Source organism: Leucopleurus acutus (assembly GCF_964270905.1).
Source record: "Leucopleurus acutus genome assembly, chromosome: 2".
Lineage (NCBI taxonomy): Eukaryota > Metazoa > Chordata > Mammalia > Artiodactyla > Delphinidae > Leucopleurus > Leucopleurus acutus.
In genome coordinates, this window is record NC_139143.1 from 163,589,888 (window position 1) to 163,661,158 (window position 71,271).

Genomic DNA, 71,271 nt, shown 5'->3' on the forward strand with positions numbered 1-71,271 from the left:
ATCTATTAAGTGCCTACTGTGTGCCAGGCACTGTACTCAGTGCTGTACATGTGTCATCTGGTTCAGCCCTCACTAGTCCTGTGACATCTGTACAGGCAGACCTCGTTTTACTACGCTTTGCAGATGTCGCGTTTTTTACAAATGGAAGGTTCGTGGTAACTCTGCATCGAGCAAATCTGCTGGTGCCATTTTTCCAGCAGCATCTGCTCACTTCATGTCCTTGTGTTGCATTTTGGTAATTCCCACAATATTTCATGAACTATCCTTCAATTTAAAAAAAATGTAGAAATCTCAACTAAAATATGAGCTAACTGAATTTTAAAACAAAAATTATATGGCAGTGAAGCTACTCTGTATGACACTATCATGGTGGAGACGTCATCATAAATTTGTCCAAACCTATTGAATGTACATCACCCAGGGTGAGAGCCCTGATGTAAACTATGAACTGTGGATGATAACGACGTGCCGACACAGGATCCTCAATTGTAACAAATGTACCACTCTGGTCGGGGAGGCGACGCCTGCGCGAGCTCATGGGGTATGTGGGAAATCTCTGTACCCTCTGCCCAACTTTGCTGTGAACTCAAAACTGCTTTAAATAATAGTCTATTAAAATTTTTTCATTATTATTATGCTTGTTATGTGATCTGTAGTCAGTGATCTTTGACGTTACTATTGCAAAAAGATTACAACTCGCTGAAGGCTCAGATGATGGTTAGTATTGTTTAACAATAAAGTATTTTGTTTTATTTTATTTATTTATTTTTTTTTTGCGGTACACGGGCCTCTCACTGTTGTGGCCTCTCCCATTGCTGAGCACAGGCTCTGGACGCGTAGGCTCAGCGGCCATGGCTCATGGGCCCAGCCGCTCTGCGGCATGTGGGATCTTCCCGGACCAGGGCATGAACCCGTGTCCCCTGCATCGGCAGGTGGACCCTCAACCACTGCGCCACCAGGGAAGCCCAGCAATAAAGTATTTTAAAATTAAGTTATGTACATTGTTTTTTTAGACATAATGCTTTTACACACCTAATAGACTAAGTATAGTGTAAACATACCTTTTATATGCACCAGGTAACCAAAGAAATTCATATGACACTCTTTATTGCAATGTTCACTTTATTGCAGTGGTCTGGAACTGAACCTTCAATATCTCCAAGGTCTGCCTGTGCTGTTATTAACCCCACTTTACAAGCGTGGAAACAGAGGCTCAGTGAAGTTAAGTAGCCAGGTCAATGCAATCCCGACATTAGGGAGAGGGGCCAGGACTTAACAGCCTCTGTATGGAAGCCAGGTGCCCTGCAGATTCCCATCCAGGCTTTAACCAATTCAAACCCTCCATTGTGGGTTCTCGTCGTGTGCCTTAAAGGAATGTGACTTCAGATGGTGCCAAGCTGGTCACTGGTACAGTGTTTCCACGTGAGTCTCTCCTCATGGGCACAGGGGTAAGGGGTTGGGTTCCTGCCCTGGAGTTTCATTCAGAGGAATATGAACAAATGGGGATGGTCTGAGCCAGCAGTCTTGATGAGCTCTCTTATCCCTCAGCTAAAAGGCACAAGGGTGTGATCTGGAGCTGTGTGTTAGACGACAGGAACCTGCTCCCTGGAGAGTGGCCTGCAGGCCGGAGACTAGATTCTGGAATCACGATCAGGGGGTCTTTCCTAGATAGTGGGCATGCCAGGCGGGTTGGCAGGAGAGGTTCAGAGGGTCTTTGGGGGGCAGTCATCTTTTTCTTCACCTGTTTCTTATTTACTTTTCCTTCTCTCCTCTCCTCTCCGTCCTCTACCTTGTCCTCTTCTTTCAATATGAAAATAGCATTATTTTTCTGAACATAAAATTTCATGCTCTTTGTCAAAAGATCAGACAGTATAAAAGTGTGAAGACAAAGGTAAACATAACCCATAATCCCCACCGTCCAGAAATGGACCCCACGACCTTTTGGTGTGCAGACATTCAGACTTGTTCCGTCTTTGCCTGGATGGAGTCAGATTAAACAAACTGGATCTCATCTGAACTTCTTACTTTACAGTAGACCATAATCACCTCTCAGCAATATCTATAGATCTGCCTTGTCTTTTTTTTTTTTGCAGTACACGGGCCTCTCGCTGCTGTGGCCTCTCCCGTTGCGGAGCACAGGCTCCGGACGCGCAGGCTCAGCGGCCATGGCTCACGGGCCCAGCCGCTCCGCGGCATGTGGGATCTTCCCGGCCCGGGGCACGAACCCGTGTCCCCTGCATCGACAGGCGGACTCCCAACCACTGCGCCACCAGGGAAGCCCCTTGTCGTTTTATGTGCCGTGTGGGCTTTCAGTTTTTGATGAATCATCACTTATTTAGATCTTATGGGTTGTATGTGTTTCTTAAAAAAAATGGATGTGTGTGTCTCAAGGAACTAGTTATGGCAACTTCTCACGTGTTTCTGCTACATGTCTTTCATTTTGTCCCTCTCTAACCTGCCCCTGGACTGAGGACCCTAGGGTTCAGGATGGACAAAGGAGAGGAGGGAGAGGCTCAGTGTCTTCACTGACCAGGGGAGGGGGGCGATGAGAGAGAGGGAGAGGGAGAGAGAGAGAGCATCTGGGTAACCAGCTGGCAGGACTCCTGGGCGTGGGCGAAGGGGACATTGGGAGGCCTTGCTTTTGTGGGCAGCAGTGCTTTGGGTGATGGACAGAGCTTTCTTGGGTAACCTGATAGGCTAGACGAAAACAAATCCCTGGCCCACGAAGGAATGAGATGTCAAACTTCCATTCATCCATCAAACACGAATCTACATCCGTTCCATATGTCAGGTTCGGTGCCAGGCACTGGAGGTATGGAATCAAATAAATCACGGCTGTGAAAAGATTCTTGGGAACAGAGGGAAAGGAAGGATTGTGGCCTCTCTGGGGTGTTTGGGAGGAAGGCATTTGAATCAGGTGGGGAGTGGAGAGGAGAGGAGGGCTGGAAATACGAACTGGAAGAATAAATAGCGTATACAGGCAGTGAGGTGGAAAAGCAGAACCCGTGACTGGCGGGTGCGTGGGAGTGAGGAGGTGCGGGGTGGTGGGAGGAAATTAACTGATTAAGGCTGATTAGGGCCATCCCTTGAAGGGCTGTGAATGTCAAATGTCACGCTAAAGAGTTTATCCTATAGGCTCTTTGGGAGCCATTGCAGGATTGGGGGCATGTGAAAGATCTGATTCAACGAAGATCCTGGCCACTCTCATGGAAGAAACTGGGGCCAGGGGACCGGTATAGGGCTCTGCATGGCCTGTGGGAGAGATGGGGAGGGATCAAGCACATGTCCTGGGGGTGGAGACCATGGGGGCCATTCTAGGAGGAGCTAATGAGAGGGAGGGGACTGGATTCAGTTTGGAGTAGATGTGGGGTATGGGGAGAGGGAGAGGGAGGTAGCAAGGATGAGGGCAGGTCTCTGACTGTGCAGGGTGGAAAGCTCAGAGCAAGGGTAGTGGGAGGGGTCAGGGTGACACTGGGACACAGACAAGGCAGCGGGGATTTTGCTGTCCTCTCTCGTGGGCTGCCTAGGGCAGGAGGAGTTAGCAATGGATCAGTCTTGTTCTGTGTTTTGCTTTTAGATTGTCACAGACTCAGAGGCATACTGTCAAGGGGGCCTTGGAGATCACCCCACCCACCTCCACATTTTATGGAAGAGGAAACTGAGACCCAGAGAGGGGAGCGACAGGCCCAAGGTCACACAGCAAGTCACTGGAAAAGTTGGGGCCACATCCCAGGTGCAGTGAGTCCCGGGACAGGCTAGTCCCATCACACTAGGCACCGTGACCAGGTGCAGAAACAGCTGTGGGCTATGGAGCCAGGCACACCTGGCTTGGAATCTGGGCTCTGCTACTAGCCAGCGACCTTGGGCAGGTCCATCAATCCCTCTGAGTTTCAGTTTCCTCATCTTGAATGTAGGACTAACAGTCCTTGTGCTGCAGAGTGGTCACACAGACTGAATGAGACACAGGAGAAAGATGCCTTGCCTTGTGCCTCAACAAACGTTGCTTCTCTACTCCTTTCTCTCTTCAAAGCTTGGCCTCATCATTTCCAATTTCCCATCTCTGGGCCAACCTTTCCACTCTTTTTTTTTTTTTTTCCGGTACGCGGGCCTCTCACTGTTGTGGCCTCTCCCGTTGCGGAGCACAGGCTCCGGATGCGCAGGCTCAGCGGCCGTGGCTCACGGGCCCAGCCGCTCCGCGGCATGTGGGATCTTCCCGGACCAGGGCACGAACCCGCGTCCCCTGCATCGGCAGGCGGACCCTCAACCACTGCGCTACCAGGGAAGCTCCAACCTTTCCACTCTTAACTAAGATCTTACAAATTTCCTGAATTGGCCAGGATTCAAATTAATGTAAACTTCATACCTTTAGCTTAACTTCTCTGGGACTCAGTGTTCTTATCTGTAAAATGGGGAAGATCCTGCCTACCTCCCAGGATTTTGGGGGGGATTAAAGGAGACAAGGCAGGTAAGGCATCTAGCACAATGGCCAGCCTGAGGCACATGCTTCACGTCATCTCAACATCTCTGGACAGTGATCTGAGCTCCCAGGCGGCACGGGAGAAGCTGTGCATGCCCTCGGCCGGGTCACTCCTGCATCAGAAATACTGGCAGGCTTGAGCATGGTATTTCACAGGACCCTCCAGAGTGCCCCGAAGCAGTTCGAAAAGGCTTATTTAAGAGGTGCCTTCTCTTTGCTGTATCCCTTTTTAACTTATTTTGCTTTGATTTTTCCATTTGCTACTAAGCATGTATGAGTTACCTGCCTCTGTGATCTGTACATTAACTATGACTGACTGTTCAGCGTGAAGAGGAGGCTGTGTTGATTCATTTTCCCCCCTTTCTGTTGATGAAAACAAGGCTTTTCACATTCATTGGGCTACTATGTAGTCTATTTTTATTTTTTTCTGTCTCAATAGGAAGGGACTTTTGGGTGGTGAGTGACCTTGGACAAGGTGGGTCAACCCCCTGGACTCGTGGATTAGCATTTTGAATTTGATAGGCATGAAAAACATCTGCTATGTCGTCTGCTTTAAAGAGCAATCTAGAGCCTGCGCTCTAGAGCCCGCGTGCCACAACTACTGAAGCCCGTGTGCCGCAACTACTGAAGCCCGCGCACCTAGAGCCCGCGCTCTGCAACAAGAGAAGCCACCGCAGTGAGAAGCCCGTGCACCACAATGAAGAGTAGTCCCTGCTCGCCGCAACTAGAGAAAGCCCACGCGCAGCAATGAAGACCGAACGCAGCCAAAAGTAAAGAAAAAAAAAAAAGAGCAATCTACCTTCTCACACTGAGAATAAAAGCCAAGGTCCTTGGCTTGTCCCATTCTCAGAGCCTTTGCATGTGCTGTTTCCTCTGCCAGGAATGTTCTTCTCTCAGAGTCCTATATCTTCTTGCTTCTCTATTTCTTAATAACTATTGTTTATAGTATTACAATATTGTAAATGTTATCAATACTTTTAAGGCTCTAGTGTGTTTTTATTAGAATTAGATTAGAATTGTGTGCAGTTGTAATCCTATCATACGTAAAATATACAGTAACATTCGTGTACTTGATACTAAAATAACTTACAGGTAAATTCTAACACAACACAGAATAGGTCTACCTCTATTAACAGTAAAAAACAAAGCCACTGAATTTATCTTGGAAAATTTAAATTCAGGCCATTATTTCACAATTTGGAAAGCTGAGCAGTCTGACTTTAAGGTGACTTTCTCACTGTTGAAGCTGGCTCTGTCGGTGTGTGATCTGAGACCTTCTTGTGTCTCAAGCATTCCTGCGGATGACGCACCTCAGAGATGGGACCCTGCAATTGGCCTTGTACTGTGTTCCAGTCGGTACTCTGGATCCAGCCTCCCAGTCCCAGCTTTTTACCTTCAACCTGACTGTATTCGTGGACCATCACCCCCAGCACCTTCCCCAAAATGTCACAATCCACTGATATCAGGGCGTCCCCTTCTGCAATGCTCAAACCCTCCCTGTCTTCCTTGCGGGCCTCTGGGATCACATGGGTGACCACCACGCCAACGATTCCCCCAGCTGGGAAATTGGCTGAGCTCTGAAGCTGAGGGCGGCTAAATACTATTTACAAATGATAAATACGTCTTTGTTTATCAGAGAGGGCTTCCCGAAACAGCTCATCTAAAACACCTCCCCATCGCTATCCCTTCCCCCGATTTATTTTCCCATGTAGTATTTACCACTGGCTGTCATTTCCTTGTGGGTCTGTTCACTGTCTCTCTTCTAGACACACAGGGTTTGCGTCTGGTTTTGCTCTCCTTTGTGTCCCCCATACAGTAGCCGTGCCTGGCCCAGGGTAGATATGTTAGGGGAAACACTGACTGAAACCACCGGCCCTGGCCAGGCAAGATAGTAGCCACTTGCATGAGTTATTGTAAGAACAGGAGGTCCTGGTAAGAAACACAGAACTGACAAGTCACCACCAACAATAAGAATTCCGGAAAGGTCAAAAGGAGACAGGAGATGCCATCCATATGTTCTCCCAGAATCCTTCTCTCTGGAATCCATCTTGGCTGAGCGACGTGTGCACCACCAGGAAGGACCTTGAGTCAGAATGATTGGCCAGAGACAACCCAGAAACTAATCCCATCACCATAAAACCCGAGACTGCAAGCCATGCAGCAGAGCATTCCTCCTGGGTTCCCTTACCTTCCTGCCCTCTGCCCGGGTGCCCCCTCCCAATGAAGTCTCCTGCTTTGTCAGCCCATGTCTCCTCGGACAATTCATTTCTGAGTGTTAGACAAGAGCCCACTCTCAGGCCCTGGAAGGGGTCCCCCTTCCTGCAACAGATACTTAGTAAAAAGTTGTTGAATGAATACCAGCCATGGGACTTGGGGCTTGAGCTGCTGGGGGACAATGGGAGAGGCAGCTGTTTAGGTCCGACACAGCGGCTCCCATCCCACCTGCCAATCAGACTCACTGCTGCGAGGATGTGGGTCCTTGGGGCTGCCACTTGACCCCCTTCACTCTCATTTTTATACAATAACATCTCACCTTTATTGAGCACGGCTCCATACCGGGCTCTCTTCCGAGTGCCTTGTGTGGATGACATTTAATCCTCACGACGATCCTGTGAGCTGGGCACCAATCGTGTCGCCATTTACAGATGTGGAGACTGACGCACAGGCATGTGAAAGCTTGCCTGAGACCATACAGCTAGTGAGTGGAAAAACTGGGATTTGAACCCAGGTGGCTCTGGCTCTAGAACCCCCGGGTGCTAGAGTGTTTCCCGCTCTACTAGAATCGGAAGGCACTGGCCCAAGTCATACAGCTCCTTTTGGAGAAGCTGGGCTAGAACTCAGGTATCCTGACTCCAGGATGGGACTCCTTGCATAACCTCAGGCAGCGTGGGAAGGGCTGGGGGTTGGGAGTCAGCCCGACCTGGATTCAAATCCTTCTCCAGCCAACCATTCGGCAGCGGACTCCAGTCCTGCTGGGCCCAGTGGTTTGGGAGCCGAGTATCTGCCCTGATAGCACTGAGCACTGAGGAAGAGAGCAGGGCCACCTGGGTCCCCATGTGTCAACTTCTTGCCCTTTGAGTCTTACCAGAAAGAACTGCCGATCTCAACAACCAAGAATTCCCAATCTCCCTGCCCTCAGCTTCCGAGGCTGGCAGTCCAGAGCTGACAGTGGCTTATCTGGGTGATGTCAGAATTGCAGCCATCTGCGTCTTGGCTCCCCAGGCTTGGAGCACCGCTTGCCTATGAATTTTGAAGCCATGGATTATGGGGGAGGACTTCATACATTTGCAGAGGATCCTCCCTAGCTATGGGCCCATCACTACCTGTCTCCTGGACCTGTTGCCCCCAGTGGTTCAATGTGCCTGGCAGTACCTCGGTGTGGAGTCAATACCGGACTTGGAGTTAGAATACCCGGACGATGTTTAGGCTCTGACACCTGCTTGCTGGGTAACTTGGGGCAAGTTACTCAGCATATCTGGTCCCCGTTCCTCCATCTCTAAAACTGCCTTGCTTTGAAAGGGCTGTTGTGAGGATTTCATGGGATAAAGTAAGTCAGAGCTTCTCCACCTTTTCCACCAAAGCCAAACCCAATGGCAAAAGAGAGTAAAGAGGTACCCTGGGGGTTTGAGGGTGTAGCTTAAAGCAGCCTGCCACAGGCTCACCATTTATCTGAAGTCTTACTGTAGCTAAAAATTTTATGTGCATTTTGCATTCTGCTCCATAATATACCCATGTTGTTTCTTTTAACACAAAGCCAGTGTTTTTTTTTTTTTTAACATCTTTATTGGGGTATAATTGCTTTACAATGGTGTGTTAGTTTCTGCTCCACAACAAAGTGAATCAGTCACACATAAACATATGTTCCCATATGTCTTCCCTGTTGCGTCTCCCTCCCTCCCACCCTCCCTATCCCACCCCTCCAGGCTGTCACAAAGCACAGAGCCAATATCCCTGTGCCATGTGGCTGCTTCCCACTAGCTATCTACCTTACTACGTTTGTTAGTGTGTATATGCCCATGACTCTCTCTCGCCCTGTCACAGCTCACCCTTCCCCCTCCCCATAACCTCAAGTCCGTTCTCTAGGAGGTCTGCGTCTTCATTCCTGCTTTACCCCTAGGTTCTTCATGACATTTTTTTTCTTAAATTCCATATATATGTGTTAGCATACGCTATTTGTCTTTTTCTTTCTGACTTACTTCACTCTGTATGACAGACTCTAGGTCTATCCACCTCATTACAAATAGCTCAATTTCGTTTCTTTTTATGGCTGAGTAATATTCCATTGTATATATGTGCCACATCTTCTTTATCCATTCATCCGATGACGGGCACTTAGGTTGTTTCCATCTCCGGGCTATTGTAAATAGAGCTGCAATGAACATTTTGGTACATGACTCTTTTTGAATTTTGGTTTTCTCAGGGTATATGCCCAGTAGTGGGATTGCTGGGTCATATGGTAGTTCTATTTGTAGTTTTTTAAGGAACCTCCATACTGTTCTCCATAGTGGCTGAACCAATTCACATTCCCACCAGCAGTGCAAGAGTGTTCCCTTTTCTCCACACCCTCTCCAGCATTTATTGTTTCTAGATTTTTTGATGATGGCCATTCTGACTGGTGTGAGATGATATCTCATTGTAGTTTTGATTTGCATTTCTCTAATGATTAATGATGTTGAGCATTCTTTCATGTGTTTGTTGGCAGTCTGTATGTCTTCTTTGGAGAAATGTCTATTTAGGTCTTCTGCCCATTTTTGGATTGGGTTGTTTGTTTTCTTGTTATTGAGCTGCATGAGCTGCTTGTAAATTTTGGAGATTAATCCTTTGTCGGTTGCTTCATTTGCAAATATTTTCTCCCATTCTGAGGGTTGTCTTTTGGTCCTGTTTATGGTTTCCTTTGCTGTGCAAAAGCTTTGAAGTTTCATTAGGTCCCATTTGTTTATTTTTGTTTTTATTTCCATTACTCTAGGAGGTGGGTCAGAAAGGATCTTGCTGTGATTTATGTCATAGAGTGTTCTGCCTATGTTTTCCTCTAAGAGTTTGATAGTTTCTGGCCTTACATTTAGGTCTTTAATCCATTTTGAGCTTATTTTTGTGTATGGTGTTAGGGAGTGATCTAATCTCATACTTTTACATGTACCTGTCCAGTTTTCCCAGCACCACTTATTGAAGAGGCTGTCCTTTCTCCATTGTACATTACTGCCACCTTTATCAAAGATAAGGTGTCCATATGTGCATGGGTTTATCTCTGGGCTTTCTATCCTGTTCCATTGATCTATCTTTCTGTTTTTGTGCCAGTACCATACCGTCTTGATAACTGTAGCTTTGTAGTATAGTCTGAAGTCAGGGAGCCTGATTCCTCCAGTTCCTTCTTTCGTTCTCAAGATTGCTTTGGCTATTCGGGGTCTTTTGTGTTTCCATACAAATTGTGAAATTTTTTTTCTAGTTCTGTGAAAAATGCCAGTGGTAGTTTGATAGGGATTGCATTGAATCTATAGATTGCTTTGGGTAGTAGAGTCATTTTCACAATGTTGATTCTTCCAATCCAAGAACATGGTATATCTCTCCATCTATTTGTATCATCTTTAATTTCTTTCATCAGTGTCTTATAATTTTCTGCATACAGGTCTTTTGTCTCCTTAGGTAGGTTTATTCCTAGATATTTTATTCTTTTTGTTGCAATGGTAAATGGGAGTGTTTTCTTGATTTCACTTTCAGATTTTTCATCATTAGTATATAGGAATGCCAGAGATTTCTGTGCATTAATTTTGTATCCTGCCACTTTACCAAATTCATTGATTAGCTCTAGTAGTTTTCTGGTAGCATCTTTAGGGTTCTCTATGTATAGGATCATGTCATCTGCAAACAGTGACAGCTTTACTTCTTCTTTTCCGATTTGGATTCCTTTTATTTCCTTTTCTTCTCTGATTGCTGTGGCTAAAACTTCCAAAACAATGTTGAATAATAGTGGTGAGAGTGGGCAACCTTGTCTTGTTCCTGATCTTAGTGGAAATGCTTTCAGTTTTTCACCATTGAGGATGATGTTTGCTGTGGGCTTGTCATATATGGCCTTTATTATGTTGAGGAAAGTTCCCTCTATGCCTACTTTCTGCAGGGTTTTTATCATAAATGGGTGTTGAATTTTGTCAAAAGCTTTCTCTGCATCTATTGAGATGATCATATGGTTTTTCTCCTTCAATTTGTTAATATGGTTTATCACATTGATAGATTTGCGTATATTGAAGAATCCTTGCATTCCTGGAATAAACCCCACTTGATCATGGTGTATGATCCTTTTAATGTGCTGTTGGATTCTGTTTGCTAGTATTTTGTTGAGGATTTTTGCATCTATGTTCATCAGTGATATTGGCCTGTAGTTTTCTTTCTTTGTGACATCCTTGTCTGGTTTTGGTATCAAGGTGATGGTGGCCTCGTAGAAGGAGTTTGGGAGTGGTCCTCCCTCTGCTATATTTTGGAAGAGTTTGAGAAGGATAGGTGTTAGGTCTTCTCCAAATGTTTGATAGAATTCGCCTGTAAAGCCATCTGGTCCTGGGCTTTTCTTTGTTGGAAGGTTTTTAATCACAGTTTCAATTTCAGTGCTTGTGATTGGTCTGTTCATATTTTCTATTTCTTCCTGATTCAGTCTTGGCAGGTTGTGCATTTCTAAGAATTTGTCCATTTCTTCCAGATTGTCCATTTTATTGGCATAGAGTTGCTTGTAGTAATCTCTCATGATCTCTTTTATCTCTGAAGTGTCAGTTGTTACCTCTCCTTTTTCATTTCTAATTCTATTGATTTGAGTCTTCTCCCTTTTTTTCTTGATGAGTCTGGCTAGTGGTTTATCTATTTTGTTTATCTTCTCAAAGAACCAGCTTTTAGTTTTATTGATCTTTGCTATTGTTTCCTTCATTTCTTTTTCATTTATTTCTGATCTGATTTTTATGATTTCTTTCCTTCTGCTAGCTTTGGGGTTTTTTTGTTCTTCTTTCTCTAATTGCTTGAGGTGCAAGGTTAGGTTGTTTATTCGAGATGTTTCCTGCTTCTTAAGGTGGGCTTGTATTGCTATAAACTTCCCCCTTAGAACTGCTTTTGCTGCATCCCACAGGTTTTGGGTCATTGTGTCTCCATTGTCATTTGTTTCTAGGTATTTTTTGATTTCTTCTTTGATTTCTTCAGTGATATCTTCATTATTAAGTAGTGTATTGTTTAGCTTCCATGTGTTTGTATTTTTTACAGATCTTTTCCTGTAATTGATATCTAGTCTCATGGCGTTGTGGTCAGAAAAGATACTTGATACAATTTCAATTTTCTTAAATTTACCAAGGCTTGATTTGTGACCTAAGATATGATCTATCCTGGAGAATGTTCCATGAGCGCTTGAGAAAAATGTGTATTCTGTTGTTTTTGGATGGAGTGTCCTATAAATATCAATTAAGTCCATCTTGTTTAATGTATCATTTAAAGCTTGTGTTTCCTTATTTATTTTCATTTTGGATGATCTGTCCATGGGTGAAAGTGGGGTGTTAAAGTCCCCTACTATGAATGTGTTACTGTCGATTTCCCCTTTTATGGCTGTTAGTATTTGCCTTATGTATTGAGGTGCTCCTATGTTGGGTGCATAAATATTTACAATTGTTATATCTTCTTCTTGGATTGATCCCTTGATCATTATGTAGTGTCCTTCTTTGTATCTTTTAATAGTCCTTATTTTAAAGTCTATTTTGTCTGATATGAGAATTGCTACTCCAGCTTTCTTTTGGCTTCCATTTGCATGGAATATCTTTTTCCATCCCCTTACTTTCAGTATGTATGTGTCTCTAGGTCTGAAGTGGGTCTCTTGTAGACAGCATATATAAGGGTCTTGTTTTTGTATCCATTCAGCTAATCTGTGTCTTTTGGTGGGAGCATTTAGTCCATTTACATTTAAGGTAATTATCGATATGTATGTTCCTATTCCCATTTTCTAAATTGTTTTGGGTTCGTTATTATAGGTCTTTTCCTTCTCTTGTGTTTCTTGCCTAGAAAAGATCCTTTAGCATTTGTTGTAAAGCTGGTTTGGTGGTGCTGAACTCTCTCAGCTTTTGCTTGTCTGTAAAGGTTTTAATTTCTCCATCAAATCTGAATGAGATCCTTGCTGGGTAGAGTAGTCTTGGCTGCATGTTTTTCTCCTTCATCACTTTCAGTATGTCCTGCCACTCCCTTCTGGCTTGTAGGGTTTCTGCTGAGAGATCAGCTGTTAACCTTATGGGGATTCCCTTATGTGTTATTTGTTGTTTTTCCCTTGCTGCTTTTAATATGCTTTCTTTGTATTTAATTTTTGACAGTTTGATTAATATGTGTCTTGGCGTATTTCTCCTTGTATTTATCTTGTATGGGACTCTCTGTGCTTCCTGGACTTGATTAACTATTTCCTTTCCCATGTTAGGGAAGTTTTCAACTATAATCTCTTCAAATATTTTCTCAGTCCCTTTCTTTTTCTCTTCTTCTTCTGGAACCCCTATAATTCGAATGTTGGTGCGTTTAATGTTGTCCCAGAGGTCTCTGAGACTGTCCTCAGTTCTTTTCATTCTTTTTTCTTTATTCTGCTCTGCAGTAGTTATTTCCACTATTTTATCTTCCAGGTCACTTATCCGTTCTTCTGCCTCAGTTATTCTGCTATTGATCCCATCTAGAGTACTTTTAATTTCATTTATTGTGTTGTTCATTGTTGCTTGTTTCATCTTTAGTTCTTCTAGGTCCTTGTTAACTGATTCTTGCATTTTGTCCAATCTATTGTCCATTCTATCTCCAAGATTTCGGATCAACCTTACTATCATTATTCTGAATTCTCTTTCAGGTAGACTGCCTATTTCCTCTTCATTTGTTAGGTCTGGTGCATTTTTATCTTGCTCCTTTATCTGCTGTGTGTTTTTCTGTCTTCTCATTTTGCTTATCTTACTGTGTTTGGGGTCTCCTTTTTGCAGGCTGCAGGTTCGTAGTTCCTCCTGTTTTTGATGTCTGTCTCCAGTGGCTAAGGTTGGTTCAGTGGGTTGTGTAGGCTTCCTGGTGGAGGGGACTAGTGCCTGTGTTGTGGTGGATGAGGCTGGATCTTGTCTCTCTAGTGGGCAGGTTCACGTCTGGTGGTGTGTTTGGGGGTGTCTGTGGCCTTATTATGATTTTGGGCAGCCTCTCTGCTAATGGGTGAGGTTGTGTTCTTGTTTTGCTAGTTATTTGGCATAGGTTTTCCAGCACTATGGCTTGCTGGTCGTTGAGTGAAGCTGGGTGCTGGTGTTAAGATGGAGGTCTCTGGGAGATTTTCGCCGTTTGATATTATGTGGAGCTGGGAGGTCTCTTGTTGATCAGTGTCCTGAAGTTGGCTCTCCTACCTCAGAGGCAGAGCCCTGCCTCCTGGCTGGAGCACCAAAAGCTTTTCATCCACACGGCTTTTTTGCCTTTGTTCTTAGTCTGCTTTCGCTGGCTCACAGGGTGCTTCGTGCAGAGGCCTCGCACCCCGCACTTCAGACCCGAGTTCCGGGTGTGAAATTGCTGTGCCAATGCTCCAGCTGGGGGTGGGAGGACCGACCGTATGCAGGAACGCTGCACACGACTCTCCCATTCAAGATGGCCAAAGCCAGTGTTTTAAGTTATTTACCACTGGGTAATTTTAATGCCAGCAAGATGGGCCATGTGTGTCACGTGGCTCTGCAAATTCCCTGGCCCATGGATGGGAGCCCCCCAAGGGCTATGCACCCCAGTTTAAGAAGTATTTGTGTACAAAAAGTGCTCTGGAGAAAGCAAAAAATGCTACAAAACGGTCAGAGATTTTAATGTGACTGTTGGCGGTAATGGGAAGAGGAACAGTGAGCAAGATGGATGAAGGAAGGAGAAAAAGACGGGCAGGCAGAGATGGAGGAGTGGAAATGGGGACTGGATGGTGATCAGGCCATGAATGGAAACCCTGGATGGACCAGGCTTCAGTGTTTGTTCTTAGACCTTGCCCATCCTCCTGCTGGGTAAACCTCCTCTCTCCCTCAGTTTAGAGGGAGGAGACCTCCAAGCCTCTGTGGTCTATAAATTCCAGAGGGTTTATGTAAAAATTTGGGTGGATCTGGGGTCCGTTCCTAGGGACTGGTCAGCAGGCACAGGAGCTGGACTCCACCCTGGCACTGCTAGGGTCTCCTGTCTTTCCCTACTGGGTGACCAAGGCTCTTGACAGCACTAAAGAGACACTTACCTGTTCACTGGCACAGTCAGCCGTATACTGATCCACTCCTTTGGCTTAGGGTGTCTTTCCTCCAATTGCCAGCCTCCCCAGAGTGTCTTCTTTAGTGCTGCGGGTTGGCTCTCCATATTCCTTTAATGGCATAGGGTGTAAGATCCCTCCAGCAACCACCCAAAATCCTCCTTGCAGGTCCTTCGTGTAAATACTCCCAGGAGAGCCACAGCAATGTCCCAGAATCCCTCAGGTAAGTATGCAGATTAGGCTCCACGTTAACCTGGGCTAAAGAATGAGCAGAACTTCTTTAGTTTCTTTTTCTGCTCCTCTTGGTATCTTTTCAAAATTGCAAAGCTCCCATGCAGAAATATGCGCACTGCACAATAATACAAAATGTCTGAAAGCAAATATTTCCAAAGAATTGTGGGAGTGCAAGCAAACACCTCCTTTTCTTCCTCTGTTATTTCTGGGCAAAAGTAGATAATGAGTTACCCTTTTCACAATCAATGTGCAGTGGATTTTTGGCTACATTATTCGGAGCAAATATAAACAGGGTAAGTTAAAGGCATAGATTATTACAAAATAAAATTGGGATACGTGAAGCTTAAAACTCTTAATTTTAAACTACTCCTTGCAATCGGCCAGAACTTGATCCTCAGTAATTCTTTGCAAATAGCGTTTGCATTTTATTATTGAATGTGTTTTATAGTGGCGTAGGATGATATTCGGCTCATGTTTTTGTATAAATATAATAAAAGGAGGTTTCCCACTGAACATAGATTTGGGAAATAGTGTTTACTTATTTCTCTCAATTCAAAAGAGTGTGAACTGGAAATTTTTTGTTTCAGTAATTTTTTTTTTAAAACACAAAGGCTGTGTATTGTTTCTTTCCACAAAGAACACAAGCCAATCTGGGGACAATTATGGTTTTGTATTTCTCTCTGGGGAGCACTGGCCCCTACTATGAACTTGCGAATCAGCAAACAAGGCTCTGAGCTGCCCAGATGGGCTGTGGACTTGGCATGGAGATGACGCAGAGCCAGGGCTTGAGGCTCAGGACAGGCAGCCTCTCTCCCGCTGGGGCAGGCAGACCTGGGAAAACCTGCAGAGGGTGAGGGTTTTGTGGAATAGAGGCTGAGGGGGGGCGGGCAAGAAGGTAGGCTAGAACAAAGGTATGAGCCAGACACTTCTATCACTTTTCTTTGTGCTTATCTAGTCCTTCCAGAGACCTGCTGAGGTTACAAGGAGGGGAGATTCTGATTTCCGGTGGGCTCTGGAATCTCAAGAGGCCACTTTGGGTCTACAGCAGGTAGGAGACTCTACAGAAATGGCGAGGAGTCTGGAGTCAGTCAAATCTAAGCCTGATCTGAATCCTTTCTCTACCACTCACTAGCTGTTTGGGTAAGAGGCTTCACTTCTTTGAGCCTCAGTTGACTCATCTGCAGAATGGGATGCTAATTGGACTTGCTTCAAAAGATTGTTATAAAGTTTTGCTGGAGAAAAAAAAAAAAGAGAAACCACTTTGCTCGATGCCTGGCCTATATTACTGAGTGTTGTTGTTAGTTCAAGCTGAGATGCAACACCCACACTCAATGGATGTGATAGTTCTGGACTTGGACTTCAGTCTGCCTTGCGTTAGAATTATTTATGTCTGTCTTGATTACAGTTAAGGTAATCAAGGGTTGGGGCATAGGGTTGGGGCAGACTTAGCCCAACTCAGGTGCCTCAAATACTCAGTAATTGCGCTTTGAATTTAATTTCTTTTTTAAACCAGTCACTTCTGCCCTATTCTGTGCCTTCCCTTTGTGAAGGGTGGTTCTGCCTGGGGGTGGGGGTGGGGGTGGGGGTGGGTGGGTCCACGTTGGCTGCGTTTTCCTTTTAGAATACTCTTCCTGCAATATGTACTTATTACCACCAGGTGGCAGTAGAGTCCCAGACCGCTTTTGGAAGCCAGAACACAGCAGAGGATTTTCATCCTTGGGAGACATTTAAAAATAGATTTCTATGGGCTTCCCTGGTGGCGCAGTGGTTAAGAATCCACCTGCCAATGCAGGGGACATGGGTTCAAGCCCTGGTCCGGGAAGATCCCACATGCCGTGGAGCAACTAAGCCCGTGTGCCACAACTACTGAGCTTGCGCTCTAGAGCCCGCGAGCCACAACTACTGAGCCCACGTGCCTGGAGCCCGTGCCCGCGCACTGCAACGAAGAGTAGTACCCGCTCGCCACAACTAGAGGAAGCCCACGCGCAGCAACGAAGACCCAACACAGCCAAAAATAAATAAATAAAATAAATAAATTTAAAATGGCTTTCTATTTATTAAATCAGTTCAGTGAGATTAACCTACTCACCACCCCAACTTTAAGGGCGGCAAGGTAGTGAGACAAAATACAAAGTGTTTTGTGCACTCAATTATCCTTTCTTTATTTTTATTATTATTATTTTTTTGCGGTACGCGGGCCTCTCACTGTTGCGGCCTCTCCCGTTGCGGAGCACAGGCTCCGGACGCGCAGGCTCAGCGGCCATGGCTCACGGGTCCAGCCGCTCCGCGGCATGTGGGATCTTCCCGGACCGGAGCACGACCCCGTGTCCCCTGCATCGGCAGGCGGACCCTCACCCACTGCGCCGCCAGGGAAGCCCTATCTTTTCTTACCTAATCCTTAAAGAGCGTCTGATCGAGTGCTTCCATTCCTTTAGGCAAGGCTTTCTCCTCCTTACACACAAGTTTGCTCCACTTGGTCTTACCACTCCCTGGAGTTTCCTCCAGTTCTTGCTTATATTCACTCACTCAGCCAACATTTACTGTTCCTCTTCTCTGCACCAGGCCCCATGAGGGATGCTCTGACCTCAGGAAGCTCACGGCCTTGGGGGGAGGGCAGGGTTATGGAAATAGCAGGAGGTCACAAGCCCAAATGCTCCCAGTGTCCAGGCAGGTAACAGGGCTGAGTGAAGCAGGTCTGGAGTAAGAAGAACAGGGAGTTGGGGGGCTTTGGCCATCTGGAGACTTGAGGCTCATCTAAAGAGGGGCACCTACCACTCAGCTCCACCTGATGGTTGCCAGATCTTCCTATTCTTCAAGAGAAATTACTATATTGATTTTTTTTGTGTGTGTGTGTGGTACGCGGGCCTCTCACTGCTGTGGTCTCTTCCGTTGCGGAGCACAGGCTCCGGACGTGCAAGCTCAGCGGTCATGGCTCACGGGCCCAGCCACTCCGCGGCATGTGGGATCCTCCCGGACCGGGGCACGAACCCACGTCCCCTGCATCGGCAGGCGGACTCTCAACCACTGCGCCACCAGGGAAGCCCTACTGTATTGATTTTTAAAATACAAAATTACTTACTTTAAATCTGTTGCTGAGCCAGGCTTGGCTCTTGAGCTGTGAGTTTGAGACTGTGAAAGAGAGACGTGAGTATGGGGTGATAGGGCAGTGAGGAAGTTATGTCCAGGGGGCTACAGGGGCCCAGAGGAGGGTGCCCCAGCTCTGCCCGGAGCATACGTTCATTCATTCATTCAGCAATTACTGGTTGCCTTCCTATCATGTGCAGAGCTCTGTGCTGAATGCTGGGGATTCATGATAAGCCCAGCTCCCCTTTCATGGGGCACAGTAGGGGGGACAGATGTCCAACACTGTGTCACGCTATTTATGGTTTGGCTGTAAACTGGTGTTATCTGAAGGACTGGTGTGCCGTGCAATCAGAGTCTGAGGATGAGTCAGGGAGGGCTTCCCTGAGGAAGTGATGTTTAGTCTGAGATCTGGAGGATAACTAGGAGTTTAACTTATTCATTTACCAGGCCAGCCATTTCTTCTTCTAGAGGTGAACTAAATGTCCATTGGGGGAGGGTCATGGTCTGGAGAAAGGGCCATTTCTCAGGCAGGAGTCCCAGATGGTCAGTGTTGGATCCTTTTCCTCCCCTGGAATGTGCTGGACAGAGCAGCAATCCACTGGGGATGAGAAGAGGGACGAGAGAGGTTTCTCCTGTGCTGATCTGGGGCACGTACTGTGGAGGAGGGCACCTGGGAGAGGCTGGGAGGAGCAACCAGCTCCTTCAAAGAACCGAGAGAGGGTCCCTGGTCAGTGTTTTGGGAAGGAGGACAGGGCAGAGATGGAAGCATTGACCCCTGGCTCCCAGGGCAAGGAGATTTCAGGTTCTGTGATGAGTGGCGCTTGTAATGGAGCCAAAAGCTGAGGACAGGGAGGGTAAGGATGCTCAGGGCCCACAGCTGCACCAAGAGGGCTCAGAAGTGGGGTACACAGTACCCCCAAGTTTGACATACGGGAGAAAGAACCCACCAGATCTGGCTGCATATCCTGTTTCCCCGCTGCCGAGTTGTGTGATCTGGGGTAAATCACTTCAACTTCCTGAGTCTCAGTGTCCTCATTTACGATGGACATTTTACACTCTGGGTGGTGGAGTAGGGTGATACCATAGGATCTTCCGTATAAGGGCCTTGCCCCGGGCCTGGCCCACAGCTGGTGGTCAGTATATCTGCGTTCTCCCCTTCTTCCCTTCTCAGTGGTACCACTGTTAGCAGGAAGTTCCTGCCTTCTGCTGTCCTCACATCCACCAATCCAGAACTTGTGTTTCTACCCCCAAGTCCTCAAGGTCACAAGGGACATCCTCAAGGTCAAAGGTCTCCACTCCCGCCCATACCTCCTCTCCACCCCCAGCCTCATCCGGACCTTATCCTGACCACGTTTTTTGCACACACCTCTTTAGAAAACAGACTAAACATTCAAGAGATGACACAACCATACATTTTCCAGTACGTTCTCTTCAGAACTGAGAAAAATAAGTCCATGCTCACTCCCAGCCTGGGATGCCTGGCACAGCGGGTGGTAGAAGGAGGTTCAGCCTCACCCTGCCTCTGACATCCCCTCTCTGTGTGACCTTGGCAGGAAAAAAACTTATGAAAGTGAAACGCTTTGGGAATGCTACTGTTTGTATTGTGTAGAATATAAGGATCAGGAGCTTTTCCTTGGCATTTTCCTACTTTTTTCGGTTGACACGGAGGACTTGGGTCATTGTTTAATGAGCACAGTCTCCATCAGTCCGTGAACCAGCGCCCTAAGCTTCACTTTCTGCTCGGCTGTGTAAGGCTCCAGGGTGAAGGCAGGAATAGGAGATGATCCTGCTGGAATACTTTCCTCAAGGACGTTCCTTGAAGAACCGCCAGAGTTCAGTGTCGGGTCCTCAGCTTGTTGCTTGTGGGACCGGGGGGCATTCAGCTGCCCTGCCCTGCCCCTCACCCCTCAGCGAGGTTTTAAGATTATTGTAGGTACAAAGCCTCGTGCCTGGCATGTGGGAAGCTCCCATCAGGCCCTCAGTGGGCCACTGTTATCACTAGGAATTGTTATTTATAAATGAAATTGTGAGTGTGAAGCACATGCCCATGCCTGACCCACAGTAGTTATTTATCATCATCCTGCTGTGGTCATCATAAATAATGCACACCACACGCTTGGGGGGTTCAGAGTTGTTCCTCAGTAAAGATTTTTAGGAAGTCCTGGGAGATTCTGATTGTAAACCAGTCTCTGAGGGCCTCTGCATGCTGAGGGCTGAGCGCGTAGAGGTGTGGATGCTACTGACGGTGTGGCTGGCCCGGGGCCGGGCATGTGCTGATGCCCAGGGCACATTTCCTCCCATTGTTGCCCTCCAGCACATTCTTCGGATCAGAAAACTGGGGACCCCAAGCTGTAGTGTCCCTTTTAGTAACTCCTGGGCATGAAGCTGCCGTCCTCTCCACCATCCGAGCTCCCTCCTCCTCCGTGGCTCCTCCGAGCCCTGGGTCTGGGCTGCTGCTGGGCTGCTGCGTGGCTCCAGCGCAGCCGACTCCTCTGGGCTGTCCTCCAAGCCTCCTTACTCCTCCCGCCCCGTGGCCGTCTGCAGATGCACAAGCTCTTGCAGCCTCTGGTTTCAATCTGGAACAGAGCGCACCTGAGGCCCTGACTTTGCATCCAGAATCTAGGCTTGGGGAGGGCCCCTCTGGTCTCTGAAGCACCCCCGTCCGTCCCTGTCCCCCAACCCTGGCTCAGAGTGAATCCCCAGCTTCCAGGTGTTGGAACAGTCTTGGCCTGAAATCTGAAGACTTAAGGGTGTGTGCTCAGGGCCCCTGTTTGTCTTCCCAGGAGGCCCCGGGCAAGCTGGTCGTGCTGTTAGACCGCGCCCCGACCCTCTTCAGGTGGACGCACGCACGCTCACACACACCTACGTTCCCTACCAGGAATTCGAGCACGCACACACACGGGTCCTCACCCAGGCACACCCATACGCAGGGCTACTGTTGTACACTGTGGGAGCTCCAGGTCCGATGCACATATGTGAATACACACCCCTGGGCACTTATCCTTCCTTACACACTGCAGGTATCATACACCTCCTGCCCTTACTCGGGGACACACATTTGCAGTCACACCCATGCACACACCAAGGGCTGAGTCCCCCTGGGCACCGCTCTCCACACCCTCCCCAAGCACAGACACATGAAAATATGCCTTGCACGTCTGTGTGACCCTCCCCACTCACCCCAGAACCAAGCAACCCCAGCACACCCCCTCCTCCCAAACTCATCTCTGGACTGGCAGAACACCCCGTAAGTGCTCAGACATCCCAGCCACGCACGCTGTTCGGCCCCTCCCTCGGGGACCCCTCACGAGCACGCTTATGAAAACATTCCTCCCGTGATGGAGTGCTTCCTTTGGGCCTCTTCGGCTTGTAACAGATTAAAAGCAAACAGGTATTTGTCACGGGGAAGTGTACCCAGTTGTGCTGGAAAATGGACTATTTGATGAGTGTGAGAACTTGAGCATGTCACAGAGGGGAGAGCCTGTGTTATTGCAGACTGCCAGGCCGAAGTGGCCGCCGGCAGCGTTATCGGCTGTGGCAGGCATCACCTCCAACTGAAAGGATCCCATTACGGCAAGTAATGGCTTAATCACAGCCAGTTTGTAATGGAGATGACCTCTCTGTGTCCCGCTGGCCTCCCCCAATGGATGGTACCGCTCTACACTGTGACTAACAGCGCTCCATTCTGCTCTCCTGCCAAAGGGCTACTGGGCCCAGCCGGGACACTGAACCAGGCAGCTATCGGGGAGGCTGCAGGCAGGAGCGAGGGCAAGAGCGGGGAGAGGAGAAGGGTGCTGAGACCATGGGCCCCATCGGCTTGGACAGGCGGGGAAACTGAGACCCGGAGAGGATGCCTCACAAGGCCCCTGTCTTACTTCTTTTCCCAGAACCTTGCATTTAAAGTAGAAAACTAGTGAGCAACAGCTTCCATCTGGGGGGTGCTAGAACCTGTGTTTGGCACTTTCCACACCTTATCGTGCTCCAGCCCTAGGAGGTATGGTATTATCATCGTCCCATTTTACGGATGAGGAAACTGAGGCTCAGAAAGAACACTTGACTAGCCCAAGGTCACAGAGCAGGTAAATAGCAAGACTGGGAACTGGCCTCAGGGCTGTGAGCCCTGAAGTCAGCGTTCTTAGCCATTATGTCCGGAGAGCCTCCCATCAGCTTTCAGTAGCCTCGTGCCTCTGGGGGTCCCAGCACCGTCCCCCTTCCCAAGCAGGGCAGGAGCTGTGTGTTCTGCACCCACGTGTTCACACGCCAGGGAGACTTCTGTTTTCTGCCTGGAGGCTGTGTGTGCCAGGCGTTCACCATCCACCCACAGCTTTCCTGAACATCTCTTAAGTTCAGCCCTTGTCCCTCCAGCTCCCCGCAGCCCCTCACCACTGCCTTGAACAGGAATGGTGAGCACACGGGCGCGCAGAGGCCATGGGGAGGTGTTCCCATTATAGCTTTTTTTTTTTTTTTGGTACGCGGGCCTCTCACTGTTGTGGCCTCTCCCGTTGCGGAGCACAGGCTCCGGACGCGCAGGCTCAGCGGCCATGGCTCACGGGCCCAGCCACTCCACGGCATGTGGGATCCTCCCAGACCGGGGCACGAACCCGTGTCCCCTGCATCGGCAGGCGGACTCTCAACCACTGCGCCACCAGGGCAGCCCCCCCATTCTATCTTGAAGGCAAAGAGGTCAGGCTGGCTGTGGGGCTCTCCAAATGTCCCCAACGTGGTAGCCAGCTGTAGTGGGGCCCTGAAGATCACTTCAGCTGCAGCCCAAGGTCAGGAAGTCCCTGGTGAGCACAGGAGGCTGCTCTTTGCTTCTGCCCAGACTCTGTGTCCCTGGGGCTGACGCTAGGGGAATCCTGGGGCTCAGGATTCCAGGGCACCACCCCCTTTCCTTCAAGGGGTCCCGCCTGTGCCACTGGGGCAGTTACCAAGCAGAGTCCGGCTTGGAACATCTGGAGACTCGAGCAGGAGGATCAAAGGGCCCTTCCTTCCCTGCCTTCGTTTAGGTCTTCAGCGTCACATTCAGTGCCTGGAGAAGAGGCTGGAGCTTAGGCAGATTTGGGGTTGAGACCTGGTTCCATCACTTACCTGGACACGTTTCCTTATCTCCCTGAGCCTCAGTTTGCTCGCCTGTACAACACCTAAACCTACCTCGTAGACGTGTGAGGATTAAAGGACATCACATGTGTGTAGTATTGAAAGCGAGCCTGTGACCTGGTCAGGACTAGCTAAGATGTGAAAGACTTTCAGCAAAGCTCCCTGGAGAGAGGCCAGATGGTGGCTGAGTTGGACCCCAAGAGTGTGGTCTGCGTGCTCTTGCACACCCACAATGAGATGGTGGTGACAATGGTAGTTAACACTTGTTGAACTCGTACTGTGTGACGGGCACTAGTGCCTCCCACAGATTTCTCGTTTAATCCTCCCCAAACTCTAAGCCATAAGTAACCTATTATCGTTTCCATTTTAGAGACGAGGCAAACGAGGTTAGGGGCCTGGTCAGTGTCACATAGCTAGAAAGTGGAGCTCCTGGCTCCAGACGTAGGCGGTCTGGCTGAGAGTCTGTGCCTTAACTGGTGCTCTCCACCACGTTGGGGACATTTGGAGAGCCCCACAGCCAGCCTGACCTCTTTGCCTGCGAGACAGAATGGGCACACCTCCCCATTATATCTGGTGAGCGCACCAGTGTGCTCACCTTTCCCGTTCAGGGCAGGGGTGAGGGGCTGCGGGCAGCTGGAGGGACAAGGGCTGAAGTTAAGTGATGTTCAGGAAAGCTCTGGGGCCACCGAGAGGTGGGGGCATGGTGGGAGGCCCTGACGCTGAGAAGCTGGCTGAGGGGCAGCAGAGGGAGCAGGTTGGGAGAGTCAAGAAGTGGGGCTACTGGGAATGTAAATGGGTACAGCCACCATGGACAACAATAGGGAGGTTCCTTAAAAGACTGAAAATAGAGGTACCATGTGATCCAGCAATCCCACTCCTGAGCCTGCATCCGGAAAAGACAAAAGCTCTAATTAGAAAAGATGCACGCATCCCAATGTTCATAGCAGCACTATTTACAATGGCCAAGACGTGGATGCAACCTAGGTGTCCATAACAGATGAACGGATAAAGAAGATGTGATATATATATACACACACATACACACACAGAAGGAAATGTTACTCAGCCATAAAAAGAATGTAATAATGGCCTTTGCAGCAACATGGATGGGCCTAGACATTATCACACTAAGTGAAGTCAGAAGAGAAAGACGAATATCATGTGATATCGCTTACATGTGGAATCTAAAAAAATGATACAAATGAACTTATTTACAAAACAGAAACAGACTCACAGACATAGAAAACAAACTTATGGTTACCAAAGGGGAAGGGGGTGTGTGTTGAATATATTAGGAGTAGGGGATTAGCAGACGTGTACTACCACATATAAAATAGATAAACAACAGGGATTTACTGTAGAGCACAAGGAACTCTATTCAATATCTTGTAATAAACCATAATGGAATAGAATAGAAAAATAAGAATACAGATATATACATATATATGTATAACTGAATCATTTTGCTGTACACCTGAAACTAACATAATATTGTAAATCAACTATACTTCAATTAAAAAAAAAGAAATGGGGCTGCAGAGGCGCTCTTTTTCGCAGGCTGTTCCCGGCCAGTATGCTTGTCTGCAAGGTTCCCTGAGACAAGGGTGCTGCTACCAACAGCGGGGAAGCAGCCACTGAGTTTCATTCACTTAGCAACATTTATTCAACAAATATTTATCAAGTGCCCACTGTGTACTGGCTGGATGCAGTGGTGAGCTAGACAGACATCATTCCTTTCTTCCCGGAGGTGAGCCCTGGAGATGCAAAGAAATTCCAGCTCAGCGCCCTCAGGAGTGTTCGCTGAGGACATACTCTTGTGCCAGGGACGGACGCATCCCCTCCCGTCATCCTCCTAACGACTCCATGAGGAGATATTAGAGTGATGCCTGTGTTTTCAAATGAGGAAGCGGAGTCTCAGAGACCCTAAGTGACTTGCCCAAGGTTGCACAGCTGGTAAGTGATGGAGCTGAGCCTTGAGCGCAGATCTGCCAGAAGCTTGTGCTTTTCACAGCTACCTGCGTGGCTCTGCTCTCTTGTCTACTGGCAGTGCTCCTGCCCATCTGGGGCCCCGCTGGGCAGTGGGGTTGGGATTGGGGGCAGCCCTGCCCTCTCCACCTGGAGAGCTGCTTTCTTCCCTCCCTCCCACCTCTCCCCCCATCCCCCAGCTTCCCCCAGCTCCCACTGTCTGGACCTTGCCTGCTCTGCAGTGGGGGAGAGCTTATTCTCATGCTAATTGCAAAACTAATTGTTCTTATTGCAAAATCCATTATATAGTATATTTATATTGCAGATAATGAGCTGTTTGGATTAAATAGCTCACTAAAAGTCAATAAAAAGAAATTTGCTTCACTGTTCCTCCCCTCATTTTTCACCGGCACTGTTAACACAGCCGTCCTTCTCCCTGAAGGCTGGAATTCATTAAAATGCCTGGAGCGGCAAGGGGGTGTCGCTCTTGTCGCTGTGTGGTTTTCCCCTTCTCTTTGAAAAGGCATTGGGAGGAGAGGGTTGGAAGACAAGAAGCAGGTTCTTTCCCTGGTTTTAGTGACAGGGGTGACTAACCAGGGAAAGTGCATTGTAATTTCTAGCAGCATCGAACAGCGTGGTATCTTCAGAACAAAACCTGGGGCTTGATGGGGTGGGGTGTGCGTTGGGGATGGGTGGGGACCGAGGAATGAGCTGTCAGTCACTGCCACCCCTCAAAGGGGTGGAGGAAATAACCAAAGGCCTCAGTGCTGGGTTCTGCAGGATGAAGCCCGTCTACGGGGCCTGGCTTGGGGACAGGAATGAGAGTGAGAGAAGACAGCCTGGGTCATGTTTTGAGAGGGTGAATATCAGGTTTGAAATCAAGGGTCTGGATTTCTAGGTTCTGGTCCCTCTTAGCACCACGACATCTCTGTGACTTCCAGAATTTTCCTAGTCTATTTTTCTGGCCTTGGTTCTAAACCTGAAGCTGGCTTGTTTAAGTTGAGTCCTACCAGGAGGTGGGCTGGTCTGTGAGGTTCCGGGATTGTTAGCTCTGGGGCTTCTGCAGTCATCGTGTTTCATGTCGTAAAGGGTGTATTGTTCAGGAATCCAGTCTCACACCCAGGCCCTTGCCCTTGACATTCTATGGCACTGAGCAATCAGAGTGGGGCTGCAAGGAAGGGTCTGTTTCTTATTTCTTTTCCCAGGAGCCACGCTCCCATTTGGTCTGATAAAATGGCATGATCTAAAACTGGGATGGCCTGGAAGGAAGCTGCCGCCTCCCTCATACCCGCAGAAATGAACATCTTCTCAACCATCCATCCGTCCATCCATCCGTCCATCCAATAAATGTGTACTGAGAGCCCATAATGGTCAAGACATTGTGTTAGGTCTTGGTGATGACTCTGAATAAAAACACACAAAGTCTTTATTCTCATGGAACTTACAGTCTATTGGGAATGTAAGGGCAGGTACTAGTCAAATAGTCACAGAAATGAGTGATTAATTAAAACCAAGGCAAGTGCTTAGAAAGAAAGAGCAATTCTAAGACAGCAATCCTAGGAGGACCTAGCCTGGATGGTGGGACCAGAGAAGACTTCCTAGAGAATGCAACACAGGAGCCGAGCTCTGTAAGGTGAATGTGTTAGACAAAGAAGGGGAGGGGCAAGTTTGGACAAAGACCCACCCCAGGGAAGGCCAAGGGATGGTAGCAGGACAGCAAAAAGCCAGTAGGGGTGAGGCTGGGATGGTGGCCTAGGACCAGTGCATGCGCGGCCTTGTACGTCAAGAAATTAAGGAATTTAATTTTTACTGTAGGAGCAAAGGGAAGCCATTGTGTGTTTACAGCAGTGGGGTGACATGACTTGCATTCTGAAAACTTCACTCTGCTGCCACTGACAGAGGTACCACTGGAAGGTTTGAGCTGCAGAGAAGGATGGCAGGGCCAATAGAGAGAGCAGGATGGAAGACAGAAGCTTGGTAAGGGTGGGGGAGAGGAAATTTGCCCAAAGGAAGTCAAATTTGTACTAGCAAGGGAGGTGAGGTGCTGGCCATCTTCCCACAGTGCAGTGCTGAGCAGACCATGATCAGGAGGCTGATTTTAAACTCTCAGATGACGGAGGTGTGGAACCTGTCTTCAGCACCACAGAGGGCTCCCCAAGCCATTCTTGGGAGCCCATGTTGGGGCACTTGACAGCATCTCCACAGATGCCCAGCTCAGTGCTCACAGGGCCAGTAAAGTCATTGCAAAGTTTCCTGGGAGGATGGTAAACAAAGAGAGGCCTAGTCATTCCTGCACAAATGCACATGACTTGTGGGAGGGAGAAGGCCTGGTGTTGGCCAACCTGGAGCAGGGACTTCGGGCTCCCCTGCCCCCCAACAGAGCAACAGGCTAATACCAGAAGGGAAGGCAGCCTGAGAAGTTTCCACTCCAGGCAGCTGAAATGGCTGTAATCTACAGCCATCTTTATTTAACGACTTCAAAGGGAGATGGGAAGAGAGAGAGGCAGCAGGCAGGATGCTGAAACAACTTGAGTGTGACTGAGATGAAAAGCAATGGAATCTGGTGCCACGTACCCCCCTTCTGGGCCTTAGCGTCCACAGAGGTGCTGGAATGAAAGGGCTCTCCAGGGAGGAAATAGATGTTCCAGGAAACTGAGTCCAGGAGAAGGGGCACCAGAAGCCCCTTTCAGCCCAGCCCAGCCCAGCCCAGCTCAGCCTCTCTGGGAGAGGCAGGGTCTGTGGAGCTCAGGGTCCCTGCATTTTAATGCTTGTAAAGCCCCTGGCAATGAACAGGCATCCCCTGGAGGAAATAACTATCTCTGTGCGCCTCAGTGGAGCCCTCTGTGTGGGTCTGTGTCTGCTCTTTATTCTCATCCAGTCCTTCAGAAAGTTAAGAAGTTGGTGTGTCAGTTGGTACGCAGAGTGTAAGCAGAGACCAAATAGACGAGGTCAGGAAGGGCTGATTCCTTCTGCTGCATCTCTGGGGTTGCTTCATATTTGGAGATCGCCCCCCTCTGCATGGCAGGTTTGTTATCCACCATGCTTGGGAGCGGGGGCAGAACTCGTTTGCCATTTTGTTGTAAGAAAGCTCTTCTTCGTAAGTCCTGAAGGGGACCCTGGACCTGGGCCGAGGTCATTGCCTGCTGACTTGCAGCCAGCAGTGCCCTCCTCCTGCTCTGAGCTATCTCCCTGCGCTTGGACTTGGCTCTTCTGAGTGTCTGGGTCTCTGTGGATGGCAAGCTCCATGGGCCGGGCCCTTGGTAGAGGTACTGCCCATCCTTTTGGGCACAGTGCAGAGCGAGCAGTGACGTGTTTGCTTAGTAAACAAATGAGGGAATAAGTGAATGGATATAATAACTGACATTCCTATTGGGCTATGACCAGTGCAATGGAGTAGGCGGAGACCTGGGTGTCTGGGTCTTTGGGTTTTGGGGAGGGTGGGGCATGTAAGGGGTTTAGTTTCCAATAACAAGAAGTCAGGATGGTAGATTGGAAGAGGGCCAAGAGCCATGTTCCCTGGCAGCACGGGGTAAAACCTCAGTGTTTCTGCAGATGACCAGCACAGGGAGTGTGGGGAAACCTGAGAGTTAAGAGGGCCTCAGAGAGTGACTAGGACACGGCTGTCTTCAAGTGTTGTTGAGACAGAGGGAGCCCCAAGATGACCCTATGGGCTTCAGGGAACTCAGAGCACTTACATGGCTGGTGGGTATGGAGCTTGGGGGAGTGTGTGTGTGTGTGTGTGTGTGTGTGTGTGTGTGTGTGTATGTGAAATAACTACTCTATAGTTTGGAGAGATGCATGAAGACGCTGGGTCTGTGGCCCCAGGAGGCATTTGCGGGGGTGGTCTTTGGGAGGTGTTGGAGTAGAGGGTGTGGCCCTGAGAAGGGAGGAGATACCTCGGGCCCTGGGTGCCAGGGAAGGGACCTCTGGGACAGCAGGTACAGGGCCTATTGGATGTTGAGGGGAGCGATGTCCTTTGACCCTTATCTTCCCCGCAGTAAGCAGACTGGCTGGCCAGGGAGAGGCTGGGGCTCTTCCCTCTTCATTTGGGATGAAAGAGAGTCTGTCCCTTTTCAATTTCTTCCTCAGCAACTCTGCATAAGACAGGAAGCAACTCACAAGGCACATGTAACCCACACGGCGAGTGGAGAAAACCAGGGGCTTCACTCTGAGTCTACCTGCCTTCCCCTCTGTCCTTCACCTATGATGTAGGGGATTTGATGTAAGGATACAGGGCACAGTTCTGGAGGGGACTCCTGGGGAGCAGCCCAGTGGCTTGGATAGCTGGGTCTCAGGGGTGCCCAGAGAGGTGATGTCTGTGTTCTCCCCTAGAGAAAAAGGAGAGAGGGCTCAGTGCCCCAGCCTCAGTCCCGGAGGGACTCTGTAAGGAAAACAGAGGGGAGCTTGGAATAAGGTGAAAACAGTAAGGGCAATGAGAGAAGATTTGCGAGTGTGTGTGTGTCACAGTAAGTGTGCACTTCTCACGTGTGTGTGTGTGTGTGTGTGTGTGTGTGTGTGTGTGTGTGTGTCCTAGGTGGCAGGGAAGCTGTGAATTAAGATTCGGTGCTGAGTATGTGTCTGAATTTGTGTGTTTGAGGGGTTTTGTGATGGACAAACTTGCGTGATGTGTCTCTCTGAATGTGTTTATGTTGCTGTGTGTGTGTGTTGTGAGTGTGTGTGCCCCTGTTGCAAGGTCCAAGGCCAGGATGAGTTGTGCTTCTTCATGGGAACGGGGAGGTCTGGGGAGGGAAGGAGTGTGTGTGTACGAGCGTGCCGAGTGGCAGGAATGACAAATGATTAATCTATAGAAATCTATATTCTATTCTTCCATGCATCCACTACGCCCTTCTCACGCTCCCATGCATTACCTCTGGAAATCCATCACCCAACTCCCAGTCAAGGACAGGCTGTGAGGGACGAATGCTTGCCTTATTGATGGACTTGCCTGGGCTTTTTGTACATTTGGATATACGGAGGAGAGCTCCCTCTGGCCTCATCGTTCATTCTCTCATTCATTTATTCATTAAATCCATCATTGGCCCACCAAATAGTTCTTGTGTGCCTACTGTGCACCAGGAATGGTCCTGGGTCCTCAGGGTACAATGATGAATAAGGTAGACACAGTCCTCAATTTCTCTAAGTTCTGGGCCATTGGGGTCCCCGACAGCATGCTAGTGATTTCAGTAGATGTGATGCAGGAGAGAATAGAGGGCATGGGAAATTAGCGTGAGCTGGGGCTCACAGAAGGCTCCTAAACGAGGTGACACCCCAGGGTGATAGAACCAGATAAAAGGGAAGGGAGAGGGTGTACCAGGCAGAGGGAACAGCGTGGGCAAAGGGCCAGAAGCAAAGAGAATTTGCCCCTTGGGGAAAACGAAGAGTGGTTCTGATGGCTGAGGCTGGAGTGTGAAGATGAAACGGCAAGAGATGAAGGTGTATGGAAGTGGGTGGAGACTGGAGAGAGCCTGGAGTACCTTGTTAAGGAGGCTGGGTTTCACCTGGAGGGAAACATGGAGCCAATGATGCGTTTAGGTGGGGCTAATACGATATTGCATCTTATAAGTCAGTCTCTGGTTGACGGTGGGGAGACTAGACTGGAGGCAGGGTGGCCAGCCAGGAGGCTCCTGTAGCAGTTCCAGGAAGGATGGTGGTGGCTTGGATTAAGGCGGTGGTTAAGATAGAGGGATGTGGGCTGAGTCCAGAGACTCAGAGCTTGACGATAGACTGGATATTGTGGTGAGACAGTGGCAAGCATGGGCCTACGTTTCTGGGCAAGGTATTCTATCTCTCTCAACCTCAATTTTCCATCTCTAAAATGGGGGCGACAGTTCCTGCTTCGTAGGGTTGATGTGAGGCTGTCTGACTCATTCTCCGTTTCTGGCCAGCATTAGGATCTCCATTGGCAATGGCACGTCTATTTTTCCTCTCCCACTGGATGAGCCATCTCCTGATTTGCTCTTTTCTAGGAGGTTTTGGGCTGATCCACCCCAGGTGGGTGTTTCTTAACCCAAACCCCAGGCCATCCTTGCACTATGGTGCCTGTCCCAGAAGCCTGCTCCTTTCAGCCCCTGAGATCCTCCAGTCCACAGATGGGCAAACAGGCACTCAGAGAGGAAAGGACCTGTCATCGAACCTTGTTGGTGTCCAAGACGCCACAGACACATCCTCAGGCAGGCTGACTCTCTACAAGTCACCACGTCCCACCCCCGCCTTCAGACCCAAAGCATCTCTGCTCAGCAGGCCACTTCCTGTTCTTAGAGATTATCAGGGAGACGAGCTTCTTTGGCCAAGGCATGAGGTTCTAGGCCCTCCTGGGGGAGAGGGCGCTGGTCAGGCCCTGAGGAGTCTCTGAGGGCCTGCTAATGTTTCACCTGACCCTTGTGTGGTGTGACGAAACATCTAAAGAAGAGCTTTTCCTCTGTTGCCCCCCGGGGGCAGCCAAACAATTTCTGATCTGGGAAAACTTGCTTCACTGTATGGCTTCTGTACATTTGGATAATGATGCGTTTTGCAAACAACAGTCCTTTTAAGGTACTGGCAGAGTTGACGCTTCTCACAGCAAAAACATTTTTTTTCTCTTTCCTCCGTCTCCCTTCTGAGCCAGCATCGTAATGATACTGTAAAAATCTGCAGAACGAAGGCCTCTCCTCTGGGGAGTGGCAGCAAGAGGGGCTGTGTGATGGGAGAGCCCGGCGGGGCAGGGAGGAGAGGCAGGAGGGCGTCTGGGCTCGTGTGTCCACCTGGGTCTCTGATGCATTGCTGTATGTGCTGTATTTGCAGAGGAAATGAGATTGTGGACCAAAGGGGATGAGGCTCTTCTCAGGCAAAGCTGGCAAGTGCCAAGGAGAAGGCCCTGAGCACTTAGAATATTTTCAAAATTAAGTGACAGTGGGCACAACACGATGGGAGAGACGGCTTGTGTTTCTTTGGAGCATTCAGTCACAATTTATCATTATCCAATTTTTTTTCCCTTGGGTTTTCTCTCTCACACATTTTTTATCCCGATCTGACAGCTAAATGAGGAATCGCACTGCCTACGTTATCTGTTTTGTTCAGGAATTAATCCCGTTGTCGAACACGAACTGTCAAGCGGTTAGCGGGGGCCGGCTGGTTGTGTCAGCCCAGGACAGTGCAGTGTCTGTGGGGCCCTTCTGGCTGGTGGTCCTGAGGACCTTGCGTGGGAAAGGCTTCCTTTGGGAGACACACAAGCTTCTGGAGAAGCTCTGCATGTCCCTGAGCACTGGCCATAGGCTCCTTGGCCGGAAGGGCACCCTGCGGTGGTTCTGCCGCAGTCTCTTGTCAAGTTCACGGAGTCATTAGATATAAAGTCAATGGTTGGAGGTCATGGTGTCCCTCCCTCTGCCTCTGGCAGCTTTGGGAAGAGAGGCATGGACCCCAGACCTCTGCAAAGGGGTTAATTCCCAGTTGTCCTCTTGGGAAACCCATGGAAGACCTAACTCTTTCCTACTGCAGCTGGTCTCCTGCTGTTACCATCTTGGCCAGTTCCTGGCAACCAGGTCAAACTTCAGCCCAGGATGAGAGGAGAGCATAGGGCCTCTGGGGGTGCATCTGGTCTTTCAAAAGTGGCCCAAGTTTCTTCCCCTTCTCCCCATTTCTCCCCTTATTCTTTCTTTCTCCTCCGATTTCACCTTCTCTCCCTTCCTTTCCCTCTCCTGTCCTTTCTCCCTTCCTCCCTGCCTTCCTTCTTTCCTCCTCCCTCAACTTTATTCTCTCCTGCAGTGACGCCTAAGATGCGATGGTGAATAAGACAGACCTGGTCTCTGCAACCCAGTCGTTGCGAGCAGAGCAGGGTGAGTTCGTGGAAGGGGAGGCACAGGGCAGTCCCAGAGCCCATAGCACGGTGCCTCGACTGAAGGGCGAGCTTCAGGAAGCTAGGTGACCAACGGGGCGGGGGTGGGGGGGCTCAGGGATGAAAAGAGGACGCCAGGCAGAGGCGCGCTGTACCAGGACCCTCGGCTGTGTCTGCAGACACACCTCCATGGTGTCACTGTTTGATGTCAGTCTCGCCTGTAACACAGTTCGTCGTATGAGGGAGGGACCGTGCCGGGTTTTGCTCATCCGTGCAGCCCAGCTCCGAGCACAGAGCAGGTGGAAGTTAGGCATGAGTCCCCAAAGGGGTAGAAGAGGGAGGTGATGGCTGTGAGCTGAGGCACTGACCCCACCCGAAGTCCCCAGGTTCCTCTGTGGCTGGCAATTTCCTGCCAGTAACTGGTGCTCCTGAACTAGTCTGGTTTCTAGGTGTCACCTTAAATGGCCCCCAGCTTGTGTAGAGCAGGAGAGGACTATTGCATAATGGAGTGGGGGATAGGGCAGCCCAACAGCTAAGAGCACAGACTCGGCAGCCGTGGGTCCTGTCTCCAATCCAGCATCTGCTACTTCCTATTTGTGGGACCCCAGATCCTCAGTTTCCTGCTCTGTAAAATGTGCATGATAAGAATAGGCTCTGTCTTGAGAAAGACAAATATCACGTGACATCACTTGTATGTAGAATCTAAAAAAATGATACAAAAGAACTTATTTCAAAACAAAAATGGACTCACAGACAGAGAAAACAAACTTACAGTTACCGGAGGGGAAAGGAGGGGGAGGGATAACTTAGGAGTCTGGGATTAGCAGATACACACTACTGTATATAAAATAAACAACAAGCACCTACCGTAGAGCACAGGGAACTATATTCAATAATAACCTGTAATGGAAAAGAATCTGAAAAAGAGTGTATATATCCGAATCACTGTGCATTGTAATACAACACTGTAAATCAACTATACTTAAAAAAAAATAGTATAGGCTCCGTCTCTTAGAGATGCAACCAGGATGAAATGTGATGTCGTGTAGCTGGGACTTGACATGTTGCCACCCGCTTATGACTGTTCCAGCCCTGTTTTAACAGAGGGCTGAGAAGCTTGTCCGGGCCGCCTCTTTCCTGCTCCAGGCCCCAGAGTGTTCTTCCCTTTGTCCTTCTTTGGCCAGCATGGTGACTGCCAGGTCCACGCTTCCTCTCGTTCCTTCCAGCCTGGCTACGTGGGGATTCTGGTGAAGAAGCAGATGGCAGCTGGGGCTAAGTGTGACAGTGATTACGCTGTGAAAGGGCGATAATTTATTCTGTTCAGCCTTGACTCGGAGTTGGAAGGAGAAATCTATTACTTCTGGAAGGCAAGGCTGAGGGTGACCTCCACTCTCTGACATCCAACAGGCAGCTGGCCCCTGTTCTTCTGGCTCCTTAGCGGGGGGAAGCTGGAGGGCAGGTCTGGAAGGACCCCAGGGAGCATCCCTGGGCAGGGACCTCTAGTGGGAATTGGGGGTGAGGGGTGAGCTGCAGGTGGCCTGGGGGAGAGGAAGCTGGGAAGCAGCAGGACGCCAGCCCCATGTAGAAGGGACGGCCCAGGAGTGGTGCTCTCAGTTTCTCTGGCTTGGCTGGGGTACCAGGCCCAGCCCGTGCTTAAGCCTTTCCTCCATTAATCTACTCATCTTCCTCGTGACTGGCAGAAGCCTTCTAAGTGGTGGGGAGAAAGATGTAGAACTATCCCCACTTTAATAAAAACAGTCTCCTGATTAAATATGCATGAACACATATTGATTTGGGGATTAAACAGCAAAGAAAACTGGGACTATAATTGAGCTGGGGAACATGTACAGGGTGACACTTGGGTTGTACTTCTCCAAACACACCTGCTGGGTCTGGGCCTGGGGCTGCCGGGACGGGGAGCAGGGGCACCTGCAGGTGTGGAGCCAGCCAGCGGCAGGAACAGGCAGCTTCTGAGAAAAACCAAGAAGCTGAGAAGAGATTCAGCTCACTGCCTTCTGACTCCAAGTGTAAGGTCGTGTTTACCACGGGCCAGCCTGGGCAGTCTGATTATATAAGAGCTTGCAGAGCTGTAGAATCGTGTATCCTCCAAGCTGGAAGGGCTCTTGGCCTTGAGCCCAGCCCCTTGCCTGAAATTGATCACCTTCCCTCACTGACACAAGGTCATCTCATGTCTCCTTGGATGTCTCCAAGGATGGGGAGCTCACCACCTTTCATGGGGAGCTGAGAGCTCTTGGAAGGAGCCAAAGCCTGTCTGACTAGCATGTCCATCTGTAGGTTCCCTATCTACTCCATGGGTTGGAAAGAGGACAAGGACACTGTGACGTAGATCTGGTTACTTATATTCCACAGACTAGAAAACAGACTCAGAGATCTTAAGTAATTTTTACATAATCCTCACCATTTTACAAAATCCTCACCATGCTTATCATAATGGAAATGATTTATTGAACACCTATTATACTCAGGCACTTTACATACATGCTGATCCTCACAACAGCCCGGGAAAGTAGACATATTTTCTCGATTGGGCAGAGGGAAGACTGAGGCTCAGAGGCTGGAGGTGTGGCACGGCGCTGGCCATTTCTTGCTCTATTCCAGAGAAGTGTGGTCTTCTGGTTCCTTGCTGTTAACACCTCAGGATCCCCCCCGCCACAGCCCAGCCCTGTGTGGTCCGGCCAGGATGCCTCCTGTCTCCCTGAGCCTGGCTCCGGCTCTTGCCTCACATGTCTCTGTGTGTGCCTCTTCCCTGGAACCTGCTGGGACTCTGTCATCCTTTCCCAGCCCGCATCCCCTCCCCTCTGCTCTCCCCTGCTGCTCCCAACCCCCTGCCCTAACATCTGCTGAGGTCTGCCTTTCCCCGTAGCCCTAGGCTCGCACATCCTCGAGGTGCACTGCACTTTACAGTGTACAGAACAATTTTACATTTGTTGTCTCATTCAAGGTCCATAATGACCTGAGAGCCCATACAACAGCTGAAGAATTTGAGCAATAGACAGATGAGGCAATTGGCCCCAAATCACAGTGGCATTGCTAGGTATGTCTGTCCAGGCGATGCCACACCTGTCCCAGGAATAGGTGCCTTTTTCAGCACCCAGGCAAGACACACTGAGGCTGTGTGATGGAATGGAAAGAGTATATGGATGTGGGTTCAAGCCCCTGTGCGTCCTCTGGCTGGCTGTGTGACCTTGGACAAATTATGTAACCTCTCTGAGTCATATTTTTTTCAAGCTTAGCTTGATCCCATCTCTGGGGCTGGAGCCAGAACGCGTATGGGCATACTTTTCAGAAGCGCCTCCAGAACCCAGTGTTTGTTTTGTCCACACGGCTAATTGTGAGAGAGACACCTGCCAAGACAGCTCCCCGCTCACTGTGGCCTTGGGACTAGGAGAGAGAAAGGCATATGATGTGGAGTGAAAGGACAGGAGTGCCCCAGTGCCATGTGACAATGCCCTGCTCATCAGGACTCCCGGGGACGGCTGAGAGCCCACAGGCCCCCAGCTGCAGCTGCCTCCGCCCTGTGGTTATTAAAGCAATAACTTAGTTTTAATAAGAGTCTGAAGACTTCTTCAGGAAGCTGCTGCCACCACTCTGTCCCTGATTAAAAGAATGAATCAGGCAGGATCCAGCCTCCGCCTAGCGAGGCTGGGAATGGAAGCACCGGGCTGAGCTCTCTCCAGAGACTCCAGCATCTTCAGAGGGAACCCAGGCTTTGGGACTGTGTCCTTCTCCCTACAGATGGGAGGGACGGTGGTGGAGGGCCCAGGCTTATACCATCAGAGTCCTGGGCCTGCCTCCTGGCTCCTCTGCTGACCAGCTGCAGGGCTGGCAGGGAGGGACTTAGATTCTCTGAACCTCAGTTTCTTCTTCTGTGAAATGAGCATCATAGTATCTGGCTCAGACTCTGGGTGAGATAATGTGAAAAAGGACCAAAGGGACATAGGCAGAGCCCATGCCTGGCTCACATATGGGTGGGATGAGAACGCACGGGCTATTATCCTAGTCATCGGGTTTCTCTCTCTTACCTTAAATCAGCATTTCTGTGCACCTGTTACATGCAGGTGATGACTTGAACCCTGGGCTTCTGAGTCCAAGTCTAGGAATTTTCCTGACCCCAACGTACAGGCTATGGAAAATTTAAGCCCCAGATCCTTCCTGGTGGTCTGTAGAATCTTGGGATTGTAAACTCCAAACACTCCTAGGACCCAAGGGGGTCATTCAGCGTATAGTTCATCCCCCTGTCTCATAGACAGAGTACAGGAAGGTGGTAGCCTCTTCTGTCTCCTGCATCCCTGCCGAAACCTCGTGATGGTTAGAGAAAGAAACACGCGGGCAGGCTTTCAAAACCAGCCTCCCATTTCTCAGCCTGGCAAGTGTGGGTCTGGGGGGTACTTCTGCCCGCTTCCTCAGGCTCTCCTCCCCTGTTCCCCTCAAGGAAAACCTTGGGCATTTTCTGGTTTCTTAGGGCTGGTGAAATTCCATCATATTTGAGATGGTCCTGTATGCTGAGCTTGTGGGTTTGTCCCCTGCAGGCTGGAGGTCCCTGAGGTTCTTGAGCTGTTTGTCACCACAGGCCTGCCCTGGTGGCTTAGTTCTCAGGACACTCCCTTAACCTCCTCCTGTCTCCCAACCACCACCACAAAGTGCTTCTGGGAGGTGTTTGGTCCAGGATGTCAAGAGCAGAGCTCCTTCCATCGCCTCCCCGTGGATGGAGAAGAAGGGTGCAAGTGAGATTCTGTGACTCTCATTCCCAGTATTCTTCCACTCTGCTTAGCCTGAAATCCAAACCTCTTACTGTGACTTTCAAGGTCTTACCTATCAGAGAGCTGGAAATTTCCCATTTGTCTCCTAAGATCCAGGCTTCAGTCTTCTCCACACTGTTCTAGATCTAGGAGGGTGATCCATCAGGATGTTCTCTGGCTCCTGGGTGGCCATGGCCAGTGGGTGTCACCAACAGGAGGGTGGGGGGAGGGAGAGAGTGAGGCTGGGTGTCGATGTCATGGGTGCTCTCCCCGTGGGGCCACTGCAGCTTGGGTGTGTTCCATTCCTCTCTACAAAGCTCTGTCTGCATCTGGCAACTGCTCTCTCCTGCACCCTCTTGCTGGGGATTCTGCAGTCCTAGAGATCCGTACCATCCTTGTGATGTCCCTGCACACACCTGTTTAAACAGTCCTTTATTAAACTGTCCTCACGTGAGCCCGTGCACGTGCAGCATCGTTGTCCTGCTGGGATCCTGGCTGGTACACCCCTGCCCACCTGTCTGATCACCCAGGACTCCTGTCCAGCAGGTGTGACAGCCCTTTAGAGCTGGGAGTCTCTTCTGGCTGGATTATGCCCGTGCCCAGCTCGTTGTTGAATACTATGAATGTCACCCCTGACTTCACCTTCTCTCTGTCTCCCCCTCACCTAGTACGTCCCAGCCACATTGACTGTTGTTCTTCTCCTTGAACAACCCGGGCCTGAACCCGCCGCTTCCCTGACCACCCCTATCTCCCAGCACCTTCTATCGCATCTGCCTGTATCAGTCAGGGGCCCAGCAGGAAGGGCAAGTCCCGTTCAGCTGGGAATCTGAAGAGATGTGACAAGTATAAGGGAATCTGGTGACCAGCAAATGAGGGAAGCTGTTAGCACCCAGGGACCTTGGGGACCCTGGAGGAAGGGGTGCTGTCAGAGCCTGGAGACACTGGAGGCTCTGTCACAGAAGGATCAGCGTTGCAGACCCAGGCAGCAAGGCAGGGAGGGGGCAGGAGAAGAAACACTGTACCTCTCTCCTCTGGTGCCCTCGTTTCCTGCCCGGTTCCTTGTTGTCTGAATCCTTGAAGCCGCCAGCAAGGGAGCCCTGGGATGCAGTCCACAGGGCTCGAACCCCAGAGCACAGAGCAGGCGTGGGGGTCTGAGAACGGAATCGATTTCAAGGGAAGAAACGGAAAACCCAGCACACCTCGTGTTGCCTTTGTTGTGCTTATCACCACCTGAACTAGTCTTTTTCTTTTGTTGGCTGGTGGTTTACTGACTCTCTTTTCTACTGGAGTGTCAGCTCCACAAGGACAGGGAACTTTTTGCTTGGCCCCTGTGGGACCCACCCCAGTGCTGGGCAAGGTGCCTGGAACAGGGCAGATCTTCCATAACTCTGTGGAATGAAAGAATGAGGAGAGAATGAGAATCTGCTTGAGGCTCATGGTTCCTTCAGGCCAGCAGCTCTGTTGCTTAGGATTCCCTGGGCCATCTTCATCCCCCTTGGGTTCAGCCTGGGGATGGGCACCCCAGGACAGGGAGGGGATGTGTGTGCGTTCTGCCAGATAGGAGGCTGACACTGGCCCAGCAGGCTCTGTGGCCACGGTAGCCATGTAGGAATTGAGCCTAAGAGGTGGGGTGGAAGCCCAGAGCTCCCCTCTTCCCCTTGTCCTAGGCGGTAAGCTGCTGGTCCAGCTTTGGAAGGATGGCGGAGCTGGGAAGCTCCAGGCTTGGGGAGAAAATCCTAGCATGGGCGAGGGGACCCTTCTTGTTTTCTTCCAGCCGCAGAGCCAGAGACTGAAAGGGGAAGAGAGAGAGTGAGCAAGAATGAGAGATGGGTTTTTTCCTCTCTTTGGGGCAGGTGACCTGTTTCCATCGTATCTGGGGTCCCTGAAGTCCTGGGCGGGTCCTGGGCAGGTCCTGGGAGGAGCCCTCCGCCATGTGGGGCCCATCACTTGGTGCATACGGCTGCAGGCTGTTCCCTCAGGTCATCCATTCATTTGCTTAACAGCTATTCACTGAGCACATACTATGTTCCAAGCTCTGGAGAGAACCATGAACCAGGCACGGGCCTGCCCCACCCGCACATGGCCCGCGTTTCCAGGGCTCCCTGGTATTACGCGCATCTCCCCAGCTGTTCTGTCACAGCGATGTGCTTGCTAAAACGTAACTTAAGAGAGGCAGTGGACTCTGCCGTGGGCGTTTTTCCACATTGCTGTGTCACAGTAGCTCCGAGTGGAGACCTTACCCTGGCAGCGTCAGCATTGCTCAGCAGGTCCCATGCGAGCGTTACTTGCATGACTCCGTGTGCCCTCCGTGCCCTGCTGCTCACCGCTCAGGGTGCCCTCCCAGACATCCTTGGCAGCCCTCCCATGCTGCTTTACCTTCGCCAGGCCCATCTCCCAGGACCTGCATCACGCACATTCTTTACATTAGCGAGTCCATCACGGGGAAGCGACTCAGTTCACTTTGACCTGGATCTCCCAAACTTACAGGAAAATACTGTCTGTGGTGACAGGTAGTGGTGGAAGCGGACAGTGTCAAGGTCAGAAGTTGGATCAGCAAAGGCAGAAACCAAAGCCCAAACACTCTGGGAGCAGGAAGAGACTTTGCAAAATGGCTGCGGCTCCTTGTAAATGATGTATGAAATGCAGACCATATGCTGTGAGCCTTCGTGCGCGAGAGCTTGGCTGGGTTCCCCGGTGTCTCCCTGCAGAGCTGTTTGCTGCAGCCCTGCGCTCCCAGCCCCCACCATTCTGGGAGTCCTCATCAGACCGCAGACCGTGGCAAGGTCACAGCCCCTCCTTCCTCTGGTCTCGTCCCAGGAGAAGGTGCCACGCACAGTAGGTGCTCAACCTATGTGGCAAACATTGCTTCTGCCTACCCTGGTTCTTCGAAGCCCGAGCAGAGCTGGGGGGATGAGGGTTGTAATGAGTTGGGGACGTCATTGTGCCCAATCTTGACGTTTCCCGGACGGGAAAGCCGAGCGTGAAGTGGGATGCGACCTCACCCAAGGTCACACGGGAGAAAGTGGCAGAGCGAGGGCTGGACCCTAAGTCTCTTGACCTCCATCCCGGGGGTTCATAATGAAACCTAGAGGCAAAGGGCTTTGTTTCTCCTGGGTGGTTCGCAAATCTTTAGTTCTAACTGTATGTTTTTGGGCAAGCCCCATAACTTCTGTAAGCTTCTGTTTCCTCATCTGTCAAATAGCATACTAATCTGATTAGCGTTTTGTCACGGTTGGAAAAATTGTACACAGTGAGCCTGGCCCTGTGCTTGGCTCATTGGAGGCGTGCAACAAATGTTTTATCTCCAGTCCTGGGCTCTCTCCAAGGCTCCAGCAGCTGGTACCTAAAAGTTAAGATGCTAAAAAGGAAAAGCCGAACGCTGGTCTGAGCCTGTACGTCCCATCAGTGAGGCTGCCGGACTCCCAAGCACCTGGGCTGGAAACCCCAGAGTCGTTCTAGTTCCATCCTGAGACCCCATCTCTGCTACATCCAAGCAGGCACCTTGCCTTGCCTCTCCCATCTGTCCGCTCCTCTCCACTCCCTACCCTGCTACCTCTGCCCTACCTGTTAGTCTCTGAATTAGTCAAGGTTTTAAAAAATTTTTCAAGTGATAAAACTCCAACTCAAATGGGCTTCAGCATAAAAGGCAATTTATTGGTTCATGGCAACTGCATTCTTCCTGGTGCTCAGGCCAAAATTCTAGGCACCTTTCGTCCTTGACGCCTCTCTCTCTCTCATACCTCACTTTCCATCCATTAGCAAACCCTGTTGGCTCCGTCTTCAGGTTACATCCGGAATTCACGCTCTTCTCCCTCCCCCACGGCTGCTCTTCCAGTGCAAGCCACCACCATCTCTCACCTGGATGGTTGTAACAGCCTCTTACCGAGCCTCCCTGCTCCTGCCCTTGACCCCTGCTGTGGGTCTCTGCACAGCACCTGGAACTGTCCTTTTAGAGCTGAAGTCATATCACATCACTCCTCTGCCCATAAGCCTCCAAGCCTTCCGCCATCACACAGGGTAGAATCCAAATCCTCCCCACTGGGCTCTCCACCTCCCTGACCTCCTCCTCCACAGCCCCCTCCCTCCCGTCTCCGGAATGTGCCAAGCACAAACCAGCCTCAGAGCATCTGCCGTTACCGCTCCTGCGGCATGGAAGGCTGTTCCTTTAAGTATTAGTGCGGCCCATTCCAGGCTCTGCTCGGGTGTCCCCTTCTCAAAGAGGATTCCAGCATATCAGATATAAGCTTCGAGTGCCCTGCTCTGTTTTAGTTCTTGCACTCCTCACCGCCTGACATTCATTGGAGTGAAGCCCCCATGAGAGCTGGCATACTGTGAATGCCTGGCACATACTAGGTGCTCAACAAAAAATTTTTGAATGAATGGATGGATACATGCCAGGTGCTATGCCAGGTGCTGGGGAACACAACAGTAAACACAGCCGAGTGGTCCCAGCCCTTTATAGTTTGCTCTTCCTTGAGAGTGATGAATATTAAATAATTTTGATTTAATTACTATTAAATACATTAAAACAAATGTTGATTTAATTACTATTGAGAAATATGCTACAGGGGAATAGCACTGATATGACAGTGAATTAACCAAGGGCCCTGAAGCAGAGGAAAGGGTGTAGGGTGAAGGTATATCTGGGAGGGTTTCCTTGAGAAGCTGATATTTCAGGTGAGACTTGAAGGATGCGGAGTTGTCTCAATGAACAGGGAGGGGGAAAGCCGTCTGGGTGAAGGAAGAGCATGCTCGAAGTCTCTGACTGGGAAAAAGTCAGTGCTTTTATGGAACAGTAGGAAGCCAGGGTGACCAGGGCAGAGTGGAGGGGGAAGGGGTTGGAGGGACGGCGCTCAGGATGGGAACGAGGCTGTGAGCTCCCTGAGGGCAGGAGCCTCTGCTCCTGATTCACATACCTCCAGCCCAAGCTCAGTGCAACGGGGTGCCATGCAAGGAATGCTGGATAAGGAGTCCGCGGACCTGGAGTCTAACCCTTACTTGGTGTGTGTCCTTGTGCAAGTCCTATTGATTCTCTGAGCACATCTGTCCCTCATCTGCTGGCATAAGGACCAATGATAGAAGCACGCCCTTCCAGGAACCTGCTCTGTATCCTGGGGTGCCCATGCAGCTGACCAGGTTGCCAGCAGCGAGGGTGTGAGGCTGGGTCTTGAGCAGGGGCTCCTGGAGACATTTGGAACTTTGGAAATGTCCTTTCCTGGACATCTAGGACAGGAGCCACTATCCTTTGACAGGGCTGGAGCTTCCCCATCCACAGACAGTCAAAAAGAAAACAAAGCACCCTTCAGCTCGAGTCACCCCCATTCATTCTTGCTCTCCACGACTTGGAAAGTCAGGGAACCGCGTCTCATTTGGTCCCTTCCTGTTTCCCCCAGAGGGATCTGCCCAAATGTCTGCCTGTCTCGGACACGGTTTACGTCTCCTATGGAAAGCGTGACACTTACAGCGAAATGAGTTGCTTGCCTCTTGCAAGGCTCGATCGTAAAGGATGGCGATGACAGGCTCGAAGCAATAGGTCATGTTGATATTTTCACATTAGTTTTCTATTCTTATTACATTTTGATGGATGGAGAGAGTGGGGATTTTATCGTAATCTCATTCCTGTCTTAAACTGCTAATTCATGCCTGAGTTCCCTCTTCCATTTTGTTTCTACAAATTCAGTCAAGTGCTGATGGCATGAAGATTTAATATGCAGCTGCAGGAAGAGGCATGTGGATAGGAAAAATGTTAGCTGGGGAGCAACGTTTTTAAGAGAACAGTCTAATCAAGTCATTTTGTTATGAAAGTGCCTTGTTACCCTGGGAGGTTGGGCTCCCCATATATAATAGTAATAACTACATAACAACAGAACACTATCTTACACTCATCCGGTGCTTTTTGTTTTTCAAAGTGATCCATTCAAATGTTTGGTTTTTTTTTTTTTTTTTCCCTCTAATCCTCCTAACAGCCCCATGTGGCTGGGAGGGTATAATTATTCCTATTTTATAGGCGAAGAAACTGAGACTCAGAGAAGGGAAGTGGCTTAGACCAGAGCCTCTCATCTCTTGCGTATAGAAGTGAATCACCAGGAGGTCCGGGGGAAGAGCCTGTATCTCTAATTCCCAGGTGAGGCACACTTTGAGTAGCAAAGATTTGATGATGTTTGTGTATGTGCATGTGTGGTTATGGGTGTTTTCATATATTCTGTGGCTTCCTTTGAACTGCCCTCTCCCTGACTCTCCGTTTTGGCAGCTAAAACCTCCTACTCACGGCTTCGCCAGGATCCTAGCATATTTACGGTCTCTCCCTCCCCAGGGTGTCCTGGTGTACCTCAATTGTCTGCCCACCTCCTCTCCCTCTGTCTTTGGTTTTTCCTTTCTCCTGGGGTGGATGTTTCATCTCAGTCCTGCTGACAAACCCACACTGTTCCCTGGACACCCAAGAGTTCTCAGCAGGGCCTCCTGCCTCCCATACCTCAGCATTTGGAGCTATGTGGGCTGGGGGTGGATCTCACTGGCTGCATGGACCAGGGCACTACGTGATGGGTGAAAGAGCCCTTCAAATCAGGGAACAAAGGAGAGACATGTAGGAATCATGAGGCCTGCAGGGACTTCTGTGCGCACAGCGCTCTACAGTTACAAAGTGTTTTGGCAGCCATGCACACCGGATCCTCACAACCAGCCCAGGAGCTCCCTCTTGGGACACGTGAAGCAACTGAGGCTCCGAGAACCTCTGTGACCTTGCCCAAGGTCACAAGCCACTTCGGGCAGAGCCTGAACTCTAAGCAGGTCTTCCGACCCCAAATCTGAAGCTCTTAGTGGGGATCATCAGAAGTGCCTTGAAATACACCCGGGCCAGCTCTTTCTGGGGGCATTTACAGCTTTTTCTGCATTTTGGACCAGGAGTGGAAGTCACACCGCAGAGCCCTTTCTGGCTGCTTCCTGCCAGCTTGCGTCATGTAGTATGAGTTCCGTCAATGCGATCCGAGCTGGATGGCCGGTCAGGAGGCATGTGTGGCCTGAAACCTTCAGGCAGATTCCCCTGCTTTCTCTGTCCCCTTCTAGTCTGTTCCGGGTTCTCGCTTCCTTTCAATAGCTTTCTCTCTCCTGCTGCTTTCTCTGTTTCTCTGTTTCTCTCCCCTTGTCTCTCTCTCTTTTCAGAGAACAAAAATGACTGGACTTGGCATTATCTGTTGGTTTCCATGGTAATAAAATCTGTTTCCGATAATGGCCCTTCCCTGGCTGTGGTTAGTTTTGGTAATTTTAGCAACACTGTTGCACAGGCCACCTGCATTTCAATACGATGCGAGCTGGATTCGACTGCCGCTTTCAGGTTGAATAGAAATAAGGGAAAGTGCTTGCTTTCGAATTTCTAGGCTGGATAAATGCTCGAGAAGGAAAGGAAAAGTTATGTAAACCCTGCAAGCTTGAACGTGAGCGCAGCTTAAGACACGAGTGTGATCATGTCACTTTCCTGCTTAAAAGTCTCCCTTTACTGCGAACTCAGAGCTGGCAGGGTGAGTCCAGAACTGACCCCTAATCCCCCGTTCTGTCTTGTTTCCGGGCCTCTCCTTCTCTAAGGCTTTGGCCTTAAAATGATGTTTCTTGCCTTTGAGTCTTTGCATATGCTCTTCCATCTGCCTGCAACGCCTTTCCTACCTTGGGCTACCTGGTGAGCTCCTACTCAGCCTTCAAGAGTCCGTCCAAGCACGCCCACATCCCTCCCTCAATATCTTCCTTTTTTAGGCTTTCCTATAAATTGTACATTCTTCTATTATGCAAACATATCCCACCATATCAACATTTGTGTTTCTTTCTTTCTCTTCCATGCCTGAGTGAGCTCTTTAAGAACAGGGATGCCTGTTGAGTTCAGCTGTGTGGCTCCAGGGCCTGGCACATAGCACGTACTCAGTGAAATAAAAATATATATGGTAACAGCTACCAAGGATGGCTCACTTTCTCCATGTGCCAGCCACTCCACTAAACACTGTATGTGCATCTTCTCACTGCCCCTCACTCTCCTGATGAGTGACCACGGAGGTACCGTACCCTATGAGGTACCATCATTCTCCCCATTTTACAGAGGAGCAAACTGAGGCTCAAAGGGGTCAAGATACTGGGTGCAGATGACAAAGTTGGTTAATGGAATGCGAAGAAGGATGAATTCAGGTGGAACATTTGAATGACTGGCTCTGAGCTCATGGTCTCCTTTTGAATCTGTAGGAAGATTTTCTTGGAAATCTTTAGGGGGAGCTGTGAGGGCTTTGGTTGCAGGCAAAAGTGGTTCTTGTCTATGTATGGCACAGTGGGGAGGAGGGGGTAGGGGGGTGTTGGAAGGAGGGAGGATGGGAGGGGAGCACAGATGTGAGGGAGCTGCAGACACAGATTTTGCTGATGCTGCGAATGTCCGGGGAACTGTCAAGAAGACCTGGGGTAAAGGGGCTGGAGCCTTGAGCAGTCCAGCCGGAAAATGGGCTCTCACCTCAGCCCTTGGGCCAGTCTTGACTCCTCTCGGGGGGTTAGAGAGGGTCTGATGTGTGTCTGGGCCCCATGAAAGATTAAGATGGACCAGCATTGTCAAGATGCTGGGAAGGTGAAGGTAAGAATAGAAAACACAGGGACAAGTTGGAAGACCACTCAGCTTCTTTCTGCTGACAGCCGCCTGCCTTGCCGCCTGGACCGGCTGTGCTCTGATTTGTGTGTAAGCCCAGCCCACGGCTCCCTTAGGACCCGCTTAGTGGCGTCTGTACTTGGAGTTAAAATGGTTCCAGAGAAGCACTTAGTTGGGCCTGAGCCTACAAGGGGGTCTTGGGGACACTCAGAATGTTGGGGTTTTTTTTTTTAAGTGAGTCGTCGCCTCTACCCCTCTCAGTCCTGCAGGATTGTGGCAGGAGTTTGTTGCAAAGCATACAGCCCAGGGCAAAGCAGAGCCCTCGGCTCTGTTCAGGGTCAACCAGGATGGGGCCTGCAGGGTCTTTCCACAGATCAAGGTCTGCAGGAGGCTGAGGGCAGTGGAGGTGGCTCCCGCCCAGCCTCTGGCTTCACAGGGGCTGGAGTTGAGCCAGACTCTGTCCCCAACCTCCCTCACCACACAGTAACGGAGAGCAGTCTGATGTTCCTTCCACATTTGCCTTTATGTGAGATTGGGTAAACTGACTTCAGAGGCTCTGGAAAGAGAGATGACAGGAGGTGATTATTAATTATAACAGCCAATGTTTATATAGCGCTTACTACACGACAGTGAAGTCCTAATATTGTTCCCATTTTACAGGTTAGAAAACTGAGGCACAGAGAGGTTAAGTCATTTGCCCAAGGTCTCACACACACATGGTGGAGCCAGGATTTGAATTCAGGTTCACACTCTTTTAACTACCAGGCAAGGAGTGACTGGCGGAAACACGACCGGAACCTTGAAGAATATTCGATCAATAACATTTGTGAGCACCTTCCATGGGCCAGCCTGGGCTCCGCTGTGATGATGGGAGGGTAGGATCCCAGAGGAGGAGAGGCCGGTTCCAGCCTCCAAGGATGCCTGCCGGGCTCTCATGCCCCTTGGATGAGTTGTAGGCTGATGGTGCTGGGAACCCAGTAATGACCTGGAGCTGAGTTTTGGGATCGCAGACCAGGGTTTGATTCCCAGCTCCATTACTTTCTACTTGCATGGTCTCGGGTAAGAGACAAGGATGCCTCCTAGCTTGGGTCCTTCTTCTGCCAAATAGGAAACACGTATTTCACGACGGCTCTCCTGCAGGCTGACCTGTGTTCCCCAGAGGTGATAAACGGCTTCGTGTTTTATAAATGTACTGATCTCCCCAGAGGAGAGGGAGTTTTAGAAAGTACACATTCTAGAAGGAATAGCCCACTTTTACTCAGTGTGGGGACCTTGAGCAGGGACCTCTTACAGGCACACTCCCTGCTCCCGATGTGCCCCGCCTCCACCATCAAGCCTGTGTCCTGTGCATCAGGAATCGCTTCTCTGCTTTGCACATAACGATGTCAATAACTATGGAATCGAGACGTGAGCTTGGAAATAGGACAATTGTTGAAATGGCCTCTTGTAGGCGTGCCCAGTCTGGGACTTCTCAGATTCAATTTAGATAAACTTGTAACTCTGGCATCAGGAAGAGCTGCATAAAGTTATCCTTCTTTACTCCCATTTTGCAGGAAGTAGAACTGAGGCGCCTGGAAGGCTGGACCAGCCGGCGGCAGGTCTGGAAATTCTGACTTGCGATACGGGACACGCCTCAGTCCTTGTTCAATGTTTTGCCTCAAGCCCTGGGAGGAGTTTGACTCAAACCAGGACAGACCTAGGAATCACCCCAAAGATCCAGAGGAGGCAGATGCTCCCCCCATCCCCCCATGACTCCCAAGCTTCCTCTCCCCTGAGCTGGGCCTTCCCTCTGCTGGTCCACGATTCCTGCTTTCCCCCCATGACTCCCAAGCTTCCTCTCCCCTCCCAAAGTAGCACCTCCACATCATGCAGGTCAGAGCTAGAAGGGCACCTAGAACAAGAGGGGAAACTGAGGCCCGGAAAGGGGAAGAGGCTTTGCCCAAGGTCACTCTCCTAGCGTCCTCAGTAAGTCCAGATCTCTCGCCGATCTCCTAAGCTGATCCTTATGAAAGGACAATGGCACCCTAATTCCTCTTCCCGTCAGGTAATAACTGTCTTGTTTAAACTGTCTCTAGGATTAGTCAAACAATCAGAGATCACAGCCAACAGCTGCCCTGTTCTCTCATTACCGGGTACCTATAATTAATATTTATAAACCAAGAGGGTGCTTGTCTTTCTTTGCTGAAAAGGAATTCAGTGTTTCCAGTCTGTGACTGCAAACATAAAGCCTCTTGTTACCTGTCAAGGTGGACCACTTCAGTAGACGCACTTGTAATTGTAGCTGGCAGAGAACAGGACCCGGGGAGTGGGGAGGCGTTGGACAGAACCTTGGGGTGGGTGTGGAGGGTGGTGGGGGAAGGGAGACCAGCTGGGAAAGGAGACAGAGATACAGAGAGTGCTAGAGTCACAGAGACCTAGAGACACAGAGAAAGAAGAAAATAAAAAGCAAGAGCAAGAGAGAAAGGTGGATTCAGCCAGAGACCCAGGTGGAGTCAGAGGTGTGGTGAGGGGCTCCGGAGAAACAGGACGGGGGGGGCAGAGACAGAGACGTGCACACAGGAGATGGGCAGACAGACACACAGACAGAAAGATACAGAAAGGGTCAGAGGCAGAGAAAAGATAGAACAAAAGAGAAAACATAAAGAGGCCGAGGAAAGACGAAAGTGAGAGAACAAGAGAGGGAGAGAGGGCAGAAACTCATTGAGAGCAATAGGATGAAGACAAAATACCCAGAGAGAGTCAGAGAGAGGCAGAGAGGCCACGGGGTGACCTGGAGAGAGAGGCACACAGAGCAGAGTGACTGGCGGGGAGGCAGAGGCAGTCACAGCTCTCGGTCCATCTGCCATCCAGCAGGCGGCACCTGGCACAGAACCTGCACGTAGTAAAGCATTCAGCAAACCCACACGCGACCTGGCGCCTGGCTGCTCCCCCAGCACAGATCCTGGCATAAGCTCCCCAGTACAGGACCTGGCACCTACTAGAGATGCCCCTCCCCCAGCACAGATCTGGCCTATGGTAGGTGGCCCCAACTAGGGGTGGGTGGGACATGGTGTTTCCCTGGCAGGCTGATGGTTAAGACTCGGGGCTTCCACTGCAGGGGGTGTGGGTTCAATCCCTGGTTGGGGAACTAAGATCCTGCATGCTGCGTGGCAAAGGAAAGAAAGAGAGAGAGAGGGAGGGAGGGAGGGGGAGAGAGAGGGAGAGAAGAAAGGAAGAAAGAAAGAAAGGAAGGAAGGAAGAAAAGGAAAGCAAATCCATAAAGGAGTCCATTCCAGCCTCCAAACCTTTGCCTTGTGATCTATCCTGCCTGTGACCAGCAGGGGGCAGTGGAAGGAGCGCTGGGCTGGGAGTCAGGAAATCCAGTCCTGACTCTGCCACTGAATGGTTGACTTGGACAAGTCTGTTTACTTCCTCCTGCCTCTGTTTCCCCAGATGCTGTGGGGTGGTGGTGGCGGGGGTTGGTTCCAAATGGTCTCTCAGGTGTAGGATTCCATGACTTTAGGCCCTGCCTCCCTCCTGTCTTGTACCCCGCTCAGATGGCCCCTCATATTCCAAATGCAGCCGAGCCGCCCTTCCCGGGCCCCTGGGTTGTGGGCCAGCCATCCTGGCAAGGACAGGGCTCTTCCTGGGGCTTCCTGGGGCTCTCCGATTTGCACCTCAGAGCTCAGGGAGGGATTTTAGCGGCCCATGCCCCCCGGCCTTGGTGAAGCTGATGGAGAAGAGGAAGCAACAGCAAAGAGGCAGCCTCGAACATGGGGCTCTCAGGAGCTATGAACTTGGCCCTGTGAAAGTGGGTGCTGCCTGGTTATTTATGAGGGCTGAGGCGAGGTGGCGTGTGTGAGAAGGAGGAAAGGTGGAGGGAGCAGGACTGGGAAGCTGGGAGCTGCCATGCTTAAAGGAGAACCAGGGACCTTGGAGGGAGATGCTTAAACCAGCCCCTTAATTTTACAGATAGAGAAAAACGCTACATAACAGAGCACCACCAAAACTTAGTGGCTTCAAATAAGTCATTTTTGTTTATAGGTTTGTGGGTCAGCTGATCTGGCCTGAGCTTGGCTGGGGGCAGCAGTGCATCATGTGTCTCCCCTCCTTCTCCTGAGACCTGGGTATGTCCTTTTCATGGCCGTAGCAGAGGTAAGAGACAAGCAAAAACACACACGTCCTCCTGAGGCCCAGGAGAGAACGTGGAGCCAGCTCGCCCCCGCTTCGACCTTATGCTACTGGCTGAAGCAAGTCGCCTGGCCAAACTCAAAGGAAGAGATGGGGTAGCACACCCCACCCACAGTGAGAGGGCACTGCAGAGTTCATGGCGAGGGCATGAATAAAGGAAGAGGCAAGGAGTTGAGGCCAATGATGTGATCTAGCAAAAGCACCTACTCTGTGCCAGGCACTGTGCCCATAGTTAGGGATTCAAAGTAAACGGGACAAAGGGGCCACCTCACGGAGCTTGCAACAAACATGTGAATAATGAATAAACAATAGAGTCACAGATCGTGAAATTAAAATAAAGGAAATCACAGGGGGTGAGATGGGGAGAAACTGAGGCATCTGCTTTGATGGTCTGGGACAGCCTCTCAGAGGAGGTGGTGTTTGAACAGAGTGAAAGGGTAAGAATAAAGAGATGAAGAGTGTCTCAGACCCAGGATACAGCAAGTGTAGACTTCAAATTCGGTGCTCTCTCCAAGCTACCCTGCTGCCTCCTAGGGGGAGGAGCCTGGGGAGCCTTAGGGTGACCCCTTTTGTCCATCAGCATGGCCACTGTCCTCATCACCTCTATCTGGATGACTAATAACTCCCCAACTGGGCTCCTACATCTGAACTCTCTCCTTCCAATTGGTACACCCCCATCACAGAGCCCCTTTGTGAACCATGAGTCTGACTATGTCATGCTTTGCTCAGAGCCCTTTAAGAGCCCCTGAGGGCCTATAGGACGCAGTCCAAGGCCCTGAACCTCGGATTTTAGGCTCTCTCCAAATCAGCCCATCACCCCCCCACCCAGCTTTGTTTTCTGCCCCATCTTCCTTGCTCTTTTCTCTCCAACCAGACCAAACATCTTTCTAAAACCTTCTCCGCACTCTCTTGTCTCTGTGACTCAGCCTGTATCACTCGTCCCTCTTGTCTGTCCGGCTAACTCCTACTTTTCCTCCAAGAGCCACCTCCCCCATCTGGGATCCCACAGGGCCCCGAGCAGCCTCTGGTGTAGCTCTCGCCATGCTGTGTTGAAGCCATCTGCGGAAAGTGCTAGAGGCAGCATTGGAGCCAGTGAGTTCAGTGCCCTTTTCACCACACCAGCTGCCTCGAGGGTAGGGGAACTCAGGATGGCTTCGGATGACCCCTATCCCAATACCATAGTCTGTGTCTTCAACTGGACGGCAGGCTCTTTCAAGGTTGGGGCTGCATCCTACCCATCTCTGTGTCCCAGTTGCCAGCCTGAGGACTGGCTGTCCCAGAGGAAGGATCAGCTGGTGTTTGGTGTGACTATACGAAGGCACTGGTGTGTTTTGGGGTAGCACCATGGGCTGCCCGGAGGAAGCTCTTCATCCTCTTACCTGCTGGAAACTGCATACTCTGTCCTCTACGCTCTGGTCCAGGGGGCAGGCAGGGTTTTAAGGTGGGTAGCGGGGGAGAGAGGTAGGGCTCCTTTAGGAGCCAAAGAGGCTTGCCAGCACCCCAGGGAGGCACTGGCTAAGGAAGATCTCCACTTGCCTTCAAGTCTGAGACAGCAGAATGCTGGGCCATGGTCATGGGTGGGAGAGAGGCTGAGTCTCTGCCAGCTTTAGGGGCAAAACTTTCAGTGAGAAGCAGAATGCCTGGCACACAGTGGGGCTCCATGATGTGCTAAGTGAACTGCAGGAAGATCTATGAATACTTACGAGCCTAAAGTCTGCTTCTCAACCTTGACATTAGAATCACCTGGGGGAGATTTTAAAACACACCAGAGCCTGTCTCCACCCTGGACCAGTGAAGTCAGAATCTGGGGTTGGGGCTCAAACACACCATTTTCCAAAAAGTCCTATGTTAATTAAGGTAAACTTAGATCTGTAACAGACAAAACTTTGCATCTTTTTTAAAAAATTTATTTTATTTATTTATTTTTGGCTGCGTTGAGTCTTCGTTGCTGCGTGCAGGCTTTCTCTAGTTGCGTAGAGAGGGGCTACATTTCGTTGCGGTGCGCGGGCTTCTCATTGCGGTGGCTTCTCTTGTTGCGGAGCACAGGCTCTAGGCACGAGGGCTTCGTTCAGTAGTTGTGGTGCTCAGGCTCAGTAGTTGTGGCACGTGGGCTCTAGAGCGCAGGCTCAGTAGTCATGGCACAGAGGCTTAGTAGCTCCGCAGCATGTGGGATCTTCCCGGACCAGGGCTCAAACCTGTGTCCCCTGCATTAGCAGGCAGATTCTTAACCACCGCGCCACCAGGGAAGCCCAGACCTTTACATCTTAATGGCCTAGTGCGGGAGAAGGATTTCTGGCTTACGTAAAGTCCATTCTGCCTGGGGGTGGTTATCTTCCCTGTGGTCATTTAGGACCCAGGTGAGAGAGACTCTGGCATCCTCAGTTCATGGTGTCCAACGTCATCTGGGTTTCAACATCTAGTCAGCAGATGGGGGACGAGAGAGTGGAGGATTGCTTGGGAAGATTTTTATGGGCCAGCTCTAGAAGTGATGCACACGACTCCCACCCACATTCCATTGGCTAGAGCTCAGTCAGTGGTCCCATCTACATGCAAGGGAAATTGGAAAGTTTAGTCCTTGGCAGGGAGGCCACTTCCTAGTCACCCGAGGAGGGAGTCATAAGTCTTGGTAGCCAGCTGGCCACTCTGTCACAGCTTCCCAGGTGATTCTAACGTGTAGGCAGGGTTGAGAAGCACTGGTCCAGAGCTTCACGACTTGATCAGAATATTGTTCCAAATCCTCGCCACTCAGTCTAGTGTGATGGAGCTGCAGATGAACACCCTCCTGGGTTGCCATGCCTTCCAACATCATGCTGTTTCTCCCAGCCCAGCATATAGGATGGGTGGGAACCTGCAGAGAATCTCAGGAGGCTGCCCTCCTCCCCTGGGGAGGTCCACACAAGGGAGTGATGGGAGGTGAGGATGACCCCAGAGGGTTCAGCCTGGGAGGCTTGGCCTCTGCTTGAAGCTATCAAAGATTTGGAGGCGGGCAAGCGGCAGGATGGAAATGAGCTGTAGGAGGAATAATCTGGTTGTGCAGAAGCCTGGAGGAGGTGAGGCTACAGGTCCGTTGTGTTTGGACCAGGCTCTCTGGATGGTCCTGCCTGGTCCGGGGTCTCTTCAGTGTCCAAGAGAGTGATGGCCGTGGGTAGGAGAGAAGCGGAGTCTCCGCTAGCTTTAGGGACAAACCCTTTAGGGAGAATCAGAGTGCCTGGCAGATAGTGGGGTTCCATGGTTTGTTTCCAAGAGGAAGAGATGGAGCCTGCCTCCTGCTTTACGTCTAACATGCCCCCCTTCTAGGAGGTCTTCCTTTGACTCTTCGTGATTGGCCATCCTGAGACTATTCAGAGGAATACATTATAGACTCTGGAAGCAATTCTACAAAACTAATTTCTAATGTTTTATGCCATGGGGGTGCCGTGTAAGAACTATTTAGTCTCCCAAGGGGGTACTTTTGTGAGGGAAACACTCCTTTGTGTATACAAGGTCTGGTGTTTTTGTAAGGGGGAATAAATACTTTGTAGTTAAATGTATTCACTCATTTATCTAACAAATACTTATGGAGCCCAGGTCGGATGCCAGGCCTTGGGGACACAACAGTGAGCAGGACAGGCTTAGAGTTCCTGGCCCTCAAGGAGCTCGTGGCCTTTCTCTCCTTTGCCTAGACTCAGAAATGTGTTCTTTTGCAGATGATTCTACCTGTTCTGAAATGCCCATTACCGAGCCCCATTTAGGCCTATTCAAATTCAAGCCATCCTTTGACAGAGAACTAATTGGAACATAGACACAAAGGTACCTTTGCATTGTGTGGAGTCAACCAAACAATTTCCTCTTGAAAAAGTGTTTGTAGGGCATTCGGGCTTTGAAAATTTTGCCCAAAGATGGTGAAAGTCACAGGACTAGTTTTCGAGGAGGCAATGGTTTGTTTGTGACATTCCATTTCAGTCAGACTTAATAGTCTTAGCAGTTTAAAAAAAAGAATTTTATTGTGTTTCTGATTATACAAGTAATATATAAAAGTAGAACATTTGGGAAACAAAGAAAGTAGGAGGGAGAAAATAGTGATCACCCATAGTCTTACCTTTGAGAAATAACCAGCAGTAACACTTTGGTGTTTTTCCTTCCAGTGTTTTCCACTAATGCTTACATTAAAAAAAGTCACTATCAAAACATTACATTATAAGCATTGTCTCCTTTTATTAACATTTACTATAAGCATCTTTTTTTTTTTTTTTTTTTTTGCGGTTTGTGGGCCTCTCACTGTTGTGGCCTCTCCCGTTGCGGAGCACAGGCTCCGGACGTGCAGGCTCAGCGGCCATGGCTCACGGGCCCAGCCGCTCCGCGGCATGTGGGATCTTCCCGGACCGGGGCACAAACCCACGTCTCCTGCATCGGCAGGCGGACTCTCAACCACTGCGCCACCAGGGAAGCCCTATAAGCATCTTTTAAAATGACATCTTTTGAATTTGAATACATGCATATCATAATTTTCAACTAATTTTCTATGTGAAGCATTTAGGTTGCTTCTGGTTTTTGATATTATAAGCAATGCTGTGCTGTCCATCTTCATGGATGAAGTTTTGTCTGCCCCTCTGATTATTTCCTTAGTATTGATCCCTTTAGAAATTTAGAGTTAGGAAAAACAGCCAGACAATTCGAAGAGACGCTCCACAAGCTGTGCAAATAGCCATAAGCACATGAAGCAGTACAAGATCGTTACCCACCATAGAGATGCACATTCAAACCACAATGAGATTACGTGATACGCCAGACGGATAAAATTAAAAAGACTAACAGCATCAAGTGTTGGCAAAGATAAGGAGCACCTGGACCTCTCATACATTGCTGGTGCAGTTGAAAATGGTGCAACTATTTTGGAAAATGGTTTCTCCTGAAGATAAACACAAACATACACTATGGCCCAGAAATTTTACTTCTAGGTCTGTACTCAAGAGAAATGAGTGTGTGTGTCTATAAAAAATATATACAAGAATACTCATAGCAGTTCTAGTCCATCATAGTCACACACTAGAAATAATCTAAATACTCATCAATAGTTAACTGAATAAGTAAATTGTAGTGCTTTCACACAATGGAATATTATACAGCAACAAAAAGGAATGAACTTCTGGTACATGCAAACATATGGATGAATCTCATAGGTATTAAGTTGAGTGAGAAAAGCCAGAAAAAATATTCTGTATAACTTTGTTTATAGGAAGTTCAAGAACAGGCAAAATGAATCAATGTTTATTAAAATCAGAATGGTGGTTACTTCTGTGGGGAGATACAGACTCCAAAAGTGCATGAAGAAAGCTTATGCGGTTCCAGAATTATTCCTTACCTTGATCTTGGTGGAGGTACATGGGTGTAGAGAAAAGTAAAAAATTTATCAAGCTGTATAATGAAAACAAATACACTTTATATGCTTTTCTGTGTGTAGGTTACCTTTCATTAAAAAAAAAAAAAAGAAAAGAAATTGGGGTGGAATTTCTATGACATCAGAAGGTATTTCTGCCAGAAATTCAGAAATGCCAGAATCCAGCCTCCCTAATCACTGTCACCTGTATTTGAGGATTTAAAGAAGCATAACACCAGAAACGACAGCAAAACTGGAATCAGGTACCGTTTTGTTCATAGCTATGAAAGTACCCGAAGTCCCAAATTCAGTACTCTAGTGCAAGGCGGAGTGGGGTGTGTATTAGTCAGGGTTCTCTTGGGAAACAGAACCGATAGGATATATATATATAGGAAGAGATTTATTATAAGGGATTGACTCATGCAATTATGGAGGCTGAGAAGTGCTACAATCTGCCACGTGCAAGCTGAAGACCCAGGAAAGCTGTTGGTGTAATTCAGGATGGGTCCAAAGGCCTGAGAGACAGGAGATCCGCGGGCAGGGAAAGGGCGACATCCCAGCTCAAGCAATGAGGCAGGAAGTGCTGAATTCTTCCTTCCTCCACCTTTTGTTTTAATTCAGGCCCTCAGTGAATTGGATGATGTCCACCCCCATGGGGGAGGGCAAACCATTTTACAGACTCCACCAATTCAAATGCTATTTTCATCCAAAACACTGTGACAGACACATTCAGAGTAATGTTGAGCTAAATCTCTGGGCACCTCATGATCCGGTCAGATGGCCACACAAAATTCGCCATCACAGGATGCATAGCTGAAGCTTGAGTCTCGAGCGAGGCCAAGTACTTCCCTTCTCCTTGGATTTAAGCCTTGAGAACAGCATCTTTAGGGGAGCCCACTAACTCCATCCCCCAGGATAGAAGCAGGAAGTACCATCAAGAGCTCGCCACAGGGATGCTGACTTGGATGCACAATGACGTCATCTGCCAAAGGACATAGGGCAGGTCAACACCCACCCAGCTCTGGTCAATCAGACGGCAGCTTCTCCTTCTTTGGGGGGCAGTGCGGAGTCCTATAGGGATCGGGCAGGGGATGACTTGTATGGGGGAGTAGCTGAAGCATTTCTTCCCACTCCTGATTCCAAGAAGGGCAAAGGGAATGAACATTTTGAAGGTTTTGGTCAAACTGTCCTCCAGAAAGATCGCATCAATTTCCCTTCTCACCAACAGCACAGAGGAAAGTGCATCTTACCGCATCTCTGCCAGAAATGACTATTATTATTTTGTCAGGCAGGCTATGAAGCTGTAAGTTGCTTGCCTTGGACACCATCTCCGGAACTTGTTCTTTCTTGCATAAGTTGATATGACTCTGATGTCTGGCTGGGTGAAATGAAACTGAGCGCTTCTGCCACAGTGGATTAGATTTGGGACTGGGGAAATAGCTAGACCTTAGCTAGATCTCAGCATGGCCCCTAGGGTATGGGAGTCCAGGGCGGAGGCTCCGTTCTGGGTGGAGTGCCCATCGAGTCCTCTCTCTGGCTGCCATGCAGGTGGGCATGGACACCCAGAAAGCAGTGGCTGCGGCTTAGCTGCATCCCAGAGCAGGCTGAGCTATTTCTTTCTATTTCCACTGGGTTCTGTGCCCACAGTGGCCGAAAAGATGGTTCCCTTGTGACCCATTCCACTTAGGTGTCTTGATGATGAACCCTCCACAGCAAAGAAATCTGCCCAGGGTCTCGTCTCTGTTTCCCAACAGACCCAAGCTAACATGCACATTTTTTTTTTTCAAAATCTGTTCTAATTTGACCCACAAAAATGGTTGTTATAATTGGCACTTCTTTGACTACTAGTGAGGTTGAACCTTTCTTCCTAGGTTTATTGGCTATTTGTCCCTCCACTTCTGTGGACCTGCTGTTTCTGTCCTCCGCCCATTTCTCCCTGAGGATTTCCTGGTGGTTTGACCAGCCTCAGAGCGTCCTCTTCCTTTGTCGGGTGAGGCACGGTCTCCGTCAGCACAGGCCTTTTGGGTCCTGAGCCTTTACGGGTGCGCTTGGATGTATTTTTGTTGGTGGTGGAAGCACTTGGCATTTCTGTCTACAAGTACTTTCCTGGGAAGCTGTGTCAGCCCTGCAATTAGCTCCCTCAATCAGGAAAGCAGCTCATCATGAGATTAGACACAGCTCAGAGGCTGATTGCTGGGAATTTGGGAGAGAGCTGGCGGGCGATACTTTCTCTGTGTCTCTTTTCCTTTCCCCATTTTAAATAACTGCTTGATTGTAAAGAGGGATGATTCACACTTGAGATTTATTCTGTAACTTTGTGGGGAGGTTAAGAGAAAAGAACTACCTCTCCTCTTCCCCCTTCCCTCCCCAAGCTCCCAGATCCCTTCTGTTCCATTTGCTCCCACAGAAAGGCAGGAAGAGGGAAAAAAGGATGCAGCTATAGCTGGGCCCTCCCTACATGGGCCGGGTCAAAATCAGACAGCCTCTCTCACTCTGACCCTCGCTCTGGGAACCCACATTCCTAATTGCAAATCTCCTCCTAACCCACCACCCCATCTAGATCCAGTACCTTACGTCTCACACTGTCAAAAAAATACTTTCTATGTCTAACTCCAATCCCTCTTAATGAATTTTATTTTGGTTGGTTTGCAAGAATAATTTATTCCCATCTTCTCTGATGCCTTCCTCTGCAAATACTGGCCAGCCTTCCCCTCCCTCCCTCCCAGCATCCCTGTATTCCTGCTTCCCTTCTTCCCTCTTTGCTCCCTCTTCCTTCCTTCTTGCCTTCCTTTCCTTCTCTTTCTCTCCTTCCCTTCCTCCAACAAATATTTATTGAGAACCCACCATGTGTCATGTATTGTTTTAGGCATGGAGGCTAGACGTTGAACAAACCAGATAAAGTCCCTGCCCTCATGGAGCTTACATTCTACTTGGGGAACAAGACAATAAAGAAATACACATACATTCATATTATAATGACAGGTAGTGATCAATTCAATGGAAAAAGGCAGAACAAGGAGGTGAATAGCAATAAGGGATGCTTTTTCTGGTGGGCAGCGACAGCCTCTTTGAGGAGGTAACTCTTAGTAGAGAGCTGAATGAGGTCACATGGGTATCTGCGGGGTGGGGGTGGTGGGGAAATGTGCCAATGCAGGAGCAGCAAGTGCAAAGGCCCTGAGGCAGGAACATATTGGTGTATTGTGGCAGCAACATCATAAGTGAAGAGCAGAGATTTGGCAATGAGGCCGGAGAGACAGGCAAGGACCAGTCATGCAGGGTCTGGTAGGCCATGATGAAAATTTGCTTTTTTATTCTAAATAGGATGGGCAGCTACTGTCGGTTTTTGAGCTGAAGAGTCGCATGATCTGACTTAGCCGTTTAATGCCTCATCTGGCTTTTCTCTGCTGATTAGACGGTAGAGGGGCAAGAGTAGAAGTAGAGAAATAGCCCAAATAACACTTTTTTTTCTCTCAGTGAAATAACCCCCTCCCTCCAGCTGACAGCAGGGAGCATTTCAGCTGGAAGTGTCATAGGCGGCTCACTGACTGTTCAGTGAGGCAGAGCCCAGAAGCCACCAAGGTGTAATTCGTCTTTTACAAAGAGAGGAGCTAAAAGGACAGATTATAAAACTCAGCCCAGTGGCTTTTTTTTTTTTTTAAATAAGCATCTACTGATTTCTTTCTCTTTCAGATGTTTTGTTGAACAAATTATATTCTTGACATTTTGGGGACTTTCTATGTTTTCCCAAATGCTGCCTAATGATACCACAGTGCAACTAAGACTCATTTGTTGGCAGAAATAATGGGAAGTTGTTCATTTCTACAAAAGAACAAACCTCTGTGCTCTTATTATTATGATCCTTATTATTGAGGCCATTATTATTGCTAGAAGCTTGTGTCAGGTGGAGAGAAGCAGGAGGGAAGATGAAAAACATCTGGGAAGGGAAAAGGGGGAGCCTCTGGGGAAGTCAGAGCATTTGGAGTCAACCTTCCAGGGTACAGATTTCACCTGCACCACCTGCTCGTTGTGTGGCCTTGGACAAGTGACTCAACCTCATCAAGCCTCAGTCTCCTTATCTGTAAATTGGGTACATACATATTATCTACATCATTGGATTGTTGAGGAGTAAATAAGATATTTAAATTATTTCTAGAGAGATGGAGTATCGTAACATTTAGGATTAAGTCTGGCTGTGACAAACTCAAAGTAACAGTGGCTTAACAAGAGGATGTTTATTTCTCTACAAGTCTGACGTAGGCAATGCAAGGCTGGTGCCAAGTCTGCTCCATCAAGTCCTCAGGGACCCAGGCTATTTCTAGGTCCCTGGTCTATAACAGTGGCCAAAGCTCCACCCATCATACCTACTGTCCAGGCAGCAGGATGAAGAAGGGAGACAAAGAGGGTGTCAAAGGACACGTGCCAGCTACCTTTAAGGGAGGCTCCCCAAAGCAACCACATGGCACTTCCACTGATCTCATTAGCTAGAACTCAGTCATATGACCATACCTGACTGCAGAGGACGCTGGGAAATGTAGTCTTTATTCTGGGATGCCTTTTGTCCCACCAAAAACTGGGGATTCTAATGCAATGGAAAAAAGAGAAACTGGATATTAGGCGATAAGTGGAGGCTCTGCCACAGGTGGCCCTGTGGAAGGAAGAAGAGGAAGAGGAAGAAGGCAGGGAGAGAGACCCAGGAACTACCACACACATTAGATTTTGTTTTTCTTTCTCCCCCTGTCTCTCTCCTCCATAACCAGCCACCAAGTCCTGTTGGCTCTACAACCTAAAATTCTCTTAAATCCACACTCTCCCCCCAGTGTCTGTGGAGACAGCCCTAGTTCAGACTTCATCATCACTCACTAGGGTCATCATTGCAAAGGCTCCTCACTGCCTCTTTTCCCAACCTGTGGTCCCTCCTTTTTGCTAATGAGTTGCTCATGATTGAGATCCAATGGGGTCCCCACTGCCTACAGGATAAAGTCCAACCCCTTGAGCTCAGCCTTCCAGACCCTTCAGGATGGTGCCCAGTCTCTTGTTGCTTCTGCTCATATGCTCTTCCTGGCAGCCAGGCAGCATATTTTGCTGTTAGCTGAATAAGCCACATGCTCTGTCTTTGAACTTGTTTTTTCCTCTACTCTTCTCTCTTTTCTGCTTGCAAAGATACTATTCATGCTTTAAAACCCACATCAAATGTCCCTTCTCTGTGAAGGTTTTAGAACTGTGCCACTTATTTGACTATTTGCCCTCAAGTCCATCCTTTGTTCTTCCTCTTCTCTTCTTATCACTGGGGGTAGGGGATTGCTTACTCCTGCAGGCTGTGTTTTCTAGGCTCCTGGCAAGCTGCCTTTTGGCTGGGTTTGACCAATCAGAGGCATTGGCAGTAGACCGGAGGATGGAAGGGAGAAGCTGGGGCATTTCTCACCTTTTTCTTTGCCAGGAGCAGCCATCTCTGTTAGCAACTACATCTTCTGCCAGACAGTGACCCCTCTGAGGTTCCAGATTCTTCTGTGCAGCCTTTCATGCGGTCGAGCTCTCTGTAGGGAAAATATGGTTTCTGGGATCTCATAAAACCATCTCCTCTCACTGTTCTTTCATTCCTAGGGGTGCTAGAGGCTTCCTGCCGTTGCAAATTTTTTGATGGTGCAAATTTGACCTCTCAACTCTTATATCATCTGTGTAACTAATCCCCTGCATTAAATTCCCACTGTGTGAAACACTTAAAATGGTTTCTGTTTTCTTAACCAGACCCTAACCGATTCAAGTGCCTAGCCTAGTACTTGGCATAGAGCATGTGTTCAGTAAAAAGCTGTTGAATGAGTAAATGAATGGAGCTTTCCCGTCCCCTCTAACCACAGTCTTCCCTGGCTCCTCAGTCATTAATTGACTATAGCATGCATTGCACTTGTTTGTGGATTCATCTCTCTTGGCCATGAGACACAGCTGGTAGTTGGGTATGCAGACTTGAGAATCCAGACATCCTGACTCGTGGCAATGTTTCTTCCACCTTCTGCAGCTGGGAGCTGGGAAGAAAGGGAGAGGAAAAGAGAGTGCAGGGGGTGGAGGGTTCCCTACGAGCCTCTCTGCCTCTCTTATATTAAATGCAGGGCCTTGCTTTTGGTTCAGGCAAGGATTTATGCGTGAGTTTAGGCAGTAACACGAGGGAACCTTTGGTGAGAAATGCTCCTTGTCACACTCTGACAGCCTATGGAGGACGGCAGCTGAAAACATCAGAAAGATTTTCTCAAGCTGGTAGAGGCTCCCAGCCCATCCCCTTGCACCCTCTTAAATGCCACCTGGAAATGTGTGTGGGGAGAGGGGAGGGTCCTGTTTTTTTATTTTTTTGGGGTGGGATGATGCTTTGTCAGAGGGATTGCTGTGAGTGTTCTCCAGTTTTAGTTTGGGCTTCTCTAAAGACAGAGCAAGGCAATGAGGTTTACACGGCAGTTAGGACGATTTGGATTAGACATTGGGAGGAACTGTCACCTCGCCGTGGACGATGACGTGAAAGTAGACGCAGGTTCAAACCTCATCAATATTATCTCCTACCAGTCTCCCTGGTCCCTCGACTCCAGCCCAGCTGGTCTTCATTTTGTCCCTTGAACGTGCCTTTCCACTTACTGTCTTCTCTGCCTTGCCTGACCTTCCCCCTCACTACTGGCTCCTTCAGATACTAGTTCCCCTCCTCAGTGAGGCCTTCCCCAACCTCTATATCTAAAGTGTCCACCTACTAGATTATAAGTTTCACAAAGGCAGGAATCCTTTCTATCGCTTTCCCACTCATACCTGACACCCAGAGCAGCGACTGGATCATATGAGGCACTCACTCATAATTTTATTTTATTACTTTAAATTTTATTGGTGTAGTTGATTTATTCAATACAATGTTGTGTTAGTTTCAGATGAAGAGCAAAGTGATTCAGTTACACATATACATATATTCATTCTTTTTCAGATTCTTCTCCCATATAGGTTATTACAGAGTACTGAGTAGAGTTCCCTGTGCTATACAGCAGGTCCTTTTTGGTTATCTATTTTATATATAGTAGTGTGTGTATGTTAAATAACTTTTTGAATGAGTGAGTAAATTAGTTGACATGCTAGTTATGGTAGCCCAGAAGTGACCCTGCGTAGCCTTAGCTGAGGTCAGTTTGGGAGATCTTGCTGGGAGAAGGGAGAGCATGGGCTTAATACCGGGCTCTGGATCACGAGCTGATGCAAGGGTTGAATGACATAACGTCTGCAAAGCACTTAGCATGGGGTCAGAACGTCAGTGAGGGTAAGTTTTGGCTGTTAGGCTCAGATGTGCTCCGTGATGCTCCACGTGGGAGACCCTCCTGAGTGCTGGGGGCGGTGCCTGGGCTCTCTGGGCTGAAGATGGCTGGGTACCAGGCCTGCGCTGGAGGTTGCCTGAGTTGGCCCGACTGTGGAGGCTGCTGGGGTGGAGGCCAGCAGCTTCCTGCTGCCGGGAGAGACCGCCTGCACTGCCTGTGAGCCTCTAAGGACCTTGTAGCCAGGCATAGAATACAGTTGCTGAGAGTGTGGACTCTGGAGCCAGCTGCCTGAATTTGAATCCTGGCTCTACCCTTTCCTAGTTGGCAGGTTACCGAACCTCCCTATACGTTGGTTTTCACATCTGGGAAGTTGGGACAATAGTAACATCTGCCTCATAGGACCTACTCGGCTCCCTGAGGACTTAATGAGAATGAGTAAAGCACTTAGACTCACACCCGGCATGAAGTAAGTGCTACATGGCTGTCGGCCAGTTACATCAACATCAACAACAACGATTTTGTTGTTGATTCTCTGGGTGTTTTGGGCTGAACTGTGCCTTTCTCCCCCTCCTCCCACAGAACTCATCTGTTGAAGCTCCCACCCCTAGTAACTCAGAATGGGACCCTATTTGGAGACAAGGCCTTTAAAGAGGTGATTAAATTAAAATGAGGCATTAGGGTGGGTCCTAATCCAATCTGACCGGTGTCCTTATAAGAAGAGGAGATTGGACACACAGGGATCCACCAGGGATGTGGGCACACAGGGGAAGGGCCATGACAGGACACAGAGAGAAGACAGACATCTGCAGCTAAGGAGAGCCCTCAGGCGAAACCAAACTGGCTGACACCTTGATCTTGGGCTTCCAGCCTCCAGAACTGTGAGAAAATAAATACATCTCTGTTGGTAAAGCCATCCGGGTGTGGTGTTTTGATATGGCAGCCCGAGCAGACTAATACACTAGGTGAGGAAATTCAGAGACCCAGAGAACTGGGCTGAGCGTCTTCACCCTCTGGGACGTTCCAAGGATGGGGACAGCCACTGCGCAGCCCAGGCCTCCCTCTGCCCGGACCTCCCTGAGTCCACCAACAGCTCCTGGGCCTCAGCTCTCCCTCCTTCCTGAAGGTCATCATCAATGTGGTTGTAATTGCATCCCTTGATCTGTCTCCACTCGCTCACCGAATCAGAGCAGCTAAGGAGGCTGAGGTCAGCCTTCCTGAGATCTGGGCCTGGTTGATAAGAAAGCAAGCAAGTAAGAAGGCTGCCTTCTTGAGCAGCTCCATAAACACAACCTCTTGATCATTGGTCTGTGGGCCGGGGCCGAGCTCAGCCCTTTCCAAGGATGTTATCAGTTTATTTTGTTTCAGTCACAAGGATGCCCTGAGGAGACTGAATGGGAGCGTATGGCTGACTCCGTACCAACCTTCCCCACGTCCAGACAGGGGAAATGGCTCGAAGCACCCATCCGTGTGGTGGTGGGGCAGCTGCAGCACCCGAAGTGGGGTTCCTCAGACTGAGAGGCTCTCAGAAAGCGAGTCTGGAGGGCCCGTAGGGGCATCCTATTTTACAGATGGGGAAACTGAGTCCCCAAGGAAGCCCCACTGGTTATAATATCCCAGGAATACTGATGAGTTTCAGGGATAGTGACAAACTGGAGAGAGTTAGGAAGTGGAAGTTAGGATAGGAAAAGGGGGCTTGAAACTATCCTGGAAAATCAAGTGAAAAGAACAAATATTTCAGCCTGGAGAAGGTCAGACAATTCAGGATTGCCGAGGGCCAGAGGATGCAGATGGGGGCTCTAGGGAAGGAGCAGGAAGAACGGCAGGATGGTTTACAAAATGCGAGGACGTCTCTTCCACAAAATAACCATAAATTTGGATTCCAACAGGTGGCGACCCCTTCCATCCACCCCACCCCCAACTCCCAACTCTGCCTCATCCTTGGAGTCTTATAGGCACCTTCTTCAGTCAGAGCCAATCCCAGAGAAGCAGGCAGGAACAGGCCTACCTGATTGGAGCAGAGAGCACCTGTGGGTGGGGCCAAGTGGCTTACTGACAGGAAGGGTGGACTGCCTCGGCCAGAGCTGTGGCTTCCGGGAGAGACCAGGCACTTACTGCAGGGCAGGGTGGGTGGGCAGAGGCTCCGGAGCTGCTGGGCATCTGGGGGCCTTTGGCAGTGGCGGCAGCTCTGCTCAGCTGGTGAAGTGATGTTCTCTGATTGAGCTAATTATGCTGATTGAATTCCCTCCTCTCTTCAGGCCTCCTTCTGCCCCCTCCTCTCTCCTGTCTCTCCCCTCCCCTCTTCCTTTAGAGAGAAAGGGAAAGATTTCCTTAATGTGACTGGTAATTGTTATGCACACAGTGTCAGATGTTAATGTGGGCTGTGATTGACAGCTAATCAGCCCATCAGCTGCACAAAAAGAGTGAATAACTCGGTAATTTGATTTCCCCTGATTCCCCTGCGTGGGATGGCAGGAAAGTCTAAATTAGCAATCAGGGAGCCCGTGGCAGATCCTGGAGAAGGGTGGTGGGGATTCAGGGGCTGTGGGTGCTGCTGCAGCATTGTGGGTCCCAGTATCCAGGATGGGGGAGTACCCTTTGGCCTCGACTTGGGTGGGGGACAGGCTTTGTGAGCTGCACAGGCCAAATGTGAAGAGATGCTGGCAGTGGGTAAAGTCCCCATCCCGAGGGCCGCCCCTTCCTTGGTGGAGGTAGGGGAGACAGCTCGGGCCGGCCTCCAGCAGGGTGCTGGGGCCTGGGCTGGGGTCGCGCTTATCCTGCTGTCTAGGAGACCACCATGGAGGCGGTTGGGATGTGGCAGACAGACGCTCCCACACCCCCATCCTTTGGAGCTGGTTGCCAGGGTTTCCACTGTGTGACCCAAATTCTTCCAATTCAGAGAAATGGTTGTCCCTCCACTCAGCTTCCTGCAGATTCCATTCAGTTAAAATGGAGCACAAGAGAAGCACATGTGGAGTGTCTGGTCCCCGGTGAAGCCATCTCTCGTCCTCTTGGGCAGGCAATAGTAGCTAATCACAGTTAGCGTCCACTGGGGACGCGCTGTGACCCAGGAACCATGCCAAGTGTTTCGTCCGCATCCGTTGTATAGAGGAAGAAAGATGGAGCGCCTGCTCCAAGTCCCGCAGTGAGCGAGTGGAGGAGCTGGGATTCGACCCCAGGGCAGGGCCAGCTTCTGGACTCTGGTGGAGGAGACAGGCTGAGCAGCGATTTCCACCTTGGCCCGGCCTTGGGCGGCCACTTCCTGGTTAGAAGACCTCCCATCACTCCCCATGAGGTCCTAGCCCTGGACACCCGCAGCTAGAGAAACGGCTGTGAGTGTCTGTAGTCACACAGACACGTGTGTGAATGTTTGTCCTTTTACAGGTGGGGAAACTGAGACCTGAGGAGGGAAGGGACATGCCTGAGGCTACTTCAAGAGCTATTGACCCATCTGAAGCTGGAGCCCAGCTCTGCCGCTCCAGCCTAGCAGTGCCCAGCCCGGGCACTGCCCAATTGCTGTCCCCCACCCCCAAGTGTGGGAGACAGAGGGGAGCTGGAGGTGGGGCTGGGAAGCCAGTGGGGTCTGGAGATGCTGAGGAAGACTCTAGGGGGCAACACACATTGCTGGGGGGTGGGTGAGCAGGCCCCCAGGCAGCTCCTCTTGCTGTGGGAGAGGCAGCTTCTTTGGGGGGTGAGGCTTGGTCCCCCTGATGTTCTGAGAACATGGTGACCTGGGCCTGGGGTCCAGAAAGCCTGGCTGTGCCTCCCATTAAAAGAAAGACTGGTATGCCTGGCCTTGAAGCCAGGCTTGAAGCCCTTGTTCCTACGTTGCTTCTCTGGATTCTTCTTGAGCATGAGGGGAAGGTGGGGGCATTGGTGATCTTCCCCGATGGAGACCTATTTACCTGGGTCACTCAGCTGCATTCTTGGGTGGTGTGGCCCATCTCAATCCACACTGTGTGTGTGCACATCTGGTCAATCTGAGTGCATGTGTAGGTAGCCACGTGTGTGAACCTTTGTCCTTGTTGTGGGTGCTCACACATCAGTCTGTGTTCCCCTGTGCAGGCACTGAAGCGTACCCAAACTTAAGTGCATGCCACAAGCACCAGCCCATCTTAGACGCTGAGAAAGGGCTGGGAAGAGACATGATGCAGGAGCCACAGTCTTTGTTTTCAAGGGAGCTTGGGGGCTGGGATTATTGAGGAGCGTCATCCAGTTGGAGCAGGAGTTGAGTAGAAAAGATGTGGACCGTGGCCTTGACCTTGGGGTCAAGAGTAGGGAAATGGCCTTGGGAGGGGCTGTGGTCAGATCTGAGTCAGGAAGAGGTAGAATCCAGCAGGGGTGGGATTGGGAGAGGCAACGTGCCTGGGAACAGTTCTAGGGCCTAATTTTTTTTTTTTAATTTTTATTGGAGTATAGTTGATTTACAATGTTGTGTTCGTTTCAGGTGTACAGCAAAGTGAATCAGTTATACATATTCATATATCCACTCTTTTTAAGAGTCTTTTCCCATATAGGCCATTACAGAGTACTGAGTAGTGTTCCCTGTGCTATACAGTAGATCCTTATTAGTTATCTATTTTATACATAGTAGTGTGTATAGGTCCATCCCAATCTCCCAATTTATCCCCCCAGCCCCCTTCCCCCCTGGTAACCATAAGTTTGTTTTCTACATCTGTAACGCTATTTCTGTTTTGTAGATAAGTTCATTTGTACTGGGGCCTATTTTGTTCCAGCCCATGTGCTGGTGAATGAAGGTAATTACCCTCATTGTGCAACCAAGGAAACTGAGGCTCAGAGAGCTACAAAGGGAGCTGTTCAAGGTCACACACGAGGGAGGGGCAAGTCCAGATTCTGCTTTGTGCTGAAGTTCACCCTTGTTTCCCTGCAAGACACAGCAGAGGCTGGAGCGGGGGGAGGTGCGGGGGAGCAGTCACAGTCAGGAGCCCAGCTTTGAGGAGGGGCATGAAGCAGAGTCAGTTCGCTGAGCTGCCGAACTCAAATATTTACCTGTTGCTCAGCCAGCAAGTGTTTACTGGGAAAGTGCTGTGTATAAGGCTCTGAGCTACCTCGGTGAGCCAAGCAGACTGCTTGTCCACTCACACTTACTGCCCAGTGTGTGAGTGTGCATGTGTGTGTGTGTGTACATGTGTATGTGTGCATGTGCGTGGGCATGTGTGCATGGTGGGAGGAGGTGGGCAATGTTAATCACAATACTGGCAGGAATGATTGTAGCCAGTGCTGATGGAGCTCTTATTACCTCATTTAATCCTCACTGCAGCCCTTTGGTGGTGCTCCATTTTACAGATGGGAAAATAGAGGCACCTCAAGGTTAAATGACTGGCCCTAGACCAGCTAAGAAGTAGTAGAACTGGCTTCTGAACCTGGGCTGCTTGGCTACAAGGTCAGCACATTTACTAACCATACAAATAAGTATACACTAGCAAATTGTGATGTGAGCCATGGAAGAAGAATAAAGGGACTGCTGAGGGATGCTAGGTAGACCCTGAGCGTACCTGGAGCACTGGAGATTTTGCAAAGCACTTGCTGTTCATCATGTCATTTCGTCACACGAGTGGCCCCAGAAAGCTGGCTTAGGACCCCCTCTGCCAGATGGGGCAATGCAGCTCGGAAGAGACAAGTCACACGCCGGGTGTTGTGCAGCTTGTGAGACTCAGAGCTGACTTCCTGAGCACCGCACTCCCACCCCCAAGGGGGCCCCAGGGGCTGGCTCCTAGGCTGTTGAGGCCACTCAGTCTTATGCTCACCCTTGGCCCTCTCGGAGGCCTATGGGCAGCAGACCGTGCGGGTCACCAATCCCGATGTCTCTGAGTGACATTTTCATAGTCTGACCGCTCTGGGCCGTGAGCTCTCCCTGAGGGCCACCTGGCACGCATGAAGAGAAGGCTGACAGGGCCTCAGCTGGGAGAGGCCTTTAGATTCTGCCCCTAAACTTGCCCATCCTCTTTCTTTCCCTTTTAACCAGCTGCTGCCCCCAGACTCTACCCAAGGTGCTGGCCGGAGCTCTGTGGCTCCTGACCCGTGTCTCCTTGGGGACCCCTGTCCCCCCAGGGAAGCTGAGGCTCTGGAATCCCAGATCCATGAGCAACACCTCTTCACTCTTGACTCCACTAGCAGCCTTCGTGGACCCGCAAGGGCCAACTGCCCAGCAGCACTGGGCATTTCCAGGGCTATCTCACCCACGTCTGGTCTTGACCCTTCCTCTCCTGACCCATCCTGACCCTCAGGCTCATCCTCTACCTAGGTAGCATCAGAGAAGACCCCGCTGACCCACTGACACAGAGTCCGTGCATGATGCTGGAAGCTGGTATCACATACCCATTTTACAGGTGTGTGGGCTGACCCTTGGAGAGCATGAGTGCTTGACCAAGGTAAGAAGTAGAGCTGATCTTCTGGAATCCAGAGTCCACATTCTGGAGACAGAAAGAGGTGCTGCCGCATTGCCCTCTAGCTCACCTCCCCATCCCTGGTTTGGCTGGAACCCTGAGCCCAGGCTATCTGTCTGGGTGGAGGCGTCTTCCTGGTCAAGCTCATCTGAGGAGCTCTTGTCACACGTCCAAGCCTGGATGGCTCGTACGGGGTGAGTTGGGGAAGGGAGAGGGTTTTAGGATAAACTGAGTCAGAGGCCAGGCACACGGGGATGAAGCTGGGTCAGGACTCTGAGCTAGAAGCCGAAGGGCAGAGGTGCTGAGGGCTCTCTTACACCAGAGTGGGACCTGGGGACTGGTTGCTATTGCTAATGAGCCCTCCTCCGTGGTGGGGCTGCAGTGGCGGTGGGAGGGGATGGAAAGGACAGCCACAGTGGCTCCTGTCCACTTTCACTTAGGGGTGGAAGCTGGGGAACAGAGATGTCCTGTGAACTGCCTGAGGCCACATGGACAGAGGGCAGTTAGTCAGGAACAAGGACCCTGGTGTCCTGGCCCCCAGCCTGACAGCTGACAGCCCCAGAGGACCCTGCTTCCCCAGGGCCAGCCATAGCAGCCAGCCCAGGCTGGGGCTGCGTGAACTGCAAGGCGGGACACCCTGCTATATGTGGCCGAAGGGCTGTGGACTGGGAGGTGCTGGGCAGCAGGGCTAGGCGCCGGCCTGCGGAAACTCTCCTGCATCCAGACACTCACAGACGCAAGGCCACTCCCTGCCCACACCCGTTTACACGCAACTCCCACACAGACACAGGAGCGCAGATGTCCCAGCTCACAGATGTTGAACGCTCACACACAGGCACACACACTCACACCCAGCAGACTTGCCAACCATGCACACACAGACACACACACAGCTCACACTCACACACACACACAGCACAATCAGGTGAGCTGGGGGCCAGGCGCCCTGGAGTTCTGTGTCCGTTACGTCTTTGCTCTGTGACCTTGAGCAAGGTCGCCTGTTACTTTCAAGCCTTTTCTGGTAGCTGCCCCCATCTCCCCCTCCCCCGGAGCTGACCACCCGCATTGTACTGCCCCGATCTCAGCACTCTGGGGCTCCTTCTTGTCTCCTCCGCAGACTGGACCACCCTCCAGGGGGGCTGCTGGGGCCCGACAGCAGGGAGGTGCTCAGCTGGTGTCCTCCAAACCGGTGACCGAGCCATTCTTTTTCCACAGGCCTCGCTCCTCCTCCCAGCTCTCTAACCAGTGCCTCTCACCAAGATCTTGTTAAAACGGAGATTCTGATTTTGCAGGGCTGGGGGCTGAGATTCTCCATTTCTAACAAGCTCCCAGGCAATAAGATGCTACTGGCCTGTGGACACACTCTGAGTTCCAAGGCCCCTGTCTTCAGGCTAAACCTTCATAGACCCACCATCCCCTCTGCCACTGCCCACCAACAAAAGTGGCTTGAACCCTGCTAAGGACAGGAATGTTACTACCCATAGGGTGAGGTTCCTTTACCATACAAATCCTATAACTCAAATCCTCATTTCTCTGCCAGGTTGAGCTCCATCTCCAGGTAGCCTTCAGGGATTGCAAACAAAGGTCAAGGTCTTCTGCGTTTACCTCCTCCTGGGGGGATGGCCACAGTTCCTTCAGTGAGCCTGGGGCTATATCCTGTGGATATTCAAAGTTGGTAAGTTCCCCCCTGAAGTGTAGTAAGAACCCCATGCAACATTCCAAGGAAGTCTGGCCAGAGCAGGTGCAGGGAGGCAATGACCTTTAATATGTACCTCATACTCCAATTTTTTTTTTTTTTTTTTTTTTTTTTTTGCGG

At 49.9% G+C, this 71,271-nt stretch overlaps 1 pseudogene across 1 annotated transcript; it reads right to left on the reverse strand.

The window, feature by feature from the left end:
- Positions 1-5,662: 5,662 nt before the first annotated feature.
- LOC309974876 (acylphosphatase-1-like) lies at positions 5,663-43,184 on the reverse strand (annotated as a pseudogene). The gene is made up of 2 exons: positions 43,109-43,184; positions 5,663-6,035 (listed from the first exon to the last, which is right to left on the reverse strand). The product of its transcript is annotated as an acylphosphatase-1-like (transcript).
- Between the last annotated feature and the right edge of the window lie 28,087 nt (positions 43,185-71,271).